The 60,948-nt window shown below is 33.7% G+C and overlaps 3 protein-coding genes and 1 long non-coding RNA gene across 5 annotated transcripts in view; 3 read left to right on the forward strand and 1 right to left on the reverse strand.

Moving 5' to 3' along the window:
• The window catches only part of LOC131661378 (chalcone synthase-like), a 1,680-nt gene extending 671 nt beyond the window's left edge, over positions 1-1,009 (forward strand). Inside the window, exon 2 of the mRNA XM_058930905.1 lies at positions 1-1,009. This exon is cut by the window's left edge and continues 293 nt beyond it. Coding sequence (XP_058786888.1) covers positions 1-705 — 705 coding nt within the window. The 3' untranslated portion in view covers positions 706-1,009.
• A 10,200-nt stretch (positions 1,010-11,209) lies between these two features.
• On the forward strand, positions 11,210-12,889 carry LOC131661379 (chalcone synthase-like). Its single transcript, XM_058930906.1, has 2 exons — positions 11,210-11,455; positions 11,588-12,889. Exons 1-2 carry the CDS (start codon positions 11,278-11,280, stop codon positions 12,583-12,585), a joined length of 1,176 nt encoding a protein of 391 aa, XP_058786889.1. The 5' UTR covers positions 11,210-11,277; the 3' UTR covers positions 12,586-12,889.
• A 23,697-nt stretch (positions 12,890-36,586) lies between these two features.
• On the forward strand, positions 36,587-38,252 carry LOC131661380 (chalcone synthase J-like). Its single transcript, XM_058930908.1, has 2 exons — positions 36,587-36,820; positions 36,951-38,252. The coding sequence occupies exons 1-2, from the start codon at positions 36,643-36,645 to the stop codon at positions 37,946-37,948; spliced, it is 1,176 nt and encodes a 391-aa protein (XP_058786891.1). The 5' UTR covers positions 36,587-36,642; the 3' UTR covers positions 37,949-38,252.
• Positions 38,253-48,298: 10,046 nt separating this feature from the next.
• Positions 48,299-49,718, reverse strand: LOC131655694 (uncharacterized). Of its 2 annotated transcripts, none has more exons than XR_009299851.1 (3): positions 49,287-49,718; positions 48,796-49,196; positions 48,299-48,565 (listed from the first exon to the last, which is right to left on the reverse strand). It is a non-coding gene; the product is annotated as an uncharacterized LOC131655694 (long non-coding RNA). The 2 variants fall into 2 exon arrangements; XR_009299850.1 differs by having other exon boundaries at positions 48,761-49,196.
• Between the last annotated feature and the right edge of the window lie 11,230 nt (positions 49,719-60,948).

Consider the following 60,948-nt stretch of genomic DNA (forward strand, 5'->3'; position numbering starts at 1 on the left):
ATGTTATATCACCAAGGTTGTTTTGCTGGTGGAACTGTTCTTCGTCTTGCCAAAGATCTTGCTGAGAACAACATTGGTGCACGTGTCCTCGTTGTTTGTTCTGAATTAACCGTTGTTACTTTTCGTGGTCCAAATGAAAATCACTTGGATTCCTTAGTTGGACAAGCACTCTTTGGTGATGGTGCTTCATCTGTGATCGTTGGATCAAACCCTGATGAGAGAATTGAAAAACCGTTGTTTTATCTTGTTTCAGCATCCCAAACGATTCTACCAGACTCTGAAGGAGCGATTGAAGGACACTTGCGCGAAGTGGGATTGACATTTCATTTGAAAGAAAATGTTCCAGAATTGATCGGTGAGAATATAGTGAAAAGTCTAGAAGAAGCATTCCATCCACTTGGAATAAGTGATTGGAATTCATTGTTTTGGGTAGCACACCCTGGTGGTCCTGCAATATTGAAGAGGGTTGAAAAAACTGTTGGGTTGAATTCAGATAAACTAAATGCGACAAAACATGTTCTTAGTGAGTATGGAAACATGTCGAGTGCTTGTGTTTTATTTATATTGGATGAGATGAGAAGAAGTTCTACGAAGGAAGGGAAGTTGACTACCGGTGAAGGACTTAAATGGGGTGTTTTGTTTGGATTTGGTCCTGGCTTGACCATGGAAACCATTGTTTTGCATAGCGCAGCTACCAACATATAGACTCACTCACTCACTCTCTCGTTACTATATATGATATGGTGATATGGAGATAATAATGAATAAAAGAATAAAATAAAATCCTATCTTTCTTATAGGACATTTTAGGATCCCGTTCACATGGTGTGATGCCTGTAGGGTTCATTAGATCTATAGAAGCTAACAATCCTCATAGTTGTTGCATTGTGAGTAATGTTGTCTTCTTTTCCTATTTGTATTAATTTTCTACTCTTTAACCGTAAATTCGATTAATTTGTATGTGTGTATTGATGTGTGTGTTGTAATAAAAATGTTTGCTATTTCAATACCTTTTATCTGTCTTCCTTTTCAAAGAATTAATTCAACTTAAGTACTTCAACATATTATATTATAAACCATATCATATTATAATCCAGTATGTTCTTCAAGATATAAAAACAAGTTAATATAGGTCTAGACTTATGAGATCATCTCGGCACCTCATAAATCCACAAGCATAACACAAACGTTAAGAAAAAAAAATAAAAGATCAAATATTTATGATTGACTTAACTGTGTCTAACGCCATGATCATATCAACTTGCTGGAGTGGAAAAGCGGCAAGCAACAAAATTTTTGGAAATATTTATCGAGAAATTATTGTCTCCACAGGGACAAGTGCATTAAACTGCCATTTAACAGTTTCCAAAGTTATGAGTTTGGATTGAATTGTTTAAAGCATAAAAGCACAAAAGTAAACATCAACACAAAAAGAATTGCTTAAACCATATCAGATTATACTCAACCTACAATACTCATCAATATCATCAAGCATCTCTCAAACCCTAAGTCATCTCTAACTCAAAGTAGAGAGAACTACTATATCATCTCGGCGTTGATCTCTCAGCCAACCTCAACAACACAGCAGACATCCATATCATTTGTACCGACGATCTCTCAACCGACACAACTAGCACGAAAGCATTAAGCTTCAACACCCATAAAGATTGTTAGCTCTAAATCTATCTATAGAATCCGGAAACTAATAGTTAATCATCCCATACAAGGATTCGAGCAGTATATTTCTATAACAACTCAAACCCTGAGCACATAGCAAAAATCTAAGACAACAATAAACACAGATTTGTAAAGCAGATTAAATATAACCCCATGGGCGACAAATATACATGAGTTCAAAGTAAATACATATACAAAACCCAACTAAGAGAGAATACACAAAGAAGAAGAGGAATGAACTAAAAATCTGACGGTTTGTCAGCTCCGAACGATGATCAATCCACCTCGGATCATTCGTATGCAAGCTCCGAAGTTGTTTTCTAAGCTAATCTAAAAAATAAATGTTTGGCGATGGAGTGGGAGTTGTTTACAAATATTGAAGAAAACTGGTGTTCGATATGTCGAGGAAGTGATAAAGACCAGCTACACTTGCTTTTTCGTTATAAATTTTTTACTTCTGTTTGGCAACAAATTCATATGTGGATTGAGAGTGCAGGAATCACTGGGGTATATTCAATTGACCACTTTATGAAGTTTTACAACTTGTTGAAGGACAAAACAGAGAAGAACAAATAATGCATAATCTGGATGGCAACTTTATGGTTTTTGTGGAGAGCAAGAAATGATAGTATATTCACATATGAAGAGTTTGTGATTAGTGACGTAGTGGTCAATGTCAAATTAATCTTTTGCTTATGGTTGGTGATTAATATATCTTACTTGTTAAAAAAAATATAATACCGTAAAAATATGAGGACATGTTAAAAAACAAATTGAAATTTGAAATATAATTTGATAAATATATTATTTTGTTCACTTTTCTTAATTGATTAAAAGAGAGAGAAATTTTTCTTCCTCAATTTTTTCGTTTCTGTCTAAAAGTTCAAAATTTTTAAGAAAACAGATTTATTAAAATTTAGGTTTCAATATCATTGTATATAATATAATTCTATATTACAAGTGTGAAAAAAGAAAAATTAACACTCTCTATGATAGAATATAAAATTATGATTAAAATTATAATTTAAATATTAAATAAAATTAAAATTTTATATTAGTTATAATTATTTAGCTGGACTTATATCTGAACATTTTAGTTGTTATTCATTACTAACATAATTTATAAGTTTTTATTGAGTAATTTAGAATCAGTAAAATTTACTGATTGTTTTAATTCAAACATTTTACACTGAAATTAGTTCTATTCACTTTTATGTTAATATGTCTTAAGTAATAAATTACTTTATATCTAATTCTTTTAAGCATAAGCAATTTATTCAAAATTAATTTTTATTACCAGATAATCAAACACATATTTTAATTTGTAACATTAGAGTATTTCATTTATGTGCCTGGTAGCTACTAAGCTAATTGCTTTGGTATGGATTCAAATTGAAAGTACTTGGAGATAAGGAATAAATATAAATATGGAATATGTTTACAAGGTTTGTAAGATAGGGTTCACGTCCACCATAGATTTGCTATTTTCATTTTTGGTGTGCTAAGCATTTTGAAATATTAAGACCAAAGAAATAGATTGATATGGACGTGAATATTAACCCTTAGTATTATATTAGTATTATAAATAAATATGTTAAATATCAAATATTAAAAACGAATTTTTGTCACATATTTAAATAAAAACATCTAAAATATAATCTTTTGTGCTCTTGTTATATTTTTAATTATGTTGATAAGATAAATAATTTAAATAATGTAGAGTTTTATATTTTAAAGTATATTAAACTTGCAAACTTATAAATTGATTTTTAAATTTTTTTATTTAAATGTCAATTTGTTTACAATTTTTTGATTGCTTATATGGGTTAGGTGGAATAGATTACAAAAATAAGTTCACCATATTTATTGTTTAGAGTCAAAAAGTAGGAGTCAAAGAAACACTCAAAATAATTATAAATTTTATTGTACGGAAAATAGATTAAGCAAAAAAGAATTAAATAATTAAATTTAAAAGAAGATCTTAAAAATTATAAATTCTTTTTTTAATTTTTTTAAAAATGAAAAATTAAATAAAAATTTATTTTTAAATATAATATTATGGCGGAATAAAACCTAACTAATAAATTTTACGTAATATGATAAATTTTAGTTCCTGTTATAATATATTTTTTACTATGTGGTGTATAAAAAATTTCAAAATACTAAACTTCATTGACTGTATCAACGGTAGCCAATTTGAATAGAAAATAGTCTTAAAGGTTTTGTCTGCAGGATTTAGGGGTGGAAATAGGCTGGGCCGAGCTAGGCTTTGCCACACCTAAGCCTGACCTGTCAAAAAAACTGAAGCCTAAGCCTGGCCTGTGGCCTGTCGTAGGTTTAGTTTTTAGGCCTGAGCCTGGCCTTTTTGAAGGCCTGGTTAGCCTGTTAGCCTATATAAAAGCCTATTTGTTTTAGACATATGTATATAAGCAATTAACACGACTATCTCTTGGTTGCTAAAGAGAATTTTGAAGTGTAGGGATAAATTAAGTCAAATGAATCACTAAAATGATGTGGTGCAAACAGGCAAGTACAAAACTACAAAAATGTACAAATGGCTGAGGAGCGATAAACAACGTCTAAGCTGGTAGAAAATGATCTAGGGAACTTACGACCGAAAAACTGTCAATTTAAACAAAGTACATTACGGCAGTTGGTATGGCGGTCTATACGAAACCGACATTTTTTCCTTGCGGCATCAAAATATACGGTGTTCGTTGAAGCCGCCGTTGTCGTTAATTACGACGGTAAAAACCGCCACAATTTGATATTTTTAACCGCCACAATTTACTTGTTTTTTTGTACTGTGTCTGAGGGGCGATAAACAACATGTAAGCTGGAAGAAATAGATCATTTTTTCTTCAATTGCAACATTAATAAAGATATTTGGAGCGGGATCTTATAGTGGATAGGCTACCAAATGACTCATAACTAATGGAGACAGGAGTGTTGGGTAAAATAACAAAAAACAAATTTCTACAATGGCGAAAGCATACCCATGAAAGAAGAAAAGAAGCATAAACCTTCAAAAATTATAATTCAACATCTAATTTTACAATCACAAAATTACAAACCCTCTCGTTTAATTGCAATTACTAAGGGCAATTTTTAAGGAGTAAATTGCAAACCCTTTCTCAATTGCAACTTTTAAACGGAAAAATTGCAAATCCTCTCTCAATTGCAATTTTTGGACGGAAAAATTGCAAACCGTCTCTCAACTACAATTTTCGATTGGAAAAATTGCAAACCCTTTCTATAAACTATTTTTGAACAGAAAAATAGAAATTCCTCTAGACACACAACTAACCAATTTCCCAATACACCAAAAAAACTACATTTTATTGTTGAGTAGAACACTCAAGCTAACTATCTCTATTTATAATAATACTCAAATTCTACTTTCTTCGTACTACCCCAATGTGGAACTTGGATAAATATACTATTTAACCCAACAAATCCTACATTCATCCAAAGTCCCACATATCTTCACTTTGTCTTCAACTTCATCTTCAAAGCGATCATTATAATTATAATGATTAGTCACATTTGTATTACTATTACTTTTCCATATTTTTGTCTTCTTCCTCCGTTGACCAAAATTTTTATTACTATTCTTTTTTCGCTTGATCGAAATTTTTGTGATTTTTCCTTCCTCCCTCGATCAGAACCAGACTCTGATACCTGTTGTTAGGTAAAATAACAAAAAAAAACAAATTTCTACGTTCGTGGAAGCATACCCGTAAAAGAAGAAAAAAAGCAAAAAAATTTAAAAATTATAATTCAACTTCTAATTTTACAATGACAAAGTTAAAAACCCTCTCATATAATTGCAATTTCTAAGGAAAAAATTACAAACCTTCCAAAATGCATTTTTAAGGAGAAAATTGCAAACCCTCTTTATTGCAACTTTTAAACGGGAAAATCGTAAACCCTCTCTCTACTGCAACTTTTGGACAGAAAAATTACAAACCTCTTCTCAACTACAATTTTTTAATGGAAAAATTGCAAACCCTTTCAATAAACAATTTTTGAACGGAAAAATATAAAAAACCCTCTCAACAAATTATTTTTGAACGGAAAAATAGAAAATCCCCTCTAGACACACACAACTACCAAAATCTCCACTACAGAAAAAAAAACTATATTTTGTTGTTGGGTAGAAAATTCAAACTAACAATTTCTATTTATAATAATACTCAAATTCTATTTTCTTTGTACTACACGATATAGAACTTAGATGAATATACTATTTTACCCAATAAGAAGAACATATGTATCAGTCAACAAACTAAAGACAAAGGATGAAAAAGAAAAATTCTAAAGATTGTTATAGCAGAAATGATACATGAGATCTAAAGGGCAAGAAATTTCATCATTTTTGCTCAAACTAGTATTGATCCTAAGCTTATGGACAATATTAGGGACACCATTGTTATTAGATGCACACTTAATATAACTCTTAGCACACAAAGATAGGAATACATTTAGTATTGATTAAGTGGATTTGATGGTTTTGAATTTCTTGGATTCTTAGGGATTGATTGTAATAACTGCTTTTGGTTAAAGATAATAATTTTATTTTCAAAAAAGTGATGAAATTCATTAATAACATAGTATTATATTTGTTATAATTTTTTTAAATAAATATATTTTTAATTATTATGAATTAACATATCTTAAATTTTTAAAAAACATTGTTAACCGTATTTATGAACATCGTAAATTAATGTTTAAATGAGATTTTCATTTTTTATAAGTAAAAATTAATGAAATTTAATGTGTAGAATACCCATCAAATACAAATAAAATATATAAAATTTACAATAGCTCAATATCATAGTAGATTAGGGCAAGCCAATTAGCATTCCTTCTTGTTTAAATTTGTTCTACAAAAATCCATAAAAAATAAAAAATGACATGGCAGTCATAATTGAGGGTTCCCTTAGTTCGTTTCGAGAAAAAATCGGATGAGCGTACATGAAGGTATTTGTTTTGCATAGTTTATATCCAATTATGTGCAATAAAATAGGATGTAAAGCTAAGAATCATATCCCAAATGAGATTAGTATCACAATCAGTGTTTTAAAAATCGGACCGAACCGGTTGGACCGAGAACCAGTAGGGTCAACGGTTTGGTCTGATTGTTGAATCGATGAGAACCAGTCAAAATCAGAAAAAATTGGTAAACCGGCGGTTTTAGAAAACCAGCGGTTCAAATGCATGTTTTTTTTCCAACACAGAACGACGCAGTTTTCATAATTTTTTTTAAAAAACTAAAATTAAAATATAATTAGACTTTATTTAAAATGTATATGACACAACATTTTCCCTGTTAGCAAATAGACTTTTTTGATAATTTATTTAAATTTTTATTTTGTATTATTTTATTGTGAGTGGTGATTATATTTTGAATTTGAATGTAAAGAATAAATATGTGAAATTATGATATTTTGAAAATTTAAAATTTTGTAGGTGTCGTGATATTTTTTAGAGACCGAGTCATTTGATTCGATCATTTTAATAAATATATAATTGGCTTAAATAATGATTTCGTCCCTGTAAGTTAGCGTGTTTTTGGTTTTAGTCCCTAAATCTTTTTTTTTTCGGTCCAAGTCCCCATATGTTCAATTCGCTTTGGCGTTAGTCCCTGCTGTTAGTGAGACGTTAAAAAAGCTTATGTGGGAGACGTTGGTGACTTGGCATACTCCTTAAACATTGTTTTATTATTTTTTGTAACACACGTGGATATAACATTTAATTCCCAAATTATGTAATTGAAAAGTCACTCCACTTTTGGTATTTAGTCCCTGTCAATTGGGGTTTATACTTACTTAGAAAGCTGCTCAATGAAAACTCAGTGAAAGTGGAGGGCGACGATGTATAAAGCACTTCTCTGAGGCATTTCTCCATTGAAGACCTGACAATCTTGTTTGAGCGACCTCGATTTCATCTTCCAGGTATGAGTTTTACAGTGAATATTCATTATGGGGTAAGTTTTGTAAGGATGGTGCGGTATACTACTTAGGTGGGGATAAAGTGTCAGTAGAGATTGACCCTGATAGATGGAGCTTCTTTGAAGCAACTGGTATTGTGAAAGATCTTTGCAATATGCAGTCAACTGATTATTGGCTATGGTGGTATAACATTCTATCGTGTAAGTATTCAAGGATGGTTAGTGATGTTGATGCTACTGAGGTCTATGAGGTTGTTGTTCAAACTAGTTGTAGTGTGGGTTTATATGTTAAGCACAAGGTGGATGATAATGTAGATGATATTGATGATGCTAATGTTAATGCTGAAACTGATAATGTGGATGATAATGTGGATGAGATTGAAGTTGATAATGTTGATACTGAAGCTGATATTGAAGCTGCAAATGATGGTGATGATAGTGAAGATAGTTAGGATAGTGATTATAAGGCTTTTTCATTTGAGGACAGTGAGGATGAAAGGGCCCTTGGCATGGATGATGGATTTGAGGTTGTAGATAAACCAACTAAAAGGGTCAAGATGGTAGCAAGGAAACATAGGGGATGAATTGTTTTATGCACAATTGGTGTTGCCTTTTACAAATTCAAAACAGGATGAACATTATCAACTTTGGTCTATGCATAATTCAAAACAGGATGAACATTATCAAGTTTATTTTATGCACAACTGATGTTACCTTTTACAATTGTTTTAGCTTTGATGAACATTATCAAGTTTGGTTTATGCATAATTCAAAACAAGATGACCAATATAATATGATACATATGATACCCAAAGTCAAAACATCTTTTTCATTCATCATATGGTACAGGGACCATTTCCAAAATACATTTATGTTACAGGGACTGAACTAAAAAAAACAATAAACAAAAGCAAACAACTGGGTTCAACACCATTTGTGACAAGCAACGAAGAACCCCCATGACCCAACCAACAACAACTTCAACAGAGTCACGTTCCTCTTCTCCTTCTCCAACTTAATCTTCATCTTTGCCTTTTTGCCAATCTCAATGTCCGTAACAATGGACCATAAATCCTTCAACATTTCAGAGCAGTTGCACACACATGCACTTCTAACATCGTTAATTGGATTTCGTTCAAGCTCATCATCCCAAAGGAATAATTTGCAACCAGACATTACCCTGCATTTTGACACTTCCAAAACCTCCTTTTAGGGTTTTCAATGGAGTTTGACATAAACATTTTCATGCTTCAATTGCAACCACAAACCGGTGCTTCAACGTGATGAGAGTTAGCAGACAAATTGGAAGCCATGGCAGAAGGGAATGAAAAGGTGTAGCGATGAAGATGAGGGATTTGGGAGTTGATGACCTTGAATGAGAAGAAGAACGAATGTTATTTTTTTCCATTTGGTCCCTATTTAATATATTGCAAAGAGAAGATGTCCACATGTGTAATGAAAAATAAAATAAAATGAAACAACGTTATCCATGTCATTAACGTTTGCCACCTAATCCTTTTTTTTAACTTTCCTTTGACATGAGGGACTGAAGCCAAAGCGAATTGAACATATGGAGACTTGGACCGAAAAAAAAGATTCAGGCACTAAAACCAAAAACACGATAACTAACAGGGACGAAATCACTATTTAAGCCTATATAATTTTGCAATAGAAACCAGTTTATTATATGGAAATTTCTTTACCCACCTCCCTATGGGGGTCACCCCGAGCGGAAACCCCACTTTACCCCTGCTTCGGAAATGCATTTCCGAAGTATTTTTTTTGAAATTTGCCAGACTTCGGAAGTGCACTTCCGAAAAAATCCCAAAATTTGAGATTTTGATTAATTCGGAGATGCATCTCCGAAAAAACAAAAAAAATTTAAAAATCTCAAAAATTAAAAAATTTAGGATATTAATTAATTCACATATCATAAATTTGATATAATTTATGAGTAATGAATAATAATAATTATATATTTTGATATAATTTATGAGTTATGAATAATAATTATTATATATTTCTATTCTGATTTATATTTTAAAATTTAAAATAATTTTAATTAAAAAAATTAAAATAGTTTCACTTACAAAATGAGTTATGATTTTGTATTTATATATTTATAATAATTATTATATATTTGTATATTTACAAAAAAAATTAAAAAAATGAGTGTTTTAATTTATATATTTATATATTTATATAATAATTATAATAATTATTATATATTTACAAAAATTATTATATATTTATATATTTATATAATAATTAATATATATTATTTATAAATATATTTATATATTTATATAATAATTATAAAAATTAAAAAAATGAGTGTTTTAATTTATAATAATTATTATATATTTATATATTAATATATTTATATAATAATTATTATATATTTATATATATTATATATTTATATATTTCACTTACAAAATTAATAATGATTATTATATATTTATATATTTCTATTCTGATTCGTAATTAAAAATGAGTTATAATTTTTTCTTTAGTTTAAAAAATTAAAAAAAGATTTTTTCTTAATTTTATTTATTGAATAAATTTTATATTTAATTCTATATAATTCAAAATTTACTTATGAAATTAAAATGTTTTTGATTTATATAAGTTAGTAAAATAATTTTTAACTTTAAAATTGTTTAGAAAATTTTGATTCACCTTGATTTTATTGATTCACCTTCATTTTATTGATTCACCTTGATTTTATTGATTCACCTTCATTTTATTGATTCACCTTGATTTTATACCTATTAATTGTATTGATTCACCTTGATTTTAATTATTTAATAATTATTGAAATTCTTTCGGAAGTGTATATCCGAAACATTCCAAGACCAATTTGGTCTTGGAATATTTCGGATATGCATCTCCGAAGCCACCCCTCTCTCAAAAAGGGGTGTTTTCGGAAATGCATCTCCGAAGACACCCCTCTCCCAAAAAAGGTGTTTTCGGAAATGCATCTCCGAAAACACCTTTTTTTCGTGTTTTCGGAAGTGTATTTCCGAAATAAGACAAATTTTAAAAACAAAAAGCGTTTTGGAAATGCATTTCCGAAGTAAGGGGTATTTTGGGTTTTTCACAAGAGGTGACCAAGAAAGTAGGAAGGTGGGTAAAAAAATTTCCTTATTATATATATAACACTCCATCATTATTAGCATTTGAAAATAATAAATTGTTTCAACTTTTTTCTTTTAGTGCACTATCCTTTTGTATTGTTTTTAAAAGAAAAATTAGTATAGAAAATAGTTATCATTAATATAGGAAATAATTATAAAAATATTTTAAAATGTTACTTTTATACATTAATATAGGAAATAATTATAAAAATATTTTAAAATGTTACTTTTATACTACTTTTCAATAACAAAATTAAATTGTCAATAGAACTGGAGAAAATTGGTGTCTCAATCGTAAGAATCGGTTCAATTGAGACGGCAATAATGGGTTGGCAGCACGTGATGGGAAAATTCTTAACTGACCACTTATAAGACTTATAGTACCTAACAACGTATTTAGACAATATTATTTCTCTATAAATATGATACTAATCAAACAATAACTTCATCAATTGCATTTTCCAGTACTCTCTCAATAATCTTCACACCCTTTCTTTTCCAATCAAAATGGCACACTTAGATGAAATAAGAGACTCCCAAAGAGCTCGTGGTACTGCAACCATTCTAGCTATTGGAACCGCAACTCCACCAAATTGCATTTACCAATCTGATTTCACAGATTATTATTTCCGAGTTACCAACAGCAACCACATGCCTCAACTCAAGGACAAATTGACGCGTATATGTAAGCTCGTATATACATGAATGCATGCTTTCATGCATATATATGTTTTTGTTTTTGTAATCTTTCATGCTAGACACACATGCATGCATATGCATGTCGTTTCAACTTATGTATTTTTCTTGGTTTAAACAGGTGAGAAGTCAATGATAAAGAAACGTTACATGCACTTGACAGAAGAAATGTTGAAAGAAAATCCAAACATATCAAGTTATGAGAAACCATCTCTGGACGCACGCCAGGACATTTTAGTTGAAGAAGTACCAAAGCTAGGAGAAAAAGCAGCATCAAAAGCCTTAAAAGAATGGGGAAGACCAAAATCAGAGATAACTCATCTCATATTTTGTTCAACTTCAGGTGTTGACATGCCTGGTGCTGATTATCAACTCGTCAAACTCTTAAACCTAAATCCATCCACAAAACGATTTATGTTATATCACCAAGGTTGTTTTGCTGGTGGAACTGTTCTTCGTCTTGCCAAAGATCTTGCTGAGAACAACATTGGTGCACGTGTCCTCGTTGTTTGTTCTGAATTAACCGTTGTTACTTTTCGTGGTCCAAATGAAAATCACTTGGATTCCTTAGTTGGACAAGCACTCTTTGGTGATGGTGCTTCATCTGTGATCGTTGGATCAAACCCTGATGAGAGAATTGAAAAACCGTTGTTTTATCTTGTTTCAGCATCCCAAACGATTCTACCAGACTCTGAAGGAGCGATTGAAGGACACTTGCGCGAAGTGGGATTGACATTTCATTTGAAAGAAAATGTTCCAGAATTGATCGGTGAGAATATAGTGAAAAGTCTAGAAGAAGCATTCCATCCACTTGGAATAAGTGATTGGAATTCATTGTTTTGGGTAGCACACCCTGGTGGTCCTGCAATATTGAAGAGGGTTGAAAAAACTGTTGGGTTGAATTCAGATAAACTAAATGCGACAAAACATGTTCTTAGTGAGTATGGAAACATGTCGAGTGCTTGTGTTTTATTTATATTGGATGAGATGAGAAGAAGTTCTACGAAGGAAGGGAAGTTGACTACCGGTGAAGGACTTAAATGGGGTGTTTTGTTTGGATTTGGTCCTGGCTTGACCATGGAAACCATTGTTTTGCATAGCGCAGCTACCAACATATAGACTCACTCACTCACTCTCTCGTTACTATATATGATATGGTGATATGGAGATAATAATGAATAAAAGAATAAAATAAAATCCTATCTTTCTTATAGGACATTTTAGGATCCCGTTCACATGGTGTGATGCCTGTAGGGTTCATTAGATCTATAGAAGCTAACAATCCTCATAGTTGTTGCATTGTGAGTAATGTTGTCTTCTTTTCCTATTTGTATTAATTTTCTACTCTTTAACCGTAAATTCGATTAATTTGTATGTGTGTATTGATGTGTGTGTTGTAATAAAAATGTTTGCTATTTCAATACCTTTTATCTGTCTTCCTTTTCAAAGAATTAATTCAACTTAAGTACTTCAACATATTATATTATAAACCATATCATATTATAATCCAGTATGTTCTTCAAGACATAAAAACAAGTTAATATAGGTCTAGACTTATGAGATCATCTCGGCACCTCATAAATCCACAAGCATAACACAAACGTTAAGAAAAAAAAATAAAAGATCAAATATTTATGATTGACTTAACTGTGTCTAACGCCATGATCATATCAACTTGCTGGAGTGGAAAAGCGGCAAGCAACAAAATTTTTGGAAATATTTATCGAGAAATTATTGTCTCCACAGGGACAAGTGCATTAAACTGCCATTTAACAGTTTCCAAAGTTATGAGTTTGGATTGAATTGTTTAAAGCATAAAAGCACAAAAGTAAACATCAACACAAAAAGAATTGCTTAAACCATATCAGATTATACTCAACCTACAATACTCATCAATATCATCAAGCATCTCTCAAACCCTAAGTCATCTCTAACTCAAAGTAGAGAGAACTACTATATCATCTCGGCGTTGATCTCTCAGCCAACCTCAACAACACAGCAGACATCCATATCATTTGTACCGACGATCTCTCAACCGACACAACTAGCACGAAAGCATTAAGCTTCAACACCCATAAAGATTGTTAGCTCTAAATCTATCTATAGAATCCAGAAACTAATAGTTAATCATCCCATACAAGGATTCGAGCAGTATATTTCTATAACAACTCAAACCCTGAGCACATAGCAAAAATCTAAGACAACAATAAACACAGATTTGTAAAGCAGATTAAATATAACCCCATGGGCGACAAATATACATGAGTTCAAAGTAAATACATATACAAAACCCAACTAAGAGAGAATACACAAAGAAGAAGAGGAATGAACTAAAAATCTGACGGTTTGTCAGCTCCGAACGATGATCAATCCACCTCGGATCATTCGTATGCAAGCTCCGAAGTTGTTTTCTAAGCTAATCTAAAAAATAAATGTTTGGCGATGGAGTGGGAGTTGTTTACAAATATTGAAGAAAACTGGTGTTCGATATGTCGAGGAAGTGATAAAGACCAGCTACACTTGCTTTTTCGTTATAAATTTTTTACTTCTGTTTGGCAACAAATTCATATGTGGATTGAGAGTGCAGGAATCACTGGGGTATATTCAATTGACCACTTTATGAAGTTTTACAACTTGTTGAAGGACAAAATAGAGAAGAACAAATAATGCATAATCTGGATGGCAACTTTATGGTTTTTGTGGAGAGCAAGAAATGATAGTATATTCACATATGAAGAGTTTGTGATTAGTGACGTAGTGGTCAATGTCAAATTAATCTTTTGCTTATGGTTGGTGATTAATATATCTTACTTGTTAAAAAAAATATAATACGGTAAAAATATGAGGACATGTTAAAAAACAAATTGAAATTTGAAATATAATTTGATAAATATATTATTTTGTTCACTTTTCTTAATTGATTAAAAGAGAGAGAAATTTTTCTTCCTCAATTCTTTCGTTTCTGTCTAAAAGTTCAAAATTTTAAAGAAAACAGATTTATTAAAATTTAGGTTTCAATATCATTGTATATAATATAATTCTATATTTCAAGTGTGAAAAAAGAAAAATTAACACTCTCTATGATAGAATATAAAATTATGATTAAAATTATAATTTAAATATTAAATAAAATTAAAATTTTATATTAGTTATAATTATTTAGCTGGACTTATATCTGAACATTTTAGTTGTTATTCATTACTAACATAATTTATAAGTTTTTATTGAGTAATTTAGAATCAGTAAAATTTACTGATTGTTTTAATTCAAACATTTTACACTGAAATTAGTTATATTCACTTTTATGTTAATATGTCTTAAGTAATAAATTACTTTATATCTAATTCTTTTAAGCATAAGCAATTTATTCAAAATTAATTTTTATTACCAGATAATCAAACACATATTTTAATTTGTAACATTAGAGTATTTCATTTATGTGCCTGGTAGCTACTAAGCTAATTGCTTTGGTATGGATTCAAATTGAAAGTACTTGGAGATAAGGAATAAATATAAATATGGAATATGTTTACAAGATTTGTAAGATAGGGTTCACGTCCACCATAGATTTGCTATTTTCATTTTTGGTGTGCTAAGCATTTTGAAATATTAAGACCAAAGAAATAGATTGATATGGACGTGAATATTAACCCTTAGTATTATATTAGTATTATAAATAAATATGTTAAATATCAAATATTAAAAACGAATTTTTGTCACATATTTAAATATAAACATCTAAAATATAATCTTTTGTGCTCTTGTTATATTTTTAATTATGTTGATAAGATAAATAATTTAAATAATGTAGAGTTTTATATTTTAAAGTATATTAAACTTGCAAACTTATAAATTCATTTTTAAATTTTTTTATTTAAATGTCAATTTGTTTACAATTTTTTGATTGCTTATATGGGTTAGGTGGAATAGATTACAAAAATAAGTTCACCATATTTATTGTTTAGAGTCAAAAAGTAGGAGTCAAAGAAACACTCAAAATAATTATAAATTTTATTGTACGGAAAATAGATTAAGCAAAAAAGAATTAAATAATTAAATTTAAAAGAAGATCTTAAAAATTATTAATTCTTTTTTTAATTTTTTAAAAATGAAAAATTAAATAAAAATTTATTTTTAAATATAATATTATAAAACCTAACTAATAAATTTTACTTAATAGGATAAATTTTAGTTCCTGTTATAATATATTTTTTACTATGTGGTGTATAAAAAATTTCAAAATACTAAACTTCATTGACTGTATCAACGGTAGCCAATTTGAATAGAAAATAGTCTTAAAGGTTTTGTCTGCAGGATTTAGGGGTGGAAATAGGCTGGGCCGAGCTAGGCTTTGTCACACCTAAGTCTGGCCTGTCAAAAAAACTGAAGCCTAAGTCTGGTCTGTGGCCTGTCGTAGGCTTAGTTTTTAGGCCTGAGCCTGGCCTTTTCGAAGGCCTGGTTAGCCTGTTAGCCTATATAAAAGCCTATTTGTTTTAGACATATGTATATAAGCAATTAACACGACTATCTCTTGGTTGCTAAAGAGAATTTTGAAGTGTAGGGAAAAATTAAGTCAAATGAATCACTAAAATGATGTGGTGCAAACCGGCAAGTACAAAACTTCAAAAATGTACAAATGGCTGAGGAGCGATAAACAACGTCTAAGCTGGTAGAAAATGATCTAGGGAACTTACGACCGAAAAACTGTCAATTTAAACAAAGTACATTACGGCAGTTGGTATGGCGGTCTATACGAAACCGACATTTTTTCCTTGCGGCATCAAAATATACGGTGTTCGTTGAAGCCGCCGGTGTCGTTAATTACGACGGTAAAAACTGCCACAATTTGATATTTTTAACCGCCACAATTTACTTGTTTTTTTGTACTGTGTCTGAGGGGCGATAAACAACATGTAAGCTGGAAGAAATAGATCATTTTTTCTTCAATTGCAACATTAATAAAGATATTTGGAGCGGGATCTTATAGTGGATAGGCTACCAAATGACTCATAACTAATGGAGACGGGAGTGTTGGGTAAAATAACAAAAAACAAATTTCTACAATGGCGAAAGCATACCCATGAAAGAAGAAAAGAAGCATAAACCTTCAAAAATTATAATTCAACATCTAATTTTACAATCACAAAATTACAAACCCTCTCGTTTAATTGCAATTACTAAGGGCAATTTTTAAGGAGTAAATTGCAAACCCTTTCTCAATTACAACTTTTAATCGGAAAAATTGCAAATCCTCTCTCAATTGCAATTTTTGGACGGAAAAATTGCAAACCCTCTCTCAACTATAATTTTCGATTGGAAAAATTGCAAACCCTTTCTATAAACTATTTTTTAACAGAAAAATAGAAATTCCTCTAGAGACACAACTAACCAATTTCCCAATACACCAAAAAAACTACATTTTATTGTTGAGTAGAACACTCAAGCTAACTATCTCTATTTATAATAATACTCAAATTCTATTTTCTTCGTACTACCCCAATGTGGGACTTGGATAAATATACTATTTAACCCAACAAATCCTACATTCATCCAAAGTCCCACATATCTTCACTTTGTCTTCAACTTCATCTTCAAAGCGATCATTATAATTATAATGATTAGTCACATTTGTATTACTATTACTTTTCAATATTTTTGTCTTCTTCATCCGTTGATCAAAATTTTTATTACTATTATTTTTTCGCTTGATCGAAATTTTTGTGACTTTTCCTTCCTCCCTCGATCTGAACCAGACTCTGATACCTGTTGTTGGGTAAAATAACAAAAAAACCAAATTTCTGCGTTCGTGGAAGCATACCCATAAAAGAAGAAAAGAAGCAAAAAAATTTAAAAATTATAATTCAACTTCTAATTTTACAATGACAAAGTTAAAAACCCTCTCATATAATTGCAGTTTCTAAGGAAAAAAATTACAAACTTCCAAAATGAATTTTTAAGGAGAAAATTGTAAACCCTCTTTATTGCAACTTTTAAATGGGAAAATCGTAAACCCTCTCTCAATTGCAACTTTTGGACAGAAAAATTACAAACCTCTTCTCATGAGAAGGCAAATCCGTGAGATTCAACGAACTCAAAGACGTATCTTGGCACACTATGAAGAAGAGGAAGAAAGTGAGAAGAGGAAGACCAAGATGATGAGAATGGAAGAGGGAATGGAAATGAAGATGATGAAGAGAACATGAATGAAAGTGACTAATGTTGTTTCTATGTCTATGTTATGTTTTTTATTGTTCTTTATGTTTTTTATGTTTATCTAGACAATGTTTCTTTATGCCTTATGATGTTTAGGATAATTATTTATTTTGTTGTAATCGTTCGAACTCCGTATCGTTTCGTACTTATTGTCGTGTTTAATCTATGTTTGTTGTGATGATTTGTATGTGTTATGTTTTTATTGTATTTTCATATCTATTTCTCTTTTCCCCATCCTTTTTGATAATAACAAAAGGTGAGAAGACTATACATGTTTGTTGTTGTTTTGTTTTCAAAGAAAATGCAGGCCATAACTAAAAGCATCAAATGAACTCACTCCATTTACCAAAGAGAAATCATGGATTTAGGGGGAGTCACTAACATAGGGGGAGCCTTGCATTGTTCAACAAATTTCAAGCACAAAACAACTTTTCAAAGACATTTCAAGAATTGATTGTCATCATCAAAAAGAGGGAAAATGTAACCACAAGCTTCTCAATCAAAATATTAAAATACTTGGTTTTGATGAAGACAACTTGGATACCAACTTTCATAAAGGATGTGCAAAAAGAATGTCAAGTCTTAGGCAAATTCACACCATTTTAAGTTTAGAAGAATTGTGAGGATTTAAAGAATCAAGCTAAAGAAGCATCAAAGGTATAAATAGTTCTCACTTTGATATATGAATGTTCACAATATATTCTACATGCATTCCATAACATACTAAAAGTCTCATACCATAGTAAACCTTTGTTGAAACCTTTTTCAATATCAAAATTCTATGGAAAGCATTCAGGAACCGGAGTAAGCATAGGCTTGTACAATAATTCTAACAATAGTGAAATCTCTTTCGTGTTTGAAAGGGGACTAGAGTACTCTCGGATTGTGAGGGGAACCAGTATATATCCTTGCGTTCTTTACCTTTCCGCATTTTATCGCTTCCATCACTGTTACCAAGAAAAAAAACCATTCAAAAACCTTCATACACTTAACCAAAAATTATTAGAAGTATTCTCATAAAACGGATTGAATTTTTGAAAACCTAATTCATCCCCCCCCCCTCTTAGGCGTATCTGATACTTACATACTTAAGTGTGTCCTGAAAACCTAATTCACCCCCCTCTTAGGCGTAGTTTTCTTTGGAGTAACACTGAGGAGATTAGCAGGAAATCTCATATTGCCTGAGGCATTATTTGTAATCCTAAGGAAGCAGGTGGATTGAATATCACATTGTTGGTGGAGTGAAACTTGGCTACTATAGGAAAGCTTTTGCGGAACCTCCAAGCTAAAGCGGATATGTTGAAACATATTCTGTTAATGTTTTGAATACTACAAACTATTTTATTGAAGAAACTCCAAAGTGATTTCATCAATTTATCATCTAAATAATTTATGGTCTCTATCAAACAAAGAGTTAAAATGATGATTCAAGACTGTGCTGACAAAGAACAAAGCTTTAAGAACATATGGATTCTCAGAAGTTCAATGAGTTACTCTTCAGAATTATAGTCCCAGAGTTACTCTTCAGAATTATGGTCCCAGAGTTACTCTTCAGAATTATAGTCCCAGACTTACTCTTCAGAATTATGGTCCCAGAGTTACTCTCCAGATTTACGGTCCCAGAGTTACTTGTCCCAGAGTTACTCGTCCCAGAAGTACTGTCCCAGAGTTACTCTCCAGAAGTACTAGTCCCAGAGTTACTCGTCCCAGAGTTACTCCTCCAGATTTACTCTGCCAAGAATAAGCCTTTGTTGAAATAGTCAAATGTCAGAATTTGCAGCATGTCAGAAGTGCTCTGAACCAAGACCAAGTCATACTCAAAACCAAGTCCTACAAAGACAAATCTTCCAGCACTTCTCAAAAGAAACTCTCGGCCTTCCCTCACTCTTGGCTTGGCACTATAAATACAAGTCTCATGCTTTATTCTTAGATACCGAAAATATCCACAAGCATACAAAGAAAGCCAAAGTCTTCATTCACAAAGTATTCATACTCTCTAGATATTATCTTTAGCTCTCACTACCATATAGTGATCAAAATATATTAGAGTTATCATACACATTCTATATTTAAATACTCACTACCATATGGAGAGTATTTAGGAATTTATTGTAAACCTCCTAAGATCACAAAGTATATCATAGATATACAAACCAATCATTTTGTAAGCTATCTGTAAGCTATACCATTCAGAAGTGTAAGCCTGGTGAGGCTAAGAATACTTAGAAGAAAAAGCTATTGTAAGAAGTATCAATAAAGGATAATCTCACAGGGTGTGGGGACTGGACTAACCAAGTTGGTGAACCAGGATAAGTTTTCTTGTGTTATTTATTTACTGTCTTTTTCGTATATTATCCATAACTATATTTTATCACACACAATAGCACTAATTACTTGAACTCCTAAAAGTTATTACTAATCACTTTTCTCTTATCAAAGATAACATTTTTAAATACTTATATAAATTTTAAAAGGGACACAATCCAACCCCCCTTGTTGTGTCGTACCTTATTCCATCAATTGGTATCAGATCTTCGGGCTCTGAATATATAGAACACTTAACCATGTTAGAGTTAATCGATCAAACAAGAAATGGCTGATACAAAGTTTATAGCTGAAGGAGGATCATCACATAGGCCTCCTTACTTTAATGGTTCTGACTATTACTACTGGAAAGGTAAGATGAGATTGTTTCTACTATATCAAGATAACAACATGTGGTCTGTGGTTGAAAATGGAAACTACACACCAATGACTACTGCAACAGACACAGTTCCGCCAGTTCCAAAAATTCAGTCACAATGGACAAAAGAAGAAAACGACAAGGTACTACTAAACTCTAAAGCTCAATTTATTTTATCATTTGCTCTTAGCAGGGAGGAATATGACCGAATAGAAGAATGCACAACTGCTAAAGAAATCTGGGATTCTCTCAAAATACATCATGAAGGAACAAGCCATGTTAAAGAAGAAAGAATTGATCTAGGAGTTAGGAAATTTGAAACCTTCGAAATGAAGGAAGAAGAAACCATAGATGAAATGTTCTCTAGATTCACGGTAATTGTCAATGAACTAAGATCACTGGGTAAGGCTTATACTGCTCATGAAAGAATTAGAAAAATCTTGAGATGTCTTCCAAAAATCTGGAGACCTATGGTAACAGCTATCTCACAAGCCAAAGATCTAAAGATTCTACAAGTTGAAGAACTTATAGGATCTCTTCGCGCTCATGAAGGTATCCTCAATGAAGATAAACCATAAAGAAAAGGAAAAATGATAGCTCTTAAAACTTCTCAAAATTCTGCATCTCAAATCTCCACCTCTCAAGGAACAAATGAAGAAGAAACCGGATTCCTATCTGAAGATGAGAATGATTTGGCGTTAATATCCAGAAGGATTCAACAGATGATATTAAAAAGAAATCAGAACAGAAGATCATTTCAACCCAGGAAAGATTACCAGAAACCAGAGATTGACAAAAGCAAGATTACATGCTATGGATGCAACAAACTTGGACACTTCAAAACAGAATGTCCACACAAAACTCAAAGAAATTTCTCCTCTAAAAAGAAATCTATGCTCGCACAATGGGATGATTCAGAAAACTCTAACTCTGAAGCTGAAGATGAGGAAGCTAACCTATGCTTGATGACCAACTCTGACTCTGAAGAGGTAAGTACACCAAACTTCTGTTATACTTGCAAAGAGATAGGAATTATGTTTGATAATCTATTAGAAGATTCAAATATCTTAACTCAGAAATGCTTATTCCAAAGAGAACAAATTCATACTCTTAAAACTGAAAAAGAAGATCTAATAAAATCTAACTCAAAACATTTAGAAACCATTAAGGAGTTACAAAAGGCATACTCATATTTATCATTACATCAAAAAGCTATTAATGAAAAATTCAAACCTTCTAGCAATCAAGATAAAATTAAAAATCTTGAAAGTCAAGTAGAAACTCTCACTAAAGACATGACTTCATTTGTAAAATCTACTGAAACCTTTCAAAAAATAATGGGATCTCAATCAGGAGTTTTTGATAAAGCTGGCTTAGGTTTTAAGCAATCTGAAAATCAAATGATTTATGAGAATTTTTTTCTTCCAAACAAAAATAGAACTAAGACCCAAATAAAAGAAAAAATTCCTTTGAAAAGAAAGACATTACTAAACCAAAATGTTGTTATTGTAAAAAAACAAATCATTTTGAAAAACATTGTTATTTCAAAAGGAAAACCAATGTATCAACAAATCATGTCTCTAACAATAAAGGACCCAAAGAAATATGGGTACCTAAAAGGCTACTAACACTTCATGCAGGAATGTCTTCTAACCCTCAAGAAAAAGCCTTGGTACTTGGACAGTGGATGCTCAAGACATATGACTGAAGATAGGGAAAGCTTTGTCTCTTTCAAAAATAAAGAAGGTGGAACTGTAACCTTTGGAAACAATGATAAAGAAAAAATAAAAGGTATTGGTTCCATAGGTAAAAATGGTATTATATTTATAAACAATGTACAATACGTGGAAGGATTAAAACACAACCTTCTTAGCATCAGTCAACTATGTGATGATGGCTATGAAGTTAATTTTAATCAAAATTCATGTATTGTAAAAATCCCATCTTCTGACAAAATTCTTTTTTTAGGAAAAAGGCACAAAAATCTTTATACATTTTACTTAGATGATCTTTCATCTGAATCTTGTTTTTTATCCAAGGAAAAGGATAAATGGCTATGGCACAGAAGATGTGGTCATACAAGTATGAAAAATATTTCAACACTTTCAAAATTAGATCTTGTTAGAGGTCTTCCCAAACTAAATTTTGAAAAAGACTCAATCTGTGAAGCTTGCATAAAAGGCAAACAAGTCAAAAGTAGTTTTCATTCAAAAAATATTGTGTCAACACACAAACCTTTAGAACTTCTTCATATTGATTTGTTTGGCCCTGTAAAAACTTCAAGTCTGAGTGGAAAAAGATATGGGTTTGTTATTGTTGATGATTTCTCAAGATACACATGGGTACTTTTCTTAAAAAATAAAGATGAATCTTTTGAAGCATTCAAAATCTTTTGCAAAAAAGTTCAAAATGAAAGAAATTCAAATATTGTTGCTGTAAGAAGTGATCATGGAGGAGAATTTGAAAATATTTCCTTTAAAACTTTCTTTGATGAAAATGGTATATCTCACAATTTCTCCTGTCCAAGAACACCTCAACAAAATGGTGTTGTAGAGAGAAAAAATAGAACTCTGCAAGAAATGGCTAGAACTATGATTAATGAATCAAATGTTGAAAAATATTTCTGGGCTGAAGCCATCAACACTTCTTGCTATGTTTTAAATAGAGTAACCATAAGGAAAATCTTGAAGAAAACTCCTTATGAACTATGGAAAAATAGAACTCCAAATATTTCATATTTTCATATCTTTGGATGCTATTGTTATATTCTTAACAACAAAGATTCTCTAGGAAAATTTGATTCAAAATCTGACAAAGGCATCTTTCTTGGCTATTCTTCAACCTCAAAAGGTTACCGAATTTACAATTTGAAAAATCAATGTGTAGAAGAAAGCATGCATGTTATGTTTGATGAACTGAATGTTGCAGCTTTAGAAAAATCTCACGAGGATGAAGTAACCGATCTAGAAACAATTCCCAACACTCATTCAACAGATACAAGCAACACTATGAACATCACCCAAGAAGCCAAAAATAACTCTGAACAACCTACTGCAAATCCTCCAAAAGGATAGAAAAGTGTAACTGATCATCCTCATGAACAAATAATAGGAGACACCTCTGATCAGGTAAGAACTAGAAATTTCTTTAAAGATAACTCTAATAACATGGCAATGATATCTCAGGTAGAACCAAAGAATATCAATGAAGCATTAAAAGATGAATCTTGGATGGAAGCCATGACAGAAAAATTATCTCAGTTTGAGAAAAGCCAAGTTTGGAAACTGGTTCCTTCTCCTCAAGATAAAACTATTATTGGTACAAGATGGTTGTTCAGAAATAAACTTGATGAAAATGGAAAAGTAATCAGAAACAAAGCTAGACTTGTAGCTCAAGGCTATAATCAACAAGAAGGTATAGATTATGATGAAACATATGCACCCGTGGCAAGGTTAGAAGCTATTCGAATTCTCTTAGCATATGCTGCTCATAAGAATATTAAACTTTTTGAAATGGATGTAAAAAGTGCCTTTTTAAATGGGTTCCTAAATGAGGAAGTATATGTTCATCAACCACCTGGTTTTGAAAAACATTCTCATCCTAATCATGTCTTTAAACTAACAAAAGCATTATATGGTCTTAAACAAGCTCCTAGAGCTTGGTATGACAGACTTAGTATTTTTCTCATTAAAAATGATTTTCTCAGAGGAAAAATTGATACAACTCTTTTCAAAAAATCACACAAAAATGATTTACTAATAGTTCAAGTATATGTTGATGACATCATATTTGGTTCAACAAATGAAAAAATGTGTGATGATTTTTCAAAACTAATGCAAAGTGAATTTGAAATGAGTATGATGGGTGAACTAAACTTCTTTCTGGGTTTACAAATAAAACAACTCCAAAATGGAATTTTCATATGTCAAGAAAAATACATTAAAGATTTATTAAAAAAATTTGGAATGAATGAAGCAAAAATTATGGTAACACCTATGCATCCCTCTTCAAACCTTGATAAAGATAAACAAGGACTATCCGTATCAGAAAAAGAATATCGAGGTATGATTGGGTCATTATTATATTTAACTGCCAGTAGGCCTGACATTGTCTTTTCAGTAGGCCTATGTGCACGTTTTCAAACTGACCCTAAGGAATCACATTTGACTGCTGTCAAATGCATTTTTCGATATCTCGTTGGTACCACTGACATTGGTCTATGGTATGAAAAAGGAAATCACATCAACTTAATAGCTTACTGTGATGCTGATTATGCTGGAGACAAAATAGAAAGAAAAAGTACAAGTGGAGCGTGTCAATTTCTAGGACAAGCTCTTATTACATGGTCTTGCAGAAAGCAAAATACAATTGCTCTATCAACCACTGAAGCAGAATACGTGTCTGCTGCAAATTGCTGCTCACAAATTTTATGGATAAAAAATCAACTGGAAGACTACTCACTTCAATACTCCAAGGTATCAATTTTTTGTGATAATACCAGTGCTATAAACTTGTCAAAAAATCCTATTCAACACTCAAGATCTAAACACATTGAAATAAAACATCATTTTATAAGAGATCACGTTCAGAAAGAAAATATAGAACTCATTTTCGTAGATACAAACAATCAATTAGCAGATATTTTCACCAAACCTCTAGTGGAAGATAGATTTAATTTTCTAAAATCAAAATTATCTATTATCAAAATACCTAAGTAAATATAGCTCTCTTTTATTTTTCCTTTACCTATAATATATTTAAAAAAAAATATTAATATATATATATATATATATATATATATATATATATATATTGTTTTGTAGCTCTTAATAATATATATATTAGAATTTTAATTAAATCAAAACTTGCTTTTAATAAGTATTTTCCAAAGAATCACGTGTGTTCTCCTTTGCCTTTCTCGTTTCTCTATACTTCTTCATCATTACACAAAAAAAAAAAAAAACTGCCTCTTCCCTTACCAATCAAATCAGCACACTTTCTACCAACTTCCCATCAAATCAGTGATTTTCCCAACATTTTCAAATGATTCAACTTAATCTCTCTTAAACCCTTCAAATGGTATTCAAAGTCATAACTACTATTGTTCCATTTGCTGATACTGTATTCACTCTTCCTTCCAAAACACAGAAAAACCTCTCCATGGAAAATCCACCCACCAAGCGTCGCACCACCACCACTCGACAAAAATCAACCATGAAATCCACTGATTCTCGTCTAACGCCCACCACTCCCACCCTTCGCTCAGCACGACATGCAAACACCCCTCATGATTCCACTCCATCTAAGCAAACTACAGAAAAATCTCAAAACCCTAATCTTCCTCTTCCCTCAACCCAGATCGTTTCTGCTCCTCAACCCACCAAACCATCCTCGTCACACGTTTCCACTCAATCAAGCGAAGGAACCTCTCTTGTCTCTTCGTCTTTCCAAGCCTATGACCATCCATCTGAAATCTCAACAAAATAATTCATCTCTGATGATGATGTTCGTTCTCTCTATAACGAAAAATGGCGTTCACTCCCTATTGTTGCCGGTAAAACCGTTAACTTGGATAGTTACTCAATCTGGGGTTACGACATAAACGAGCTCGCAATAGCCACAGGTTGGACAAACTTTCTCCAACTATCTGATGTCTTCTACCCTAGATTAGTTAGAAGCTTTTTTGCTGCTATTGAAACCTCCAACAGTGATACACAACTAGTCTCATCTGTGAAGGGTCGTCAAATAACCCTAACCCCAGAGCTCCTTTGCGACATTTTGCATGTTCCCAACAATGGGCTTCATCTCTTCAATGATGACTGGCCCTCATCTTATGACCTAGACATTGAATCCTACAGACTCTCCATCACCAAACATCAAACTGAACGTTTTGTGTCTGCCAACCTCGAACCCCTCAGCCATATCATTCATAACTTCTGTATTCACACTATCCTTCCAAGAAAAGGCAGTATGGAACGAGTTACTGATAAAGACCTACTTTTCATCTATCATTTCTCAAAGAAAACTCCTCTCAACATAGGATATTTGGTGCTAAACTATATCAAACACACTGGTCTTAGAGCAAGAAGCGCCCCTTATGGTATGTTTCTTACAAAAATTTTCAAGCACTTTAATGTTCCTCTGGATGATGAAGACTCTTTCGAAATCAACAAAATACTGGATGCCTCCAAGCTAAAGCGCATGAAAATTCCTTCTCTCAAGCGTGCACCTTCACCTAAACCTGAAACCAGATCAAAACGCAGACGTCTTGTCAAGCAATATGCTCCAACTGAACCTTTGACATCAGGTATTGAATCTCCTAACTCTCCAAATAGCCTGACAATAAACTCTCCCATTACTCTATCTGTGGCTCTTCCAAACACTGCTGACCTAGAATCTCCACAAAAATCACAACCATTTTCTCCTCATAACTCTGAATCCATGTCTCCAAACCCAAAGGAAATAGCTAAACCATCTCCTGAAACCACACAATGCATTGACCTAACTTCAACCTCACCAATCCCAGTAGAATCCTCACCACAAACGGTTGTCATCACTCAAGCTCCAGTTTCTCTCCAAACTGAAACTATCTCAAATGTTTCAAGTCCTCCAACCCTGGAGACTTCTAACACTGACATGATCAACATTTTCGCTCTTGAAAACCTTCTCTCAAGTCCTCCTAGTGCTTCAGCTCACCAACCACCTTCACCAATATCTCCTCACACTCCTGCTTCAGCTCAGCTGTCCTCACTCATATCCATGCTTGAGGCTGAATTATTAACTCCACCCACTTCAAATCAACAAACTTCAATTATTCCCCATGTTGTCACCTACACTTCCCCTACTATGACAACAAATCCTCTCTCCACGACCTCACCTCTGAATTCTCCAAATTCCTACAAAGAACCTTCCCCTAGAAGAATTCAACTCTCCTCCATCAATCATACTGACTTTGATGATCTTACTGCTCAGATCGAAGCATTCTTTAATAACTCCAGTCAGCCACCTGAACAAGCTGATCCTACAGAATCACACGCTATGCCTTCTGTTCCACCACTTGATCCTTATGTCTTCCAATTAAACTCCCCAATATTTTCTTCTCCAAAGGAAGATGATGATAACTCTTTTAATGTTCAAACACTGCTTGCTCCAAGGTATGACTCATCACCTCTAAGAAACACCACTAATAATTCCAATACCCTTCCTCAAAATCCCATTGTATCCATCACATCCTCATTCTTTAACAATTTCCCCAACAATGGTAATCGTCCTCCAGTTTATCCTCGATCTGCAACCTCATCTGAAAAGGTTAACCCCCATCAGGGCGTCAACCTTCGATCAATTACAACTCTACAAAAGCAATTAATGGCTTACCAAAAATTCAGGATTGATTATGTCACTGAACAAATATGCCCGAGGTTTCCAGGAATGCTTCCTCCGGATCCCTCTCAGATTCAGTTTCCATTTCTGCCATTATCTTCTGAGGCAACATTTGATGATGAACCATCTGGTTCTTAATCTTCTCGTCCTCTTTCTTTTGGTGCCCCCTTTCTTTTTGTATGTTTGACAAAAGGGGGAGAACAAGCTTTGACCAAAGCTTTGTCTTGTTTAAGTTCTTTGTACTTTATTTATCTATAGTTCACTAGGACTTTATAATTAAATTTAGCAGTAGTCCTCTAGGATCTTTTTGTTTGTGCACCAAAATATTGATGTAAATCATTTGATGTATTGATCCTCAAACATTAATCAAAAACTGCTATCTAATCAACATGTGTTTCAAATGCTTTTAAATTCATTTATTATATATGAACTAACATTGAGGGGGAGCATTTGCCCTTTCAAAGTATGCATCTTTTCAGTGGGAGTTTCAAAGTCCTTACTCAAAGAAATTAAAATAAAAAGTTTGTCACCATTCAAAAAGGGGGAGAATGTTGAAACATATTCTGTTAATGTTTTGAATACTACAAACTATTTTATTGAAGAAACTCCAAAGTGATTTCATCAATTTATCATCTAAATAATTTATGGTCTCTATCAAACAAAGAGTTAAAATGATGATTCAAGACTGTGCTGACAAAGAACAAAGCTTTAAGAACATATGGATTCTCAGAAGTTCAATGAGTTACTCTTCAGAATTATAGTCCCATAGTTACTCTTCAGAATTATGGTCCCAGAGTTACTCTTCAGAATTATAGTCCCAGACTTACTCTTCAGAATTATGGTCCCAGAGTTACTCTCCAGATTTACGGTCCCAGAGTTACTTGTCCCAGATTTACTCGTCCCAGAAGTACTGTCCCAGAGTTACTCTCCAGAAGTACTAGTCCCAGAGTTACTCGTCCCAGAGTTACTCCTCCAGATTTACTCTGCCAAGAATAAGTCTTTGTTGAAATAGTCAAATGTCAGAATTTGCAGCATGTCAGAAGTGCTCTGAACCAAGACCAAGTCATACTCAAAACCAAGTCCTACAAAGACAAATCTTCCAGCACTTCTCAAAAGAAACTCTCGGCCTTCCCTCACTCTTGGCTTGGCACTATAAATACAAGTCTCATGCTTTATTCTTAGATACCGAAAATATCCACAAGCATACAAAGAAAGCCAAAGTCTTCATTCACAAAGTATTCATACTCTCTAGATATTATCTTTAGCTCTCACTACCATATAGTGATCAAAATATATTAGAGTTATCATACACATTCTATATTTAAATACTCACTGCCATATGGAGAGTATTTAGGAATTTATTGTAAACCTCCTAAGATCACAAAGTATATCATAGATATACAAACCAATCATTTTGTAAGCTATCTGTAAGCTATACCATTCAGAAGTGTAAGCCTGGTGAGGCTAAGAATACTTAGAAGAAAAAGCTATTGTAAGAAGTATCAATAAAGGATAATCTCACAGGGTGTGGGGACTGGACTAACCAAGTTGGTGAACCAGGATAAGTTTTCTTGTGTTATTTATTTACTGTCTTTTTCTTATATTATCCATAACTATATTTTATCACACACAATAGCACTAATTACTTGAACTCCTAAAAGTTATTACTAATCACTTTTCTCTTATCAAAGACAACATTTTTAAATACTTATATAAATTTTAAAAGGGACACAATCCAACCCCCCTTGTTGTGTCGTACCTTATTCCATCAGGATAAACTTTGGGTAAAATGGGTTAACACTAACTACCTTAAAAGACATGAGGTGATGGCTTGGCAACCTAACACAACTATCTCTTGGTTGCTAAAGAGAATTTTGAAGTGTAGGGATAAATTAAGTCAAATGAATCACTAAAATGATGTCGTGCAAACAGGCAAGTACAAAATTACAAAAATGTACAAATGGCTGAGGAGCGATAAACAATGTCTAAGCTGGTAGAAAATGATCTAGGGAACTTACGACCGAAAAACTGTCAATTTAAACAAAGTACATTACGGCGGTTGGTATGGCGGTCTATACGAAACCGACATTTTTTCCTTGCGGCATCAAAATATACGGTGTTCGTTGAAGTCGCCGTTGTCATTAATTACGACGGTTAAAACTGCCACAATTTGATATTTTTAACCGCCACAATTTACTTGTTTTTTTGTACTGTGTCTGAGGGGCGATAAACAACATGTAAGCTGGAAGAAATAGATCATTTGTTCTTCAATTGCAACATTAATAAAGATATTTGGAGCGGGATCTTATAGTGGATAGGCTACCAAATGACTCATAACTAATGGAGACAGGAGTGTTGGGTAAAATAACAAAAAACAAATTTCTACAATGGCGAAAGCATACCCATGAAAGAAGAAAAGAAGCATAAACCTTCAAAAATTATAATTCAACATCTAATTTTACAATCTCAAAATTACAAACCCTCTCGTTTAATTGCAATTTCTAAGGGCAATTTTTAAGGAGTGGATTGCAAACCCTTTCTCAATTGCAACTTTTAAACGGAAAAAATTGCAAATTCTCTCTCAAATGCAATTTTTGGACGGAAAAATTGCAAACCCTCTCTCAACTACAATTTTCGATTGAAAAATTGCAAACCCTTTCTTTAAACTATTTTTGAACAGAAAAATAGAAATTCCTCTAGACACACCACTAACCAATTTCCCAATACACAAAAAAACTACATTTTATTGTTGAGTAGAACACTCAAGCTAACTATCTCTATATATAATAATACTCAAATTCTATTTTCTTCGTACTACTCCAATGTGGGACTTGGATAAATAAACTATTTAACCCAACAAATCCTACATTCATCCAAAGTCCCACATATATTCACTTTGTCTTCAACTTCATCTTCAAAGTGATCATTATAATTATAATGATTAGTCACATTTGTATTACTATTACTTTTCTATATTTTTGTCTTCTTCCTCCGTTGATCAAAATTTTTATTACTATTCTTTTTTCGCTTGATCGAAATTTTTGTGATTTTTCCTTCCTCCCTCGATCAGAACCAGACTCTGATAGCTGTTGTTAGGTAAAATAACAAAAAAAAGAACAAATTTCTACGTTCGTGGAAGCATACCCATAAAAGAAGAAAAAAAGCAAAAAAATTAAAAAATTATAATTCAACTTCTAATTTTACAATGACAAAGTTAAAAACCCTCTCATATAATTGCAATTTCTAAGGAAAAAAATTACAAACCTTCCAAAATGCATTTTTAAGGAGAAAATTGCAAACCCTCTTTATTGCAACTTTTAAACGGGAAAATCGTAAACCCTCTCTCTACTGCAACTTTTGGACAGAAAAATTACAAACCTCTTCTCAACTACAATTTTTTAATGGAAAAATTGCAAACCCTTTCAATAAACAATTTTTGAACGAAAAAAAAAAAAACCCCCTCAACAAATTATTTTTGATCGGAAAAATAGAAAATCCCCTCTAGACACACACAACTACCAAAATCTCCACTACACAAAAAAAAATTATATTTTGTTGTTGGGTAGAAAATTCAAACTAACAATTTCTATTTATAATAATACTCAAATTCTATTTTCTTTGTACTACACGATATAGAACTTAGATGAATATACTATTTTACCCAATAAGAAGAACATATGTATCAGTTAACAAACTAAAGACAAAGGATGAAAAAGAAAAATTCTAAAGATTGTTATAGCAGAAATGATACATGAGATCTAAAGGGCAAAAAATTTCATCATTTTTGCTCAAACTAGTATTGATCCTAAGCTTATGGACAATATTAGGGACACCATTGTTATTAGATGCACACTTAATATAACTCTTAGCACACAAAGATAGGAATACATTTAGTATTGATTAAGTGGATTTGATGGTTTTGAATTTCTTGGATTCTTAGGGATTGATTGTCATAACTGTTTTTGGTTAAAGATAATAATTTTATTTTCAAAAAAGTGATGAAATTCATTAATAACATAGTATTATATTTGTTATAATTTTTTTTAAATAAATATATTTTTAATTATTATGAATTAACATATCTTAAATTTTTAAAAAACATTGTTAACCGTATTTATGAACATCATAAATTAATGTTTAAATGATATTTTCATTTTTTATAAGTAAAAATTAATGAAATTTAATGTGTAGAATACCCATCAAATACAAATAAAATATATAAAATTTACAATAGCTCAATATCATAGTAGATTAGGGCAAGCCAATTAGCATTCCTTCTTGTTTAAATTTGTTCTACAAAAATCCATAAAAAATAAAAAATGACATGGCAGTCATAATTGAGGGTTCCCTTAGTTCGTTTCGAGAAAAAATCGGATGAGCGTACTTGAAGGTATTTGTTTTGCATAGTTTATATCCAATTATGTGCAATAAAATAGGATGCAAAGCTAAGAATCATATCCCAAATGAGATTAGTATCACAATCAGTGTTTTAAAAATTGGACCGAACCGGTTGGACCGAGAACCAGAAGGGTCAACGGTTTGGTCTGATTGTTGAATCGATGAGAACCAGTCAAAATCAGAAAAAATTGGTAAACCGGCGGTTTTAGAAAACCAGCGGTTCAAATGCATGTTTTTTTTCCAACACAGAACGACGCAGTTTTCATAATTTTTTTTAAAAAACTAAAATTAAAATATAATTAGACTTTATTTAAAATGTATATGACACAACTTTTTCCCTGTTAGCAAATAGACTTTTTTGATAATTTATTTAAATTTTTATTTTGTATTATTTTATTGTGAGTGGTGATTATATTTTGAATTTGAATGTAAAGGATAAATATGTGAAATTATGATATTTTGAAAATTTAAAATTTTGTAGGTGTCGTGATATTTTTTAGAGACTGAGTCATTTGATTCAATCATTTTAATAAATATATAATTGGCTTAAATAATGATTTCGTCCCTGTAAGTTAGCGTATTTTTTGTTTTAGTCCCTAAATCTTTTTTTTCCGGTCCAAGTCCCCATATGTTCAATTCGCTTTGGCGTTAGTCCCTGCTGTTAGTGAGACGTTAAAAAAGCTTATGTGGGAGACGTTGGTGACTTGGCATACTCCTTAAACATTGTTTTATTATTTTTTGTAACACACGTGGATATAACATTTAATTCCCAAATTATGTAATTGAAAAGTCACTCCACTTTTGGTATTTAGTCCCTGTCAATTGGGGTTTATACTTACCTAGAAAGCTGCTCAGTGAAAGTGGAGGGCGACGATGTATAGAGCACTTCTCTGAGGCATTTCTCCATTGAAGACCTGACAATCTTGTTTGAGCGACCTCGATTTCATCTTCCAGGTATGAGTTTTACAGTGAATATTCATTATGGGGGTAAGTTTTGTAAGGATGGTGCGGTATACTACTTAGGTGGGGATAAAGTGTCAGTAGAGATTGACCCTGATAGATGGAGCTTCTTTGAAGCAACTGGTATTGTGAAAGATCTTTGCAATATGCAGTCAACTGATTATTGGCTATGGTGGTATAACATTCTATCGTGTAAGCATTCAAGGATGGTTAGTGATGTTGATGCTACTGAGGTCTATGTGGTTGTTGTTCAAACTAGTTGTAGTGTGGGTTTATATGTTGAGCACAAGGTGGATGATAATGTAGATGATATTGATGATGCTAATGTTAATGCTGAAACTGATAATATGGATGATAATGTGGATGAGATTGAAGTTGATAATGTTGATACTGAAGCTGATATTGAAGCTGCAAATGATGGTGATGATAGTGAAGATAGTTAGGATAGTGATTATAAGGCTTTTTCATTTGAGGACAGTGAGGATGAAAGGGCCCTTGGCATGGATGATGGATTTGAGGTTGTAGATAAACCAACTAAAAGGGTCAAGATGGTAGCAAGGAAATATAGGGGATGAATTGTTTTATGCACAATTGGTGTTGCCTTTTACAAATTCAAAACAGGATGAACATTATCAACTTTGGTCTATGCATAATTCAAAACAGGATGAACATTATCAAGTTTATTTTATGCACAACTGATGTTACCTTTTACAATTGTTTTAGCTTTGATGAACATTATCAAGTTTGGTTTATGCATAATTCAAAATAGGATTACCAATATAATATGATACATATGATACCCAAAGTCAAAACATCTTTTTCATTCATCATATGGTACAGGGACCATTTCCAAAATACATTTATGTTACAGGGACTGAACTAAAGAAACAATAAACAAAAGCAAACAACTGGGTTCAACACCATTTGTGACAAGCAACGAAGAACCCCCATGACCCAACCAACAACAACTTCAACAGAGTCACGTTCCTCTTCTCCTTCTCCAACTTAATCTTCATCTTTGCCTTTTTGCCAATCTCAATGTCCGTAACAATGGACCATAAATCCTTCAACATTTCAGAGCAGTTGCACACACATGCACTTCTAACATCGTTAATTGGATTTCGTTCAAGCTCATCATCCCAAAGGAATAATTTGCAACCAGACATTAACCCTGCATTTTGACACTTCCAAAACCTCCTTTTAGGGTTTTCAATGGAGTTTGACATAAACATTTTCATGCTTCAATTGCAACCACAAATCGGTGCTTCAACGTGATGAGAGTTAGCAGACAAATTGGAAGCCATGGCAGAAGGGAATGAAAAGGTGTAGCGATGAAGATGAGGGATTTGGGAGTTGATGACTTGAATGAGAAGAAGAACGAATGTTATTTTTTTCCATTTGGTCCCTATTTAATATATTGCAAAGAGAAGATGTCCACATGTGTAATGAAAAATAAAATAAAATGAAACAACGTTATCCATGTCATTAACGTTTGCCACCTAATCCTTTTTTTTTAACTTTCCTTTGACATGAGGGACTGAAGCCAAAGCGAATTGAACATATGGAGACTTGGACCGAAAAAAAAGATTCAGGCACTAAAATCAAAAACACGATAACTTACAGGGACGAAATCACTATTTAAGCCTATATAATTTTGCAATAGAAACCAGTTTATTATATGGAAATTTCTTTACCCACCTCCCTATGGGGGTCACCCCGAGCGGAAACCCCACTTTACCCCTGCTTCGGAAATGCATTTCCGAAGTATTTTTTTTCTAAATTTGCCAGACTTCGGAAGTGCACTTCCGAAAAAATCCCAAAATTTAAGATTTTGATTAATTCGGAGATGCATCTCCGAAAAAACAAAAAAAATTTAAAAATCTCAAAAATCTCAAAAATTTAAGATATTAATTAATTCACATATCATAAATTTGATATAATTTATGAGTAATGAATAATAATAATTATATATTTTGATATAATTTATGAGTTATGAATAATAATTATTATATATTTCTATTCTGATTTATATTTTAAAATTTAAAATAATTTTAGTTAAAAAAATTAAAATAGTTTCACTTACAAAATGAGTTATAATTTTGTATTTATATATTTATATATTTATAATAATTATTATATATTTGTATATTTACAAAAAAAATTAAAAAAATGAGTGTTTTAATTTATATATTTATATAATAATTATAATAATTATTATATATTTACAAAAATTATTATATATTTATATATTTATATATTTATATAATAATTAATATATATTATTTATAAATATATTTATATATTTATATAATAATTATAAAAATTAAAAAAATTAGTGTTTTAATTTATAATAATTATTATATATTTATATATTAATATATTTATATAATAATTATTATATATTTATATATATTATATATTTATATATTTCACTTACAAAATTAATAATGATTATTATATATTTATATATTTCTATTCTGATTCGTAATTAAAAATGAGTTATAATTTTTTCTTTAGTTTAAAAAATCAAAAAAAGATTTTTTCTTAATTTTATTTAATGAATAAATTTTATATTTAATTCTATATAATTCAAAATTTACTTATGAAATTAAAATGTTTTTGATTTATATAAGTTAGTAAAATAATTTTTAACTTTAAAATTGTTTAAAAAATTTTGATTCACCTTGATTTTATTGATTCACCTTGATTTTATACCTATTAATTGTATTGATTCACCTTGATTTTAATTTTTTAATAATTATTGAAATTCTTTCGGAAGTGTATATCCGAAACATTCCAAGACCAATTTGGTCTTAGAATATTTCGGATATGCATTTCCGAAGCCACCCCTCTCTCAAAAAAGGGTGTTTTCGGAAATGCATCTCCGAAGACACCCCTCTCCCAAAAAAGGGGTGTTTTCGGAAATGTATCTCCGAAAACACCTTTTTTCGTGTTTTCGGAAATGTATTTCCAAAATAAGACAAATTTTAAAAACAAAAAGTGTTTTGGAAATGCATTTTCGAAGTAAGGGGTATTTTGGGTTTTTCACCAGAGGTGACCAAGAAAGTAGGAAGGTGGGTAAAAAAATTTCCTTATTATATATATAACACTCCATCATTATTAGCATTTGAAAATAATAAATTGTTTCAACTTTTTTCTTTTAGTGCACTATCCTTTTGTATTGTTTTTAAAAGAAAAATTAGTATAGAAAATAGTTATCATTAATATAGGAAATAATTATAAAAATATTTTAAAATGTTACTTTTATACTACTTTTCAATAACAAAATTAAATTGTCAATAGAACTGGAGAAAATTGGTGTCTCAATCGTAAGAATCGGTTCAATTGAGACGGCAATAATGAGTTGGCAGCACGTGATGGGAAAATTCTTAACTGACCACTTATAAGACTTATAGTACGTAACAACGTATTTAGACAATATTATTTCTCTATAAATATGATACTAATCAAACAATAACTTCATCAATTGCATTTTCCAGTACTCTCTCAATAATCTTCACACCCTTTCTTTTCCAATCAAAATGGCACACTTAGATGAAATAAGAGACTCCCAAAGAGCTCGTGGTACTGCAACCATTCTAGCTATTGGAACTGCAACTCCACCAAATTGCATTTACCAATCTGATTTCACAGATTATTATTTCCGAGTTACCAACAGCAACCACATGCCTCAACTCAAGGACAAATTGACACGTATATGTAAGCTCGTATATACATGAATGCATGCTTTCATGCATATATGTTTTTGTTTTTGTAATCTTTCATGCTAGACACACATGCATGCATATGCATGTCGTTTCAACTTATGTATTTTTCTTGGTTTGAACAGGTGAGAAGTCAATGATAAAGAAACGTTACATGCACTTGACAGAAGAAATGTTGAAAGAAAATCCAAACATATCAAGTTATGAGAAACCATCTCTGGACGCACGCCAGGACATTTTAGTTGAAGAAGTACCAAAGCTAGGAGAAAAAGCAGCATCAAAAGCCTTAAAAGAATGGGGAAGACCAAAATCAGAGATAACTCATCTCATATTTTGTTCAACTTCAGGTGTTGACATGCCTGGTGCTGATTATCAACTCGTCAAACTCTTAAACCTAAATCCATCCACAAAACGATTTATGTTATATCACCAAGGTTGTTTTGCTGGTGGAACTGTTCTTCGTCTTGCCAAAGATCTTGCTGAGAACAACATTGGTGCACGTGTCCTCGTTGTTTGTTCTGAATTAACCGTTGTTACTTTTCGTGGTCCAAATGAAAATCACTTGGATTCCTTAGTTGGACAAGCACTCTTTGGTGATGGTGCTTCATCTGTGATCGTTGGATCAAACCCTAATGAGAGAATTGAAAAACCGTTGTTTTATCTTGTTTCAGCATCCCAAACGATTCTACCAGACTCTGAAGGAGCGATTGAAGGACATTTGCGCGAAGTAGGATTGACATTTCATTTGAAAGAAAATGTTCGAGAATTGATCGGTGAGAATATAGTGAAAAGTCTAGAAGAAGCATTCCATCCACTTGGAATAAGTGATTGGAATTCATTGTTTTGGGTAGCACACCCTGGTGGTCCTGCAATATTGAAGAGGGTTGAAAAAACTGTTGGGTTGAATTCAGATAAACTAAATGCGACAAAACATGTTCTTAGTGAGTATGGAAACATGTCGAGTGCTTGTGTTTTATTTATATTGGATGAGATGAGAAGAAGTTCTACGAAGGAAGGGAAGTTGACTACTGGTGAAGGACTTAAATGGGGTGTTTTGTTTGGATTTGGTCCTGGCTTGACCATGGAAACCATTGTTTTGCATAGCGCAGCTACCAACATATAGACTCACTCACTCACTCTCTCGTTACTATATATGATATGGTGATATGGAGATAATAATGAATAAAAGAATAAAATAAAATCCTATCTTTCTTATAGGACATTTTAGGATCCCGTTCACATGGTGTGATGCCTGTAGGGTTCATTAGATCAATAGAAGCTAACAATCCTCATAGTTGTTGCATTGTGAGTAATGTTGTCTTCTTTTCCTATTTGTATTAATTTTCTACTCTTTAACCGTAAATTCGATTAATTTGTATGTGTGTATTGATGTGTGTGTTGTAATAAAAATGTTTGCTATTTCAATACCTTTTATCTGTCTTCCTTTTCAAAGAATTAATTCAACTTAAGTACTTCAACATATTATATTATAAACCATATCATATTATAATCCAGTATGTTCTTCAAGACATAAAAACAAGTTAATATAGGTCTAGACTTATGAGATCATCTCGGCACCTCATAAATCCACAAGCATAACACAAACGTTAAGAAAAAAAATAAAAGATCAAATATTTATGATTGACTTAACTGTGAAACGCCATGATCATATCAACTTGCTGGAGTGGAAAAGCGGCAAGCAACAAAATTTTTGGAAATATTTATCCGAGAAATTATTGTCTCCACAGGGACAAGTGCATTAAACTGCCATTTAACAGTTTCCAAAGTTATGAGTTTGGATTGAATTGTTTAAAGCATAAAAGCACAAAAGTAAACATCAACACAAAAAGAATTGCTTAAACCATATCAGATTATACTCAGCCTACAATACTCATCAATATCATCAAGCATCTCTCAAACCCTAAGTCATCTCTAACTCAAAGTAGAGAGAACTACTATATCATCTCGGCGTTGATCTCTCAGCCAACCTCAAGAACACAGCAGACATCCATATCATTTGTACCGACGATCTCTCAACCGACACAACTAGCACGAAAGCATTAAGCTTCAACACCCATAAAGATTGTTAGCTCTAAATCTATCTATAGAATCCAGAAACTAATAGTTAATCATCCCATACAAGGATTCGAGCAGTATATTTCTATAACAACTCAAACCCTGAGCACATAGCAAAAATCTAAGACAACAATAAACACAGATTTGTAAAGCAGATTAAATATAACCCCATGGGCGACAAATATACATGAGTTCAAAGTAAATACATATACAAAACCCAACTAAGAGAGAATACACAAAGAAGAAGAGGAATGAACTAAAAATCTGACGGTTTGTCAGCTCCGAACGATGATCAATCCACCTCGGATCATTCGTATGCAAGCTCCGAAGTTGTTTTCTAAGCTAATCTAAAAAATAAATGTTTGGCGATGGAGTGGGAGTTGTTTACAAATATTGAAGAAAACTGGTGTTCGATATGTCGAGGAAGTGATAAAGACCAGCTACACTTGCTTTTTCGTTATAAATTTTTTACTTCTGTTTGGCAACAAATTCATATGTGGATTGAGAGTGCAGGAATCACTGGGGTATATTCAATTGACCACTTTATGAAGTTTTACAACTTGTTGAAGGACAAAATAGAGAAGAACAAATAATGCATAATCTGGATGGCAACTTTATGGTTTTTGTGGAGAGCAAGAAATGATAGTATATTCACATATGAAGAGTTTGTGATTAGTGACGTAGTGGTCAATGTCAAATTAATCTTTTGCTTATGGTTGGTGATTAATATATCTTACTTGTTAAAAAAAATATAATACGGTAAAAATATGAGGACATGTTAAAAAACAAATTGAAATTTGAAATATAATTTGATAAATATATTATTTTGTTCACTTTTCTTTGTTAGGTTTCCTGATATTCCTTTCCCTTATGGGATAAATATATTGGTGGCGACTCTGTTCATTTTTCGCGAGCGTGCGACAGCTGGCGACTCTGCTGGGGATGTTGCTAGACCTGTTGCTGGTCCATCCTTAGTGAGTCGATCCTAGCCTATCCGTTTGTTTGTTTATTTACTGGGTCTGCTATGTTTTGTCTATACGTGCATTTATTTATTTTATGTGTTTATTTTATGTTTCGCATATCCTGTTTACTTTCCCGCTTGCATATCATGTTTATTTTCCGCATGCATCTGGACTGGATTGGGATCCCCTTCGGGACCATATATTTTCACTGTTTGCAGGTTGGGTGGGATGTTCCATGAGGTAAAAGGCCCAATACCCAGGCCAGAGTTGACACATAGGATACCTAGGATAGAGTGGATAGTCATGACGCCAACAGAATGTCAGGTTCTGTTGATTGCGATCATGAGACCCACGACCAGTCGAGGTTCAAATGAGATACCGTTGTAGGCATGTATTTGCGACAATGATGGTGTTTCAGGAGAACTGATAACGCTGGAAGCCATTGACCTACCTTGACCTAGATTCACCTGTGAGTGGGGTGGGATATACATGACAGGTACCGTCGGTGACTATTCTGTTCTGTTGATGACTATTGGTTTTCCTGGTATTAAAAAAGGTGTTGGACCTTTGATCCTGTGACATTTGACCTGTGTCAGTTATTCAGAGGATTGTACGGTGGTTACTAAGATTATATAGACCGTTGATCCCATGCTTTTGCATTGCATAACATCATTGCTTTGTCCACTCCATTTATGAAAGATCCTAAAGTCTATTTCCAAAAAAAAAGGAGAAAAAGAAAAGGAAATAGAAAAGCAAAAAAAGAAAAGAAAATATATTCTATACAAAAAAAAGAGAAGCTTTGATTCCAAAAAAGAAAAATGAAAGTGTGTGAAAAGACTTTAGGATCTCTCATAAATGAAACATGCATTCATACTATCATGCATTTCATGGTTCTTTCAGAGACTTATGGGACCCTTTCTACTCAGATTTCAAGATCAACAACAGATTTGACTTCTCACCGCCACAACTCCAAGATCAACTATGGAACAACTCCGTGAGGAAATGGATGAGATGAGGGAACAAATGGGTCATCTTATGTTGGAGATGCAAGAATTGATCCGTAATCAGGATGCACTAAAAGAGGAAAACAGTCAGTTGAAGACTCAAGTGAGCCTGGTCATGGAAGCTCTGGAAAAGGTACTAAGAAAGGAAGGTGATGTTGTCCCTGCCGCTGCAATAGAAATTGTTGACTCTTTCTCTTCAATAGGATCTCTTTCCACTCATGGGATGCCTCAGAGAGCTCCCCCTCAACTTCAGGTACCGTCACCTCCACGTCAATCTGTTCATGTCCCTAGAATGAATCAAGGTGGCCGAATGTGTGGGCAAAAACCTAAGATGCCTCAGAGGGTTCTTGATCCGATCCCCATGCCTTATGCTCAGTTACTTCCCCGCTTGCTGGAACTTCGGTTGGTTGAGCTACGCGATTTATCCATGCCTGAAAAGCTTCCCCCCAATTTTGATGCCAATGCTCGATGCGAGTTCCATTCTGGGGCACCTGGCCATGATATTGAGAATTGTAGGGCGCTGAAGCATCAAATTCAAGATCTTATTGACTCAAAAGTGATTTTGATCACCTCCGAGGGCATGAGTGTTCAAGGAAATAGGGTTCCATCTGTGGTGGAAGAAAAGGTTGATTCATACTTCTATGTCGGATCTACTTCAAATCAGAAGCACAATGCACCGTCTTGGATTCCGGATCTTCCACTTTATCAGTCTTTGATTGTTTCCCAGCCAAATCAAAAGGGGAAAACACCTGAGCAGATTGAGTATTTGAATCATCAACAACCCCACATGATCCAACCACAACCGATTCAGTATTCGCCACAAAAGCAATATGTTCCACATCAACAAGGCCATGTGAATCAGTGTCCACCTAGAAGTAATTTGGGACGAAGGAATGCTCCTCTGGACCAAATTCCTATGACATACAGTAAACTTCTGCCATATCTAGTTCAAATCTCATTGGTGGTTCCCAAATCTCTGAAGCCTCCACCACGTCCGTTTCCACCTGGGTATGACCCTAATGTGCAATGTGGGTATCACGCTGGATCCGTAGGGCACTCAACTGAGGACTGCAACGCTTTCAAAGCCAAAGTACAACAGTTGATTGATGAGAGGCATGTAATCCTTCAAGGAGGAAACATGTGGGTGAATGGAATTCCTTTGCCTGGGTGAAAGCTCAGATTTCAGAAAATCTCCGAAATCAACAAATTCCCTGTTTAAACTCGTTGGTAGGATAATAATAAAAACACCACAAATCCTTGTGCAACTTTGTCAGAATCTTTTCCGAAAAGGGTAATCAAGATTGTTCTGTAGAAACATCTCTCATTTTCAAGGTTGTTGTGCTCAGTTGTACCCGTGGAGGTTGGTGTTTCAGTTGGTGTTTGAGCTTTCCTTACAACAGATAGCTTCTCTAAGTTTGGTGACCACACAAGGTTCCTCCATATTTGATGGCAAATACTTCTTCAATGAATATGCTTGGGGCTCCCGCACGAGGGATAAGCAAGACGCACTCTTATCTTGAGCATTGCATCATTCACATTGCTCGAATCCCTAAAGCATTACAAATTCTTGGGTGACTTCGTTAGAATCTTCTTCCGTGTGATAATCAAGAGTGTTCTTCACAATGCTTCTCATTCTCAAGGTTCTACTTCATATATCAGTTGCCTTTTCTCAGGATCTCCTCCTCAGTGGCCTTGCTAGTTAACAGAGACAAGAAGAACATGAGAAACAAATTAATGTGATTCTATTGCCTTGTGCTCATTCGTTTCCTTGTTTGTTGGAATCACAATTGGTTAAGCTTCTAGTATTGGGTCTTCTTCACCACAAGTAGCTCTCTTGAGTTGATGATCATACAAGATTCTTTCCATTTAGGATGGCGATTACTACTCTAGCAACTATGCTTAGGGCTCCCGCACGAGGGATAAGCAAGACGTACTCTTATCTTGAGCATTGCATCACTCGCATTGCTCGAATCCCTAAAGTAAGGCAAAAGTTTACGACTCAGGGGTGACTTTGTTGGAGTTCTCTTTTGGAGTAATCTGAAGTGTTTGGAAAGAACTGCAAAAAGTATTCAAGATCATTAAGTCCAGACGGAGTCAAGTCTCCTCAACAATGGCATTCATTTAGTTTCGTTATTGCATTCTCATTTGTAATCTTTCCTTTGTTCGTCTAAGCATTTATAGCATGTAAAAACTTGTTAATTTCCGAATGAAAATAACAATACATTGTTTATGTTCGTCTTGAAGAAACCCATTCGTTTTCACTCATAAAATGTTTTTGGCATTACGATACCAACTTTACTAATCGCTTGCTTAGGCAAAAAGCTGAGGGAGAATGATGAAAATAAAAATGCAAAATCTCTAATCATGTGTTTTTGAATAAAAACCCTACTGAGGATGTACAGACATTGTTTCAAATCCCCAAACACCGGAGATATAAGGGAGATAGACCCTCGTCAACCCTTTTGAGCCTTGAAGTAGGAGTTTCTTTTCTAATCATAAAAACCCTTATTTTAACCCTGGGGAAGGGTAGTGTTCATTTAACTTGATCGGGTGTTCAAAACTCACCAAAAGGGTATGCATCTAAGGATACAACAATGGTTATCCTTCAAAAGGTTGAGGAATGTCAAAACCGCAATGATTATCCTTATTCCACCAAGAGATCAAGAGACGATGACACCACAATGGTAATCCTTCATCAAATCAAAGGAGCGAGGCTGTCGCAATCACCTCCAACGAATCAAAGGTAATGCGAGGTCACACGACTTGTTCAAAATATATATATATATATATATATATATAGCAAAAAAAAAATAGCAAAAAAAATAGCAAAAAATAATGGCAAAAGAAGCATGAGAAAAAAAATGATGAAATTGTCAAGCAAGAACAAAGTCGTGTGACAATGAATCAGAAGAATAAAAGGTGAGCGACTGCCATGTCCAAAGAACCTCATTGATTCCTCAACCATTTCAAATTCCTTGTGAGGGATGAACACTCGTGTCGAGTTAACTGAACATAGGAATGGAGAACATCACGAAGGGGGTGGGTACAAATAATTTTGAGCCTAAAAAATCCTTTGTTTTCTAAAAACCGTGAACCCGACCAAGTTACAACCCTTAAAAATCCTAATTGAAGTAGGGTTTATTTTGAAAGCACACTCCGATGAGATAGCGTTTAACTGACTCCCAATGAAGCGAAACTCATATCCATGTTGGTATCGTATGTTTTCTTTATCTTTCACATGCAAAAATCGAGGTTGTGTCAACTAGTGATTCGGTCGCAAGAGGTCGCAACCTCATTTCACAAAAAAGTTTTTACAACTTCAAGACTAACATAGGCTTTGCATTAGAATTATCATTCTTAGAATTAACATTCTTTTGCATGAAAAATATGTGCTTAACATCAAGGAAATTTTCAAGGATGAGAATCAGTGAGTAACTTGATCATATCAAAGTACAAGAGACTTGAGAACTCCAAGGAGTAAAAGCTAATCATTTCAAAGGTTGACCATCAAGGGGCAGGTTCTCTATGGAAATCCGTTGGGCATGAACAGTTGATGCATTCTTTGATTACTCCGAGGGGAAGAGTTTAAAGACTCTGTTGAGCGTGGTAAAGTTGTTTCCATGTTTGTTTGACTTCAAAATAAGAGAGCTTGAGGACTCTAGTAAGATGTACCCAATCAGGGGCAATTGAATCAAGGTTTGACCTATCAAATTCAGCATATCTGGGGCAATCATGTCGATAAATCTCTTCGAGCCTTGATCAATTTGGGGTAATCAAGTCGAGGAATCTCTCTTGAGTTCAACCAATCTGGGGCAGTTACGTCGAGATTCGACAAATCTCTCCAAGGACCCTTTAGGGAAAATTCCTCCATAAGTCACGAAGCTTGGGGCACAATCGTCTGAGTTTTATTGTCTCTCCATGACCATAGGAGTTTATTTCTCCTAGAAATTTGGTCTCTCCCCAAGCACATGAGTTTATTTCTCCTGAGAGTTGTTCCATTTCTCCAACCTGGTGCCCTTATTCGAATGATCCCCAACATGGTGAATTGAGGGAATCTCCTCAAGTTGAAAATCTTCCAAGCAGTGGCACATGGTGAGAAGTCCAAAGTCATTCTATGTTCTGGAAGACAACAACAAGAGTGTGCTCTTACAAGTCAAAGTCCAATATCTTTTGGCACCTCTACATGGTCCTTAACGCCAAGGGTATTCTCCCTGGTGTTTACCTCACTAATGCCTTTATTTGGCATCTTGCATATAGTGTTCACTGCATATAACATTGCATCCTCAAAAGCGTAGCATATCCATCAAAATGGAGCATTACGCCATAGAAAAATTCAAACATGCATACAAAGCATAAGCCAGATAATACAAATCAGCATTCATTCAAGACAACGATACCTCCCCACATAAAAGGTTGTCCTTACATACTTCGATTGATATCTGCTACTACACTACAAATCTCCCCAAGCCACGGTGCCGATACTTGGTATCCTCCATCCCCAAAAGAAATCTCCCCAATATGGATCGGATGCAATGTCTTTCTTCGTCAGAATCGTCGTCTCCGAGGTTATTTCCCGTGTGCTGCGTGCATATTAGAGTGTGAATGAGGATGGGCATTCAACCCATTTCATTTTTCAATCGTTTGAATAAACATACTTGGTGTGTGGCGATTCGAACGATTGCCACTCTTGAAGGATTACACCCCGCCTTTTGGCCTGAGGGATTAATGTAGTTCTTATGCTTCGTAAGCATCGATATTCCCGTAATCCCCAGTGGTTACTATCATCTTCTTGTCGAGTCTAGTCGTCTCTAGTCTTGTCATGGTTATTTCCCGTATGTTGCGCGAAGATTAGAGTGCGTATGAGGGTGGGTATTCCACCCATCTCATTTTTTCAATCGTTTGAATAAACCATACTTGGTGTGTGGCAATTCGAACGATTGCCACTCTTGAAGAGTTACACCCCGCCTTTTGGCCTGAGGGATCAATGTAACTCTTATGCATCGTCAGCATCAATATCCCCGTAATCCCCCGTGGTTACTGTCATCTTATTGCCGAGCCTAGTCGTCCCAAGCCTCCGTGATTCCTTCCCTCGTACGGGAAAAATTTTCAGATCCAACCCCCGTGTTGCGTGTCCTTTGCCTTCCGTCCTGGCAAATCATTTCAAGACTAAATTCCAATCCCCAGTAAGTCCATCTACCAAGCTTCTAAAACACTCGTCTGTGTCATTCTTTCGATACTCGTCTGTATCTTCTTTCAAACACTCGTATGTGTCATTCTTTCGATACTCGTCTGTATCTCCCTTTTAGCACTCGTCTGTGTCATTCTTTCGATACTCGTTTATATTTTCTTTCAAACACTCGTATGTGTCATTCTTTCGATACTCGTCTGTATCTCCCTTTTAACACTCGTCTGTGTCATTCTTTCGATACTCGTCTGTATCTCCTTTTGATGCTCGTATGTGTCATTCTTTCGATACTCGTCCGTATCTCCTTTTGATGCTCGTATGTGTCATTCTTTCGATGCTCGTCTGTATCTTCCTTTTGATGCTCGTATGTGTCATTCTTTCGATACTCGTCTGTATCCTCCTCTTGATGCTCGTATGTGTCATCCTTTCGATACTCGTCTGTATCTCCCTTTTGATGCTCGTATGTGTCATTCTTTTGATACTCGTCTGTATCTCCTTTTGATGCTCGTATGTGTCATTCTTTCGATACTCGTCTGTATCTCCTTTTGATGCTCGTATGTGTCATTCTTTCGATACTCGTCTGTATCTCCTTCTGATGCTCGTCTGTGTCATTCTTTCGATACTCGTCTGTATCTCTTTTGATGCTCGTATGTGTCATCCTTTCGATACTCGTCTGTATCTCTTTTGATGCTCGTATGTGTCATTCTTTCGATACTCGTCTGTATCTCCCTTTTGATGCTCGTATGTGTCATTCTTTCGATACTCGTCTGTATCTCCCTTTTGATGCTCGTATGTGTCATTCTTTCGATACTCGTCTGTATCTCTTTTGATGCTCGTATGTGTCATTCTTTCGATACTCGTCTGTATCTCCTTTAAAACACTTGTCTATCTTACCATCCCACCAGACATACTTCTGCTCCGACCACTTCTACGTAATAAACATTTCCTTCGAGAACCTTGTATTGGCACCTTGGGCTACGTTACAAGCTCTCACCATTCAAATCCAGTTATTCACTGTATATTTCTCCACCAGAAAAGTAAAAATTTCCCTTTCCCCAGCAGATACAAAAATGAAAAAAATAAGGATAACATTCACACCATCTTCTCTTTAGGACAAATTTCTGGTACTTTGATATTTAATCTTCTTCTACCTCGAATGCTCGAAAGGCTAGCGCCAATCTCACCTTCAGGTTTAAGACGATTAAATAGGGGCAGCTGTCATACCCCAAATTTGTCCTACCCTTTAATTTCTAACTGGCTTTAGCTTCGCATTTCATCTGCATACCTCCATTAGGTCATTTAACGCATTATGCATCATTCATCAATAACTTTGCATTGGATTAAAGGTCTTGGAAGATAGGTTTTTGTATGGACGTTCATGATGGACTTCTTTCTCCTAAAGCTGCAAGGTCTTTCTCTATGAAGATTCATCAAAGGCAAGGGGATTATGGCTCTTATGCGCAGTGTCTACAATCGTTAATTCAACTGAGATTCAGTGGTTTTCAGGTTGAGGTGTTCTTATGTGCTCCAATTCTTATCTCCCTCAAGAATTCCTCAAAGGATTATTGTTATGTCAGATTGAAGTACAATACATGTCAAGATGTGAGGGTTAGACTTGTGGGTTAATTGCGTTCAAGGCGCCGCTATACGTAATTGGTTGGTGGTTTGGTTTAAATTGAGGGATTGAGATTAAATTAAGGTCACGATGATTTGAGGATGAATTTGATGATCTAATTGACCTTATTATTCAAATTTTGTTCAAGGCCTTTTGTTCATCGAGAATTTAATTCAAGCTAAGATACTAGATACATGATGCAAGAAATGAGGTCGTGGATTGCTTGCAACCAAATCTTTATTTCTCTCATTGATTTATTGGTTGCGATGCAAAGGGAATCGTGTTAGAGGTTGAATTCAGGATTGCTGTGCAAAATTTGAAATGGGAATACAAAGTCATTCAAGGCTTTTCATTGATTTTATTCATCAAAATCCATCAAGATCTAAAGGCTCATGTCCGTTCCATGGTATAGTGTTACGAGGCTGAAGTTATTCACTCAAATCCAATTCAACATATGGTCACCATTTAAAAACTCAAAATCAATGTCCATCCCTTGTGTCATTAGATGGATAAGGAGGTTCAATTAGAAAATTCCTTCAAGATTTCAACCATTCATAAGACATGTTCAAGTTTCATTCAAGGTTTGCAAGAGAAATTTATGAAATTACATCCAAAAAAAATAAGTCCACATACAAAGTCCATACAATTCTGAATTACAGTCCAATTGATGATTACAAAAAAATTTGAATTACACTAAAAAAAGCCCATCCTAATTTCTAGTTGTTTCAAGCTTCTCCATGCCAATCCCAAAACTTCATGCCGTGCCTCACCGATTTTTGTTCACAGGAAATATAAGCTTCTGTCGAAGCCAAACCCCATGGCGGAAACGAGAAACCGGTTCGATATTAAACCGAACCGCAAGCCTGCACATCAACCGCTGCCCACTTCAACATAAAACCTGCACACAAGTAATCACAGCTCTGAAAAGATAAGCATACCAAGTCTGCAGCACATAATAAAAAAACGAACCGGTTCACTAACGGATTCTCCAGAAAATTAGAAGAAATAAGCTCAGAAGGATCGAGTATTTGGCAGAAGAAATGAGTAGAAAAATTCAGATAACCGAAAAGAAAAATCGAGGACGAAAACTCACCAAAAGAATCTGTAACTGAATCGTAACAAACTCACCTTCATCTTTCTCTTCACTTCTTCAACCTTCTTCTCCCAATCTCGAATTCTCGACATCTCTTCAATTCATCACCACATCTTCAACAACCTCTGAATTTTCTTCACCGTAATCTCTCCCTCAATTCACCTTCTTCATCATCCTTTTCACCTCTCCGATTCAATCACCATAAACAGATCTTCACCGCTTTCTCAACGCAACAATCTTCATACATCACCTGCATCTTTCTTTCTGGATTCATCACCGATTCACCAACAACAATCATCATCTCCATAATCATAGCAATTCCAGAAAATCTTCACGATAACCGAATCGTAGCGTTCACCATTCAACATCAATCGTCATCTTCATTAATCAATAAACTTCAAATTCCATGTGTTATCTTCAACCAACGTTCTTTGACCTAAACATTCAACATCACCATTATCCGTAACTGAACGCAACAATACTCAACCTATAATCGAAGCTTCAACAACAGCGAAAGCGCACATACCTGAGTTCTGAGGATTTCCTCTGGATTTCCTAACGGCTTCGATTTCGTTCAAGAAATTGAGGGATTGAATCGGAGACGAACGAGAGATTGGGGCAAAGGGAGAGACGAAGGATGAGAGGTTGAGATATAGAGCAAAACGGAGAATGAGACTCCACCGTCGCCGTCATCGCCGTTCATGCCGAGGAAGAGAGGCTCATATCGCCCATTGTCACTCGGGAGTGAGGTCGAGAGAAGAGATGAGGTTGTTCTGTTTTCATTGATTCACGGCTGCCGGAGAGTTGATCGGAGAGGAGAGAGGAGAGACTTGATCGGAGAGAATCGGTGAGGGAGTGTTTCGGCGCCGTTCTCGCGGTGAGAGGAAGAAGACGTAATCTGAAACGTCACAGAGTAACAACCCTAATCCCCTTTTATTTTTTTTCAATTAATGTATTAATTAACATATGGTTTAAATATTTGGTTAGTACATAGTTTAGTGTTAATTGGAATATAATGATGCTGCTAATTGAATTAACCTGAATTAATTATTGATTAACAAAATTCTGAAAAAGGACTTGGATCATAACCTTGGGCTAAACGAAATTGCTAGATCCACCTCCCCTTGGCCCATGACGCCATTTTTTTGGCTGTTCTGAACAATAAAAATCCTTTAGGCCATACACACAAATTCGTTGCTTTTCACACCCCTGATTCTGAGGCCCAAAACGTGTGGCACGTAATTCCAGTTTATTTTCTTTTTGCTTTCTCACCCCCTTTGCTAGGCAGATTTAGATTTTTACTTAAATCTTGTTTTACATCTAACTTTTAATTCATAAATCAGTTTTAGGTGAAATAAAAAAAAATGAATAAAAATATGTTTTAGATAGTTTTATGTGTGTACATAATTGTGGAATTTTTTTATAGATTTTTAGAAATTAGTTTGTTATTTTTAATAAATCATTTACTTTGGTATGTTCATGTTTCTTTCGGTTTTGATAGATTTCGCAAAGTGATTTCGTTTAATACCTTAGGATCAGAATCTAATTGCCAATTTTTGTATAGTTGCAGTATACTAATCCATGATAATGTGTACAAAAAAATGATTTCCTAATTCTTTGTTTTGATTGGTATTTGGTTAGTTTCCTTTAACTCGATTAACATGTGCTTCTAATAGATAATTGTGACGTTTGTGCTCTCAAATTGAAATGCATTCATGCAATAATGTTGGTTCCTTTTTGTACATATAATTAGGGATGTCTAGAGGTCCTAAAACCTGGAATTGAAAATTTTAGATCATGATTTCTTATTTTACTTGATTTTCCTTTATCACATGTAAATAACTTGTTTTTGGTTGACGATCGCACCGTAACTTGTACAAATGACCCGTAATTTTGTGTGAAACTTCTTGGCATGATTTTGTGATTGTTTAGGCATCTAGTAGAGGCTATTTGATACTGACTTGCACCATTTGATTACATGTTTCTAACTTCATTCACAATTTGAAACCGTTTAGCTAGTATTGACCTAGTGTTGTCTAGTTTTGGTTAGAATTTTGTATTGCTTCATGCTAATTGACTAATATAGATTAACATAGGATATTGGAACTGAATGAATGATTTTGCTACTGACTTCAAGCTTAGACCATGTGTTCACTTGCCTTTGTTTTGATTAATTGATGTTTGTCCGCTAATTGGTAAGTAACGACGCACGCGATACTTTGGTAACTTCTTGTGGATATTTTTGTATGATACCGTGACGCTTTTGTATTTGATTTGGGACATTCAATCCCTTGTTTTGCTACTGACTTGGGGCCCCTTTCTCCCCTTTCCATGCTTAGCCTCTCATTCCTTGCTTTGATGTTGCTTACTCCTTACTATTGCTTGCCATGTTCCCTTAGACTCTTCCTTCTTTGTTAAGAGGAATTGAGATAGGATAGTTATCCTCGACCTTAGGGCCATCTGTAGATTAGAATAACATAGATTAGAATGTTAGATCTAGTTCCCTATTGCATTCTTTTTCTTTTTCAACTCTTTAAAACATTAATAAAAGGAAGATGCGAATCACAATAAGAAAGTGATAGAGAAATGAGTGGGATTCATTCCCTAATCTGTTTCTCAATCACTTAGTGGCATAAAAACGAGTGGGATTCATTCCCTAATCTGTTTCTCGGTCGCTACTTAATGGGAGAGAAACGAGTGGGATTCATTCCCTAATCTGTTTCTCAAACATTAATTAATGGGAGAGAAATGAGTGAGATTCATTCTCTAATCTGTTTCTCAAACATTACATAATGGGATAGAAGTGAGTGGGATTCATTCCCTAATCTGCTTCTCGATCATTATACATTGTATGTGATTCGGATCGCAAAAGTATAATTCCCTTAAAAAATACACAACCAAAAACACTTTAAAACATCTAACAATGGTTCAGACTAAAGCAAAGTAGAGAAAGTGGTGAGTGGCCCGGTATTGGGAACTGTTCACCACTCATCTACCCTAAAAGACACAAACCGATCATTTCTTTTTCTTTTGCCTCGTTGGCACCTAAGGGCAATGTCATTTCCGCTTGTGCGCATCCTAGGTCGATCCCTTATGCAAAAGCGCGAATGTTGACTCCGCCCAACTAAAAAACACAAAAACAAACAGAAAATCAAAAGCCGAGCTACGGTAACTCTGATTCTTGAAAAGGATACGTAGGCAGCGGGGTAGGGCCCGTGCGAGTACAATTCTTTATTTTCCCTACATTTTGCATTCATTTCGCATTTAGACATAGACATAGTATACACCCTTTAGATAGAAACAGACATAGGTGGATACCATCGAGTACGATGGGCGCGAGGGGTGCTAATACCTTTCCCTTGCGTAACCGACTCCCGTACCTAGATTCTCTGGTCGCAAGACCCTGTTCCTTTCTTTGTTAGGTTTCCTGATATTCCTTTCCCTTATGGGATAAATATATTGGTGGCGACTCTGTTCATTTTTCGCGAGCGTGCGACAATAGACTCACTCACTGATCACTCACTCTCTCGTTACTATATATGATATGGTGATATGGAGATAATAATGAATAAAAGAATAAAATAAAATCCTATCTTTCTTATAGGACATTTTAGGATCCCATGCACATGGTGTGATGCCTGTAGGGTTCATTAGATCTATAGAAGCTAACAATCCTCATAGTTGTTGCATTGTGAGTAATGTTGTCTTCTTTTCCTATTTGTATTAATTTTCTACTTTTTAACCGTAAATTCGATTAATTTGTATGTGTGTATTGATGTGTGTGTTGTAATAAAAATGTTTGCTATTTCAATACCTTTTATCTGTCTTCCTTTTCAAAGAATTAATTCAACTTAAGTACTTCAACATATTATATTATAAACCATATCATATTATAATCCAGTATGTTCTTCAAGACATAAAAACAAGTTAATATAGGTCTAGACTTATGAGATCATCTCGGCACCTCATAAATCCACAAGCATAACACAAACGTTAAGAAAAAAAATAAAAGACCAAATATTTATGATTGACTTAACTGTGTCTAACGCCATGATCATATCAACTTGCTGGAGTGGAAAAGCGGCAAGCAACAAAATTTTTGGAAATATTTATCCGAGAAATTATTGTCTCCGCAGGGACAAGTGCATTAAACTGCCATTTAACAGTTTCCAAAGTTATGAGTTTGGATTGAATTGTTTAAAGCATAAAAGCACAAAAGTAAACATCAACACAAAAAGAATTGCTTAAACCATATAAGATTATACTCAACCTACAATACTCATCAATATCATCAAGCATCTCTCAAACCCTAAGTCATTTCTAACTCAAAGTAGAGAGAACTACTACATCATCTCGGCGTTGATCTCTCAGCCAACCTCAACAACACAGCAGACATCCATATCATTTGTACCGACGATCTCTCAACCGACACAACTAGCATGAAAGCATTAAGCTTCAACACCCATAAAGATTGTTAGCTCTAAATCTATCTATAGAATCCAGAAACTAATAGTTAATCATCCCATACAAGGATTCGAGCAGTATATTTCTATAACAACTCAGATTAAAAATCTAAGAGAGAATACAGTTTTGTAAAGCAGATTAAATATAATCCCATGGGCGACAAATATACATGAGTTCAAAGTAAATACATATACAAAACCCAACTAAGAGAGAATACACAAAGAAGAAGAGGAATGAACTAAAAATCTGACGGTTTGTCAGCTCCGAACGATGATCAATCCACCTCGGATCATTCGTATGCAAGCTCCGAAGTTGTTTTCTAAGCTAATCTAAAAAATAAATGTTTGGCGATGGAGTGGGAGTTGTTTACAAATATTGAAGAAAACTGGTGTTCGATATGTCGAGGAAGTGATAAAGACCAGCTACACTTGCTTTTTCGTTATAAATTTTTTACTTCTGTTTGGCAACAAATTCATATGTGGATTGAGAGTGCAGGAATCACTGGGGTATATTCAATTGACCACTTTATGAAGTTTTACAACTTGTTGAAGGACAAAATAGAGAAGAACAAATAATGCATAATCTGGATGGCAACTTTATGGTTTTTGTGGAGAGCAAGAAATGATAGTATATTCACATATGAAGAGTTTGTGATTAGTGACGTAGTGGTCAATGTCAAATTAATCTTTTGCTTATGGTTGGTGATTAATATATCTTACTTGTTAAAAAAAATATAATACGGTAAAAATATGAGGACATGTTAAAAAACAAATTGAAATTTGAAATATAATTTGATAAATATATTATTTTGTTCACTTTTCTTAATTGATTAAAAGAGATAGAAATTTTTCTTCCTCAATTTTTTCGTTTCTGTCTAAAAGTTCAAAATTTTAAAGAAAACAGATTTATTAAAATTTAGATTTCAATATCATTGTATATAATATAATTCTATATTACAAGTGTGAAAAAAGAAAAATTAACACTGTCTATGATAGAATATAAAATTATGATTAAAATTATAATTTAAATATTAAATAAAATTAAAATTTTATATTAGTTATAATTATTTAGCTGGACTTATATCTGAACATTTTAGTTGTTATTCATTACTAACATAATTTATAAGTTTTTACTGAGAGATTTAAAATCAGTAAAATTTACTGATTCTTTTAATTCAAACATTTTACACTGAAATTAGTTCTATTCACTTTTATGTTAATATGTCTTAAGTAATAAATTACTTTATATCTAATTCTTTTAAGCATAAGCAATTTATTCAAAATTAATTTTTATTACCAGATAATCAAACACATATTTTAATTTGTAACATTAGAGTATTTCATTTATGTGCCTGGTTGCTACTAAGCTAATTTCTTTGGTATGGATTCAAATTGAAAGTACTTGGAGATAAGGAATAAATATAAATATGGAATATGTTTACAAGATTTGTAAGATAGGGTTCACGTCCACCATAGATTTGCTATTTTCATTTTTGGTGTGCTAAGCATTTTGAAATATTAAGACCAAAGAAATAGATTGATATGGACGTGAATATTAACCCTTAGTATTATATTAGTATTATAAATAAATATGTTAAATATCAAATATTAAAAACGAATTTTTGTCACATATTTAAATAAAAACATCTAAAATATAATCTTTTGTGCTCTTGTAATATTTTTAATTATGTTGATAAGATAAATAATTTAAATAATGTAGAGTTTTATATTTTAAAGTATATTAAACTTGCAAACTTATAAATTGATTTTTAAATTTTTTATTTAAATATCAATTTGTTTACAATTTTTTGATTGCTTATAAGGGTTAGGTGGAATAGATTACAAAAATAAGTTCACCATATTTATTGTTTAGAGTCAAAAAGTATGAGTCAAAGAAATTCTCAAAATAATTATAGATTTTATTGTACGGAATATAGATTAAGCAAAAAAGAATTAAATAATTAAATTTAAAAGAAGATCTTAAAAATTATAAATTCTTTTTTTAATTTTTTTTACAAATTAACAATTAAATAAAAATTTATTTTTAAATATAATATTATGGCGGAATAAAACCTATGTAATAAATTTTACTTAATAGGATATATTTTAATTCCTGTTATAATATATTTTTTACTATGTGGTGTATAAAAAATTTCAAAATACTTAACTACATTGACTGTATCAACCAACCGTAGCCAATTTTAATAGAAAATAGTCTTATGGTGTGTTTGGTTCGGGGTAGATGGAGGGGAGGGAAGGGGAGGGGAGGGAATATTTTTAATTAAATGTGTTTGGTTTAAATTTTCTGAGGGAAGGGGAGGGGAAGGGAGGGGAGCAAAACCCCTCCAAAACACACTTTTTGCGTCCCCCAAATCGGGGGGATTTGGAGGGGAGGGGAGGGAATTTGCACATTGAAATTTTAAAACTTATTATAATTACTATAATATCCTCAGTTTTATTTTAATATTTCAAAATTATTCATTTTCTTTTGTATTACTACTCTCTTCTATGTGATTTTTCTCGACTGCTTCTATCAACTTATTATAATTATTCTCCCCCTTCAAATTATTTTAAAATTTTTGTCTTTAATATAAATCATAATCATTGTACTTTTTTGATTTTTTTATAACTCTTTTATGTTTATTTATATATTTTTTATAATTTTGTTATGTATCCTATCATATTTTCTTTTATATCAAACTTTAAATCTTTCATTATCATTTTTTTATTTTTTTATTAAAATATTTAAGCCATTTATATTTAATAATAAATTATTTTATGTATTTGATGTGTTAAAAAATTCATTACGATTTAAAAGTTGTTATTAACATATAGTTTAATTTGTTTTTGAATATTTTATTCGAATTAAGTGAACTCAATTTTTTAACATTATGTAGTAAATTATAACTTTTTAGTCACTCAATATTAGAAATTTTACTAAAAAAATATGTATAAATTTTTCACATTTGAATATCATATTGTATCACTTATATAAAATAATAAGGATAAAAATGTAAATTATTAATAAAACCACTCCCCTCCCCTCCTGAACCAAACATATTTTTAATTAAAATCCCTCCCTTCCCCTCCCCTCGTTTGAACCAAACACCTATCTGATTAAAAAAATCCCCTCACCTCCCCTCCCCTTCCCTCCCTTCCATTAAAATCCCTCCCCTCCCCTCCCCCTCATTTGAACCAAAAAGACCCTTAAAGATTTTGTTTGCAGGAATATTTAAATTAGCAAGCTTAATACTAATTTTTTTAGGTAACTGCTAAGTGGGCCAATATGTGAGTTTGATGGTTATGAGCCCTTTTAATGAAACCAATGTCACCCGATTCAAACTCGATTTAGATTTTCTCAATGTGCTTTATTTCATACCCTATGTGAGTTTTATCACTCTCTCTCTCTCTCTCTCTCTCTCTCTCTCTCTCTCTCTCTCTCTCTCTCTCTCTCTCTCTCTCTCTCTCTCTCTCTCTCTCTCTCCCCCCCCATAATCCTTGCATAGTATGTGTAAACCCTAATCTAGCTCAAATTCATTATCCGTGTGTTTACCGGTGATTTCCGGTAAACAACCGCTAGTCTTCCAAACTATAATAAATATGATTTGGTTACTCGCAAGATCGACTAGATTGATCCTAGGACATAGTCAAAAAGGTTGTTATTCATGATAGTTCGAATCATGTCTATGGTTGGCTTGTCTCGAAATAAGAAATGCTTAATCAAAGAAATAAAGATTAACTATCACCTTGTTATACACGTAAATATAACATCAGCGAAGGGTAAGATAAAGATAAAATATAAGACAAAACTGTAAAGTGCAAGAATCTTAAAGTGTAGAAACTTAAATGCTTCGAAACTAAATAGAATGAAAATAAAGAGTGCAGGAATGTAAATGACAGAAAGTAAACGAAACGCAGTGATATCAGAAGATACTTAAATAAAGAAAGATACAAATGTATTTAAATTGATGGTGGTGTCATACGTACATTTCTCAGCGAAACTCGTTCTCTAAACACTTGATACTTGAGCAATATGTGAGTGATTTGTACAAAATGAACACACGGAATCCTAATACTAAGACCCTTATTTATACTAAATTCGACCCTAACGGTCCTACACTAATCTGATGCCACGTTACTCACGAGAATCCTTGGGATGCCATCTGTCTTTGTGCAGTTATAAAAACTACTTCGAAATTCAAATCCTCCCGCCTGAATCCTCTTTCGACGCGTGGCAACGTAATCAGAATCGAGAATGCCACGAAAATACGTTAAGCTTCAGTACTTTACATATTTCGTAAAAACGTCTAAGTCCCCAAAGATGATTCCTTTCAAATTTAGCTTCAGTGCTAACTGTCTCCGCTCAAACTTAAACCATCATTCTCGAACATGGCCATCAGTAGCCATTTTTGATCTAAAAGATGGTCATCAGTAACCATCTTCCTTCGAATTTAAAACCTTCGAAGGATACTCTTCCCAAACGAAATCTTCATCTAACAAATTGCCCCCAATAAATGTCTGTTTCGAAAACAAGAGAAATAGGCGTTTCTTGTTATAACGAGATTTCGTTTTACTTACTTCTTAGAGTTCCAAGACTATTGACTGACGTCATAATCATTTATGACTCCGTTTCCAAAACTTCTTGTCATTTTCAAAGATGTCTTCTCATAACTTACATTCCCACGTTCTGGTCTTACTTCATGATCATTACTCCTATATACTAGGAGTAAAGCTAATAATTATTCGACCGCCGTTGGATTAAATCAACGCCTGCCGCGTGTCTCTTGGCTTTTACCCAAAAGATTTGAAAGAGTTTCCGTTAAACCTTTAAATACTTGAACTTCTACCTTCATATAACTTTCACTTCTATCTCCTCATTCTCTTCACAGAAAAGAACATCTTCGGTTACATTCAAACCCATTTCCCAAATCAAACTTACCCATGGCGTCTTCTTCCACTGTTCTTCAACCTGTTCTAAAACTTCAAAATCTTACGCAGACAGGGAATCAAGAACACATACCAAGTCCAAACACTGCAGAGGCGCGCGCCATCTATGCTTCTCAGGTAATCATTCCCTTTGAACTTTCTGGAAAAACTCATGCCTTCATGGGTCCTTTACCAGGAGAAAATAACTCCTCTTTGAATAAATTCTTTCCTGCTTATTACAAGACTAGGCCTTTAGTTAGCAAGAATAAGATAGACGATGAAGGCCACCCAGTCTCAGCAAACTCTGATAGCCCAAAAGAGACCTCAACTGAAACTCCTTTGGCCTTAGAGAAAATTAGGTTAAACTATGTAACCAATTTTGTGAAAGTCTTTAGGTCAATCCCTTTAGCAAAGGATCCTGAACTGTATTATGCCTGGCTAACGAAGGTAGAAAAGCAAAAAACGCCTTTCTGGAAACAACTAGGGATTTATGATTTAATCCAATTATCCAACACATGTTTAGAATATAACCAAACCATGTTAGTAGCGTCAGTTTACTTCTGGGATGCTTCTCACAATACTTTTCACCTTCCATGCGGGATGGTTACCCCTACCCTCTTCGATGTAGCTGCCATTACAGGGCTTCGACCAACTGCGGAAACCTTCGACCCTAATTTCATGGATACTGACACCATCAATTTTAACGAAGCAACAGTCACCTATACTGCCTTCATTCAACAATACCACAACAAAACGGACCCAGACGTTTCTGACGAAGAACATATAGCGTTTCTAGCACTTTGGCTCTCGAGATGTGTCTTTTGCTCTAGGTCCATACAAGTAACAAAAAGATATCTTTGCATGGCTAACCAGCTAAATGCTGGGATAAAGTTAAACCTAGGCCAGTTAATTCTAGGATTTCTTTATGAGAATCTTGGTGAGGCAACGGACCTTGTTAAGAACTACAAAACAGGATCTCTTCTTTTCGCGGGTCCTTTCTGGCTGTTGCAACTATGGCTTAATGCCACTTTCGAGGCTCACCTCCCATATAAAAATGTCGTGGATGAAGAAAGTGCAGCCATAAAGGATCGAACAGTGGAAGCAACCAGATTGGCTTACCTAACTCCAAAGGAAGAAAGTGGCAAACTTCGTGAAACCTTCCTGGCATTCATAATGATGTTCGCTGAACGTCATCAATTCACTCCTTCGATGGCTCCATTCGTACAACGTAAGGTGAGTCCCGAATGGTTTACTCGAGAATTTCCAGCCACTTCTCCTGATCAACAAGCTGAATCTATGGCCATCTGGGAAGCTTTCCTCACCCCAAAGCAGTTATATCACCGACTTCGATCTCCAAAAAGTCATTGCTGTCTCCTCTGCTATCAACCAAATCTGGTTTCAAGACAATTTGGGCTGGTTCAACTCAAACCGAAGTGTTTGTATGACAAAAGGAATCACATGTGTTTACACACTTCGCATCTGACAGAAGATAAATATGAATCAAAAATCTCCCGATATGTTGGCATCACCACTTTGTCTCCCGTTTCCTTCGAGCCTGCTTTTTATTCTACCATAGATTTTCATCAATGGTGGACAGAATATTATTCTACGCAAATCTTCGATGCTGAAAACCTTACTCGGGAACTAACTGCAGCTTTTGCTGATGTGCAGGAGAATTTCCAGAAAGGTACTTCGACTCATATTAAAGAAATTCAAGCATTTCAAAAGTTATTTGAAACTATCTACAGGCCTGATGACCTTAGTCAGACCGTTCGCGAGGCTGCGGTTACTTTACGTGAAAAGTTTTCTGCTAAACTAGATAAGTTGAAATTTCCTACGTCTGTTCGACCTGAACTACGTTACCAAGTGGCTTTTGAACTTCATCCTCCAAAATTTCCTCCACTACCTAGTGCTGATTTCGGTGTGGCTTTAAGCCCTCCTTTTCCAGACTGGTTTGTGTGTGGGAATCCTATGAAAATTCTTCAGGAACAAACTAAAAAACGCGCTGAACGAGTGGTCCCGACTAAGCACACCTTGGATACTTTCAAAGGACATCTTCATATAGATATTGAGCATGTTCGCGTTTTGACTCCAATGCCTGAAGGTTGGGGTTTAGACAATCCTTCGACTAATTCTTCCTTTTTCATTGAAATACTGATTTATATTTTGTTCACAGTTGTTGCCCGAAAGAGACAAATCAAGGAAGCCCCTGTTCAAAAGGGTTCTGGAACTTCGAGGAACACCAGGGCGAGTGGGAGTGATTCTGTCACCACTGGCAAGAAACCTACGGTACATGGATACCTTATATTTTAGCTTGTAAAATTTAATGAATGTCACTCACTTGGTTTTAATATGTACTTCAGAGCTCGAAACCTCCAGCGCCTTCGAAACGAAAAGTTCCTCCAACAGCCGACTCAGACGATGAAGATAAATCTCCTCCTCGCACCAGACAAACAATAAAGAAAAGACAAAAAGCTGCCACCCCTTCAGCCAAAGGAAAGGGATCTGGGACTTCGAAGCTCACCTCTTCGAGTGATAAGGTATCTTCTGAGGACTCACCCTTGAAGGCTGCTAGCACTATCCCCATTATGGAGAGTCATAACTCCAGTCCAGACAACATCCCGACCAAGGTATTTTGGGTTTCACCATTTAACCATTTCTTTACATTCTAATTCTAATGATTAAGCTCACATTTTACCTTGTAAATGTAGGATCATGCTGGTACCGCTACTTCTGATCTCAAAGCCTCAAGTTTACACATTGACCTTGACAAACTTCGAGGTAAATGTCTGCTCTTTC

This window comes from Vicia villosa, linkage group LG3 (genome assembly GCF_029867415.1).
Source record: "Vicia villosa cultivar HV-30 ecotype Madison, WI linkage group LG3, Vvil1.0, whole genome shotgun sequence".
NCBI lineage: Eukaryota > Viridiplantae > Streptophyta > Magnoliopsida > Fabales > Fabaceae > Vicia > Vicia villosa.

Excerpts from the sequence above, each read along its gene's own strand:
- LOC131661380 (XM_058930908.1), top strand. The coding sequence starts at position 36,643 with ATGGCACACTTAGATGAAATAAGAGACTCCCAAAGAGCTCGTGGTACT. Across the intron at positions 36,821-36,950 it reads GGACAAATTGACACGTATAT|GTGAGAAGTCAATGATAAAG; the intron begins GTAAGCTCGTAT and ends TGGTTTGAACAG.
- LOC131661379 (XM_058930906.1), top strand. The coding sequence starts at position 11,278 with ATGGCACACTTAGATGAAATAAGAGACTCCCAAAGAGCTCGTGGTACT. Across the intron at positions 11,456-11,587 it reads GGACAAATTGACGCGTATAT|GTGAGAAGTCAATGATAAAG; the intron begins GTAAGCTCGTAT and ends TGGTTTAAACAG.